Below are 72089 nucleotides of genomic sequence, written 5' to 3' on the forward strand. Positions count from 1 at the left end.
ACCTCTGCAAAAGAAGAAACTACAGCTGCTCCTAGCGAGCCAGAACCGAAAAGGAAGAAGATAAAGGTTCTTACTTATCGACCGCGTTATATTGAACCAGCTTCGGTGCCTGAGTTTACCGGAGAGACCTCTTCGGCCACCGAAGCTGAAAAACCAGCCGAGCCAACTTTGCTGCCAGAAGCCACAGAAACAGCCGAAATACCAACGAAGACAAAATTGGAGCAAACAAAAATTTTGTTATCAGAAACGAAAGAGAAGGCCGAAGCGCCATTCACAGAAAAAATGGAAGTGGTAAAGGAAGCAACCGAGGACTCCAAAACATCAGAAGTTTTGAGTCCTGTGGCAATCATTGAAACAGTAAGTAATCAAAAAGTGCCAGCAGTGACTCCGAAAAGAAGGAGAATGGCTAATGTGCTAGATGTGCTGGAAACGATCAAATCTTCAAGCACCCCTCCGAATAAGGCTGCCGTCACTCCTGAAACAACAGTCGAAGCTTCGGGTTCTAAAGCTCCAGAGCAAGATACTGAAGCCGAAGCTGGGCCCTCAGAGCCCTCAAAGGCAAAGACCTTGGAAAGTGAGGCAGAAAAAATAACAAAGCCAACTTTTGCTGAAGGAACCGGTGTTGTTACCCCCGAAGCATCCAAAATTCGTGATTATATTTTTCGTCATGCTTCGGGGAAAAAATTAACAGAAAAAGAAGAACAAGAGGCCCAACACTATGCCCAAAAGTTGAAATATCCAAAGGGGGCGTTGATATTTAATGGCAGTGGAGAAGAAGATTTCTTGTATTGCCTCCCCGACAGCAAGGAAATTTCTGTCTGTCGGGAGATAAGCAGAAGCTTCGGATTTCCAACTTTAGAAGACGGACTTTCGGTGCTGTCAAAGAACGATCTGGCTGACAGCCTAGCTTACAACAGTTTAAAGGTGCGACAAATGGAATTCTTATATTTTTGTTGAATTCAAAATTTTTCGTTTGTTTAAAACTATTAACACAGACATAATCCTGTCTGCAGGGCCTGATACTCAGCAATGCCCTCAGAGCACAGAAAGATGCTGAGGACGAAGGATGTACTATAGCCCTGAGCAACCTTCGTTCCGAAGTAATTGAACTGAGGAACGAAGGTCTCGAAAAAGACAAAATATTGCATTCCTTAATAAATAAAATAAAAGAAGACGAAGCTATTTTCAAAGGTCAGGCCGAAGCTCAGAAGTGTGAAATTGAAAACCTTCGTAAACAATTAGCCAGAGCTAAAGAGGAATGCATACTTGAAGAAACAAGGCGAGAACTCAGCGACCAATGGGCAAATCATTTAGAAGAAACTGTTAAAGAGCTTCGGTCAGCCAAGAAGAAATGCTTCGACAAATCTATAGAGTGTGTCAAGAAAATAAAAACTAGCTTCGCCAGCGTTGGCGCATTTTCGCAAGAAGAAAACTTTATAAGAGGTAACCCCGAAGGACCCCTGGAATGGATCAATCATGAGGCGGAGGCCTTCGAGGAAATCCTGAGTAGCCGCGGTGACATCTGCGCTTTTTCTGGTGCCAGAGGGATTGCCACTATTTTGGAGGGGAAAGGATGTGAACATGTAAAGATTTTATCGCAGTCCGAAGCCACCTTGTCCACTGAAGATATAAAAGATCCTTCAGCCGAAGCTAGCGCGGTTGGGGGAAAATTTTTCACCGACATCTGGGACAACGGTGGTAGAGAAATGGCCCAAGAAATTATTCAGAAAAGCGAGAAAGGGATTCATGAGGCTAGAAAAGTAGCCGAGGCTGCTGAGAAAAACGCAGAGCCCGAAGGGCAAATAGGTACTAGCGAATAGTTTTCATTGCATTATAACTTTTAATTTTATAGTTCGTTCGCGATCTGTAATAATGATGTAATAGTATCCCGTCCTCACTCAGATCCTACTAAAGCATCTTCGGGCCCTCAGCCTAAAGATGACGACGAAATTAAAAAGATGGCCGAAGCTATCATGGATCAGGTTGTCGATCGACTGCTGAACGAAGCTGCAGAGATAGTACTTAGGGAAGACTAAGTGCTATTGCAAAAAACATTTGATATATGATTTGTGTAATATTCTGTAATCCTGTATGTAATATACTTGTTTTATGATTCAATTCTTTACGATGCATGAAACTTTAAACACGTACCATTTTTGAGTCTTCGACGAAAAAACACCTTCCCTTCTTTTCATGCTTCGTGAAGAAGAATTTATCATTTATCACGACAATATCCATAGTGTTCTGATAAGAAATATCCAAGCTTCGTAAAAATAATCTCCGAAACTATACCTCGAAGATCAATATTGTTTCTCCCTGTAACTTGGCATGATTTGCCCTTTTTCAAAGCATTTTCCGAAGATCGATAACATGCCCCCTTCTTGTGCCACATGCAGCATGATGTATGATGATTATGCTATGCAAAATGATGTGATGATGTTATGTTATGCAGAATGATATTTTGTGCCGAAGATACGCACATTCCTGCAATGGGGCACAATCTTTTGTATCAATACTGACTTTTTCATTATGTCTCCCTTAGGAGCTTCTTCGCCTTTTACTTCAGCGGAATCAGCGTTTATTTTTCGCTGTAAGTTCTGCATCCCCTTAGGAACGTCTTTGGAACTTCTTCGCCTTTTACTTAGGCGGTATAAGCTCTGCATTCCCTTAGGAACGTCTTTGGAGCTTCTTCGCCTTTTACTTAGGCGGTATCAGCGTTGACTTTTCGCTGTATGCTCTGCATTCCTTTTGGAACGACTTTGGAGCAGAAAACTTACACTGCGCTCCCTTCGGAACGACTTTTTGTGACTTCGTCAGACTTACTCTGCGTTCCTTAGAACGACTTTTTGTTACTTCGAAGGATTTTCGATAGTCCGAAGGTCCTTTTTATTATCACAAACCTGTGAAGAAAACATATTTTTCTTGTAGGAATCAACGAAACTGATTACATGAAACCTAAACAATGTCCTTTATTACAAAAAATAAAACTGAATGAAAAAGATTGCTATTAAGGTAGGATATTTGTCAATAGATGTGTTTTGACTCTGGCACGGTGCTGTTGACCGTGCGAGCTTCGGACTGTTCTCTGAAGTCCCTTTGATGTGGAGCATATTGGCTCCCTTCTGGCTGCTGGCCTTGTTGCAACGGAGGTGGAGGCGGGGGCTGTTGCCAGGAAGCTGAAGGCTGACTTGCCGAAGCAGCAGAGAGTGCAGGATGGTTGCCCACATATTCTGGGATGTAGGGCGAATGATACGAAGCAGTGTGCATGACCTGCTTCGGCTGAGCCTGTTGCGCGGCAGCTTCGGCTATCTCTTTTTGCTTCTGAATGGTAACATGACACATCCTGGTAGTATGACCTTTGTTTTCACCACAGAATAAGCAAAATATTCTTCTGGGTTGATCCCCGAATCTTCCGCCGAAGCCCCTGGCGCCTCTGCCTCTTGGAGCTGGTGGTCGGAAGGAGCTTTGCTGTTGCCCCGAAGCCTGTGAAGAGCACTGCGGTCTGTTCTGCTGACTCCCCTTATCATCATTCTGAGTGGAGTTGTGGATGGACCTGACATGCCTCGGATAGGATCTTCCTCCGAAGCCCCTGGTCATTTCGGAAAATCTGAAGGCCTCCTCCCTTCTTTGGCGAAAGTCATTGTCAGCACGAATGTACTCGTCCATCTTTTGGAGCAGCTTCTCCAGGGTCTGAGGAGGCTTCCTAGCAAAGTATTGAGCAGCAGGTCCAGGACGAAGCCCCTTGATCATGGCTTCGGTGACAATTTCATTGGGCACCGTTGGTGCCTGCGCCCTCAAACGCAAGAACCTTCTGACATACGCCTGAAGGTATTCTTCATGATCCTGAGTGCACTGGAACAAGGCTTGAGCAGTGACCGGCTTCGTCTGAAATCCTTGAAAGCTGGTCAATAACATATCCTTCAGCTTCTGCCATGAAGTGATCGTTCCTGGCCGAAGGGAGGAATACCAGGTCTGAGCAACACTCCTGACGGCCATAACGAAAGACTTTGCCATTACTGCAGCATTGCCACCATACGAAGACACTGTTGCTTCGTAACTCATCAAGAACTGCTTCGGGTCCGAATGGCCATCGAACATGGGAAGCTGGGGTGGCTTATAGGACGAAGGCCAAGGTGTAGCCTGCAGCTCAGCGGACAGAGGAGAAGCATCGTCGAAAACAAAATTTCCATGATGAAAATTATCATACCAGTCATCTTCATTGAAGAAGCCCTCCTGATGAAGGTCTTTTTGTTGAGGCCTTCGGTTCTGCTCATCGTGGGTAAGGTGACGGACTTCTTCAGAAGCTTCGTCTATCTGCCTCTACAGCTCAGCTAGCCTGGCCATCTTCTCCTTCTTCCTCTGCACCTGTTGATGTAGCATCTCCATGTCCCTGATCTCTTGGTCTAGTTCATCCTCCTGAATCGTCGGGCTGACAGCCTTCCTCTTCTGGTTTCGGGCCTCCCGGAGAGAGACGGTCTCCTGGTTGGGGTCCAGCGGTTGCAGTGCTGCAGCCCCAGTCGCTGAAGCTTTCTTCGGTGCCATAGCGAGGGTCTATAGCTTCCGAAGGTGTTCAAAAAACTCGAAGTGGAAGTGAGTTCACCGGAGGTGGGCGCCAATGTTGGGGACTTGTTCTCAAATGCTAAGAGTTAAGAACAAGGCAACATAAAAAGTGTTAAGTGTTAAAGTCCTTCGTCCTTCGAAGCATTATGTCCCTTCGGGAAATAATGAGTCTCGGACGAAGGTCATGAGAGACATACCTTCGTAAACATAACAAGTAATGACGAAGGACTCACATAAAGCATGAAATATAATATAAGCATCATCCTAGAATCATTTCTATTTTATTAACATGGAAAAACAGAAATGATTCCAAATTACAAATGTACCTTCGGTCCTGAGAGAAGGCAAAAAGTACAAGCGTGACGCAAAAGCAAATGCCAAGTCAGCGTGAACAGTACGGGAGTACTGTTCATCTATTTATAGACGCGGGACGCAGCCCACGTAAAATTACATTTATGTCCATTACATTTGTCAATGACTTATGGAAACCTGACAAGGTCCACGTAGTCTTTTCATCTTTAAGTCGGTTCCCCTCTCTGCTATCGCGACGAAGCTTCCCTGCGCACAGCTTCGGCTGTGCACCATCCTTCGTGGAGCTTGGTAATCAGCCCGTCCTTCGTCTGGTTCAGGCTTCGTCCTGACCGCACTTCATGTTCGTAATTCTGAGTCCGAAGGTACCTGTTCACATAATCCACTTGGAAAACATTGTTAAATCATGTTTTTGAGGACCTTCGGAGGACGAAGGCCCCCAACAAGGCCCCTACCTGGCGCGCCAACTGTCGGCGTTTCGAGACTAGGGGGTCCCTTGGGCCGACGAGTGAGTGTCGCCGCGTGCCCCAGCCCAGATGGGTCGAGCGCGAGGGCGAGCGCGAAGGGGGGAGAGCGAGGCGGCCGGAGACCGGCGTGAGAGAGGTGGGAATCCCGCGGCCTTCGTGTTCGTCTCGTGCCCAGGTCGGGTGCGCTTGCAGTAGGGGGTTACAAGCGTCCACGCGGGAGAGGGAGCGAGTGGCCCCAAGCGAGCGCCTGTCTCGTCCTCGTCCCCGCGTGGCCAACCCTCCCTAAGAGGGCCCTGGTCCTTCCTTTTATAGGCGTAAGGAGAGGGTCCAGGTGTACAATGGGGGGTGTAGCAGAGTGCTACGTGTCTAGCGGAGGAGAGCTAGCGCCCTAAGTACATGTCGTTGTGGCGACCGGAGAGATTTTGGCACCCAGCTGGTGTGATGTCGTGGCCGTCGGAGGAGCGATGGAGCCTGGCGGAGGGACAGCTGTCGGAGCAGTTGGGTCCTTGCTGACGTCCTCTTGCTTCCGTAAGGGGGGCTGAGAGCCGCCGTCGTCACAGAGTACGTGGGGCGCCATCATTGCCTATCTGGCGGAGCTAGCCAGATGGGACGCCGGTCTTGTTCCCTGCGGCCAGAGTCAGCTCGGGGTAGGGTGATGATGGCGCCTCCTGTTGACGTGGCTGGCCTGCGCCCTAGGTTGGGCAATGTGGAGGCTCCTCCGAAGCCGAGGTCGAGTCTGTCTTCCATGGCCAAGGCTGAGTCCGAGCCCTTGGGTCGGGCGAGGCGGAGGTCGTCGGCTGAGGCCAGGGCGGAGTCCGAGCCCTGGGGTCGGGCGAAGCGGAGTTCGTCGTCTTCTGGGACTTAGCCCGAGTCCGAGCCCTGGGTCGGGCGGAGCGGAGTTTGCCGTCTTCCGGGACTTAGCCCGAGTCCGAGCCCTGGGTCGGGCGGAGCGGAGTTCGCCGTCTTCCGGGACTTAGCCCGAGTCCGAGCCCTGGGTCGGGCGGAGCGGAGTTCGCCGTCTTCCGGGACTTAGCCCGAGTCCGAGCCCTGGGTCGAGCGGAGCGGAGTTCGCCGTCTTCCGGGACTTAGCCCGAGTCCGAGCCCTGGGTCGGGTGGAGCGGAGTTCGCCGTCTTCCGGGGATGAGCCCGAGTCCGAGCCCTGGGTCGGGCGAAGCGGAGCTTCCTATGGTGCCTTCGGCAGGGCCTGACTGCCTGTCAGCCTCACTCTGTCAAATGACACCGCAGTCGGAGTGGCGCAGGCGGCGCTGTCCTTCTATCAGGCCGGTCAGTGGAGCGGCGAAGTGACGGCGGTCACTTCGGCTCTGCCGGGGGTGCGCGTCAGGATAAAGGTGTCAGGCCACCTTTGCATTAAATGCTCCTGCGACTTGGTCGGTCGGTGCGGCGATTTAGTCAGGGTTGCTTCTTAGCGAAGGCAGGGCCTCGGGCGAGCCGGAAATATGTTCGCCGTTGGAGGGGGGCCTCGGGCGAGACGGAAATCCTCCGGGGTCGGCTGCCCTTGTCCGAGGCTAGGCTCGGGCGAGGCGTGATCGAGTCGCTCGAATGGACTGATCCCTGACTTAATCGCACCCATCAGGCCTTTGCAGCTTTATGCTGATGGGGGTTACGAGCTGAGAATTAGGAGTCTTGAGGGTACCCCTAATTATGGTCCCCGACACTCATGCTTTTTGCCTTCCTTTGAGACAAAGGTACACTCGTAATTTAACGTCATTTCTATTTTCCTATGGTAATAAAATAGAAATGAGATAATAATAATAATATATGACGGTTTACATTATTTTTTATTTCTCATATGATCCTTTCTCTCAACATCATGTGTTGTGATTTACGAAGGTATGGCCTTTGTAATCCTTGTCCTCCGAAAGTCATGATATCCTAAGGGAAATAACGCTTCGGAGGACGAAGGACTTTAACGTTTAACATTTTCTGTGTTGCCTTGTTCTTAACTCATAGTATTTGAGAACAAGTCCCCAACAAGAGTGTTCTCCCCCTTTGAAAGAATATACTCTCCCTTTTTGTCATAAAAGAACATATACTCCCCATGTTGGAGATCCTTTACTTAGGAAAGCACATGAGAAAGAGAGGGACAAGACATCATTGATTTAGACAAACTCCCCCTATGCATAGGTAAAAGATACATTTTGACAACATATGCATTTATAGCAACACTGGAAGCATAAGATGTGAAATGTAGTCTAATTAAGGTTGGGAGAAGACATGTAAATGATATCAGTTATGGAGTGAAACCACTTGTGGAATCAATTGAAAATCCTTGTAGATTCGTAGTGGAATTGTATTGTCTTTATCCAGGGACTCCATTTTCCTTCAATGAGACTTACTGCATATAATAGACTTGAAAACAAGTATTAGTCTCAAAGACTTAGATTATAGAGTAACCTCCCCCTGAAAGTGTGCATACAAGTTTTGAATACTTGTAGGAGACTTGCACTTTGATTTTGATATTAAGAGGGGCAAATTAACTAAAATCCGAGTTTTGGCACATATAAGTCAAAATGACACCACTTGTAGAATACTGCTAGTAGGATATAAACTTTGAAGCATTAGTGTCATTTACTTAGGAATGTTAAATAAGCTATGTGTCATGCTTAACATTTTAAACCATGTAGGCTTGCTCAAAAATATGAATTATAAACGAGCATTCCTACCATATGATTGACCTAGTATGCATGTAATTAATAATCAAACGTAAATACCACATGTAAGACTAGTTATGTAAGGTAAAAACTAGATACAAGAGAATAGATACGCATATCTAAAAACAAAAATACCGTAAATCTAGTTACCTTAGTCATGGGTGGGGAATTTGGCTCCAAAGTATTCAATAACTCACTTGGCAATAGACTTGATCCAATATGATGCATCCCATGATATACATACCAATTTTTCCAAGTCTCCAAATTCCCCGAGGTCCTTCGGACTTATCACTTCCCTCTTGGGATTCAAACCTTCTTTGTGTTTTTCATAGTTGAGATAATTTCCTTTGGCACCCAGATGCCTTTAGCCCCCTTTCCTTTGTTGGCTTGCTTGTTGGCCTTGATTGCTATCACTTTTCCATTCCTTTTCTTCTTAATCAAATATGGTGTAGTGGCCTTTTTGTCCACCTTGTTGATGTAGGTGTTGGATATTTTGTTTGTTGGATTTTGCTTGAGCTTTTGCTTTTGCTTATCCCTGGTGTTCGCCTTGCATTGGTATGACTTGTGGCCTTGCTTGTGGCATCGCCTATAAATCATATTTTCTCCCTCCACAGGCTTGTTCACTCCCGCAGTGGTGTTATCCTGAGGAGGTTGGATTTGTTTGGCTTTTCCTTTCTTGTCATACAAGGTCTTGCTAAGGCGAGCCACATCTTGCTTTAATTGCTCATTCTCCATTGCAATCTCATCCGAACATGTTTCTATAACAACATTCTTAACAAGAACTTGATTGCAGGGATTAGAATCATCAATTAAATCAAAGCAAGAAGTAGAAGCATCTAAATGATTTTAGGAATTTCAATTAAAGATGTTCCTTGGGCGCTACCAATGTTTTCTAGCTTAGTAGTTAGCTCATTATTGTGTATGCTAAGAAATTCTATTTTCCCTAGCAAGTTTCCAATGGCTTCTTGAGAGCTGGCTAACTTAGCCTTAAGTTTTTCATTCTTTTTAATAAGGCTATCATCGGTAGCTGAGGATGGAGCATTAGACTCTAATTTCTCAATTTTAGTTGTTAGCTCACAATTCAAATTTGCAAATGTTTCAAATTTTTCTAGCAAACATTTATAATTATTTTGAGAGCTAATCAACTTATTTTTCAAACTTTTAAGTTGAGTCTTTTGTTTAGTTCATACATCCTCAAAAAAATTAATGGCTTCCACAAGCTCATCTAAGGAGGGCATTCCCTCACCTTCATCATCATCACTACTACTATCATCACTAGAGGATAGGATACTCATTTTTGCGTGATGACCATGATGAGCATGATGAGGATCAATGGTTGCATGTCCTTGGGGTTCATCTTCGCTTGAAGAGTCATCCCAAGTCTTGACACTTGTAAGCGCCTTCCCTTTGCTCCTCCTCTTTGTGGGTTTGCCATATTTGGACATTTGTCCCTGAAGTGGCCCTTCTCCCCGCATGCGAAGCATCCTCTCTTTCTTTGCTTTTTGCTGTCAATGTTAAAGAGAAGATCCTCGACCTGCAGGGGCACACCCATTAGATTAATTTTGCGAATCATCCCCATCACCTTTCCAATGCACCGGATTGTTTCTTCGTCCTCGGAGGATGATGTTGATGGTTGATTATTTTCATCATCATCACTTTCTTCTTATTCCTCTTCTTCACTTGAGGAGCTTGGAGTGGAAGCCTTCTTCTTGCCTTTCTTCTTTTCATCACATGCAAAAGCATATGGTCTTAAAGAAGTTGGCTCCTCTTGTTGACCCATTTTTCGTGACATCTCAAATGTCGCAATCTTTCCAATTACAATGGATGGGGTCATTTGACTCAAGTCCTCCATGTTGTGAAGAATAGTGAGGATGATCTCATATCTTTGTTGTGGCAATAGGAAGATAATCTTTCTCACAATGTCCGCATCACCTAGCTTATTAATTCCTATAGGATTGAGCTCATTGATGATTAGATTTAAACGAGAATACATGTCTCTAACAAGCTCATTATCTTTGATAGAAAAAGAATTGTAATCATTTAAGACTAGGCAATGTTTTTGCTCATGGACATTGGATGTGCCGTCATGGAGCTCATGCAATTTTAGCCAAATCTCATTAGCAGTTTTTAATATAAAAACTTGATTAAAAATTTCCATACTAAGAGATTGATACAAGAAATTTTTGGCTCTAGCATTCAAATGAATTTCTTTTTCATCACTTGTGGTGAGCTTCTCGAGATTTTTAGGTGGTTTCACCCCGTCATGAGTGACTCTCCAAACACCTAGATCAACGGCCTCTAGGTAACAAGCCATTCTAGCATAATAATATGGAAAGTTAGTGCCATCAAAGTGTGGTGGCCTATGGGTATCCATCCTCTTCCTTTAAAAAGTGTCAGCTCAATTAGCGGTGAAGCTAAAACGTTCAAATGAGCCAAATCGGCTTTGATACCAATTGAAGGAAACGGTGACACCTAAGAGGGGATGAATTAGGACTTCTAAAAACTATCTCTAAACTAGGCCACAATTAAATCCCTAAAGCAAACCTATGCAAATAAACAATCTAGAATGTGTAAACTAGAAAAGTGTTGTTATCTCTACCGCAAAGCCTAAGTTTCAATCCTAAATAATCTAATTAGAAAGGTGAGATTGAAACTTAAATACTTAATATAAACGTGGAAGGTAAAGAGCAAGGTAGAGATGCAAAGTCTCGTGGATGACACCGGTATTTTTATCGAGGTATCCGGAACCACACAAGGTTCTGACTAATCCTCGTTGGTGCCCTTACGCAAAGGGTAGCCTACACGAGGGCCAAGCACCTAGGTCGAGTAACTCCGTAGAGAACCGCGGGCCTTCTCCACGCGCAAGTGGTGCTCCGCTTCTAGCTCCTCTCGGACACTCCCCGCCATCTCCACTATCAAGCTTCCGGTCGAAACGTCGTGGGCCTCGTTCCCTCCAGTGATTCTAATAAGCACTTGGGTGTTTGAGCACTTAGAAATGTCTACAATATGCCTTGGTATGTTGCTTGGGCTCCCAAAGCTTCAAATGGCCGGTTGGGTGAAGCATATAATAGGCCCCAACTCAAATATAGTCGTTGGAAAAAGATGTTGCTCTCTGTGGCACACCAAATAGTCTGGTGGTAGGCACGGGACAGTCCGGTACTATATCCAGTGCGCCACTAGCCATTGGGTCTGGCAAGTGACCGTTGGTGTTGTCAGCCTTGCACTGGACACTCCGATGTCACCCCGGACAGTCCAGTGGCTTTCCTCCACAGTGCCACCAAGAACTAGCTGTCAGGCTACTGTTCCTTGGTGCACCGAACAGTCCAGTGGTGTGGCACTGGACAGTCTGGTGCTCTCGGCCGGACGGTCGGCCAGTGACAACACTTTTCGTCATGTCTTGGACTTTGCTTGGTGTTGGGGTGAGGGCGAAGACGCTACCCTTCGCTTCAGCCTTCGTCTTTCTCGCTGCGCCAACGGAAGCAGAAGAACCGGCGAGGTCCACCCTTCGCCTTCTGCACTACGAGACGAAGGCCTATGACGACATCGCCCCGTCCCACATCCTCACTCGGCCTCGAGGCCCACGTGGGATTCGGCCCGTTGTAACAGGCCCCGCACGGAGAAGCGTGTTACGGGCCCAATTTGTAATAGCTTTTCTGTAATGACAGTCTGTAACCCTCCTTTATGGGAATATTCCGGGGATAGTCCAGGTGCCTGAGGGTACATGTGTCCTTACACTGAGACGTTGGGCACTCAGGCACCTATAAATATCCTCGTACAGTGCCCTTGAGAGGCTGGATTAACAGAGCTATTTCCATCTCAAGTTGAAACCCTGTTTACGTTGCTTTCATTCCCCCCGTTGGATCAACTTGCCCAAGAGAGCAAGTTCCAACACTTGGTACTTGTTGATCTTCACTTATGGTCTTCATAATGTCTTCTTTTGAGGTGTTGCTTCCTCAATGCCTTAGTCCAAATCACTTTAGCATCCTGTGAACTACAAACATAAACACTAGCAAACACATTCATCCACAGGTTATGTTGATCATCAAACACCAAAATCACTTATCCAAATGGCTTGAGGTCCATTTTGCTTACACACAGAAAGCTGCAACTTGCTTTCTAATGGCTAGTTTTTCTTTGGACTATATATACCACCCCACCCTGCTGTTTGGGGGTGTGGGAGCTCAAGCAACATACCAAGTGAAGTCAGGCACATCTCCATATCTCCAAACACCTAAGTTCTTAATAGAATCACTCGATGATTAGCGTAGGTGCTTTGTGAAATTCTTAGATTATTTAGACCGCTATTGTGCTTGCTCTAGGTTGTTCCTAGTAGATTGAGTGAGGTTATAAAAACCCATACAAACCCCTCAGCTCTTGCGCGAGTCGTTGTAATTTTATCAAGTGGGGTGAGGGTCTTGTGAAACCACACCAACCGTGATTGTAGTATGACCGCCACCATGTACTGGAGGGAACGAGGCCCATGACATTTTGATCAAAAGTTCGATAGTGAAGATGAAGGGGAGTGTCCGAGAGGAGGCCGAAAGCAGAGCACAGCTTGCACGTGGATAAGGCCTACATGTAATGCCCAAAATTGGTATAAGAGGAAGATAATAGGATAAATAAATAAATATACTTATATGCTAGTGTTTTGGGGATTTCTTGATCTTATTTTCTTTGTGCATATTCAACTAAAGGAATTAAAGTAGTCAAATGACAAATAAATAAATGCATAAATGTGCATTCCATGTTGGATTCTTGTATTTTTGTATTTGTATTCAAATTTATGAGACAAGTTTAAGTTCGAAAAATAGAATTTGAAAATGGAAAGAGAAATAAGAAAAGAGAATGAAATAAAAAATGGAAAATACATTACAATGAAAAATATATATATATATATGTATATAAACAATTATAATTCTTCATGCTAGTACTTTATTTGTGCACTTAATTTGTGAAACTCACCAGCAAATTTGAATTCAAACTACCAAATTTGGAAATTTAGAAAGAGAGACAAAATTGAAATAGAAAAGAAAAAGATAAAGAAAACATGCATTGTGGGCCTAATCCACACCTGCTTGGCCCATCAAACCGGTCCAGCTTCCCTCGCCGGCTGACATGCGGGCCCACGACCAACACCACCACGCGGCCCATCCCTCTACGCTCTCGCGCCAGCAGACACCATGGACCCAATCGCTAGCCTCCCTACCCTCGTATGCGCTGGAGAACCCTGGTCGCGGGCAAATGGGACCATGCTGTTAGGTCATCTTCCCCAACAATTCCCTCATAACAGAACCTCCGCGGCTCCTGCTGACGTACTCATATGCCGATACCGCCGTGGGTGGTTACACCCTCCCTATCCATCGCGTGCTGCCCGTTGCTGGGGAGTTCTACCTTCTCGGACAATAAAACTGAGCTCGAACCTATCCTCCTGGCCATCTCCACGGTCAGGGCATGAGGGAGTTCGTCGTCGACATGATCACGCCACACCATTGTTGAGACCCTCAACGGCAAACTAGGGCGGTCAACGGTGCTCGCCTCTGGTGAGTCGCATCTTCACCAGGCGGGTGGGAGACTGGAGTCCAAGAAGTGCTCACCGGAGCCTAGGAGCCATGGCGCAGCCGCATCATCACGTGGACAAGGGTGCACACGCCGTCATTCTTCGGTGAGAAACCCCTCTGGGCTCCCATTATCATCCACGCATAGTATATACCCGAGTATTGTAGATATCGTCGCGTCGTGGTCTAGGAATTTATCACTGGAGTTCTCCCTCCGCCGCATAATCACACCACGCCATGGTCAGCACCAACACCACTCCGATGGGCGGTATGAACCCTCTCTGCATGTTCGCCATCTTCCCCTCTAAGTTTAGCACCGATCAATTTCAAGGTTGGGCGATTAGGCGTCGGATCGTGTGGCCGGCAGCGAAGCTCCGCCGCGGGTATGCCCTGCGGTGCCACCGTGTTCAGTTGGGGTTGGTGGCGTGGTCGCATCCGTTGATCTAGGGATCGGCGGCTAGGCTCAAACAAGCTATGGGACGTTGGTCTATCAGGGAACGGCCACGATTAGATATGTGAGAACTTTGTCATTTTAAATCAGTGCTGCAGATTGACGAATGGGTGGATCGGATGGTGTCGTTGCGGGGGGAATTTCGGGCCGTGGATCTCGGATCCAAGGGCAGGTATCACATACCGGTTCTGGTTTTACGGGATCTAATGCATGTCGTTGGTTTTAGATCGGGCAGCTGGGAATCAAGGACACCCTTTCAGCCGTGAAACAAATACAAAAGAGCCCTCGGTTTTCTTTTAAATCAACCCGCAGTCTGGGTATGTGGAGAGATCAGTACGGTTAGGTCCAGATTTTTCACGGGTTAAACCCTGAAGATTTAAGGAATAGCGCCCGTAGTCCATCCAGTTCAGAAATAATAAAATAAACATGGAAATTGATTCCCAAGTATAAAAATAATTCTTGAAATCTTAGAAAACTCATAATTTACGTGTTTTAACTTTGTTTTACTCTGTTCTGGTTGCGTTAGCTTCGTAATAAAATTACCTACGCAGTGATGACATTATTTGTACCATAAAACATATCTTTATAAATAGATAGAGGTTAGCCTATTATTAGTAGATTTATCCTTCCAACCAAAGTTAAATTAATCCATGACGATAATTGACTAAAATATGATTTCTAATCAAACTATAATCTAGGTTAAAGTTTAATTAATTATTTGGAGTATATTTTCTCATATGATGTATATTAACCAATTTATAATATAGTTTAATATTTAATCACGTAGATCTTCGGAAAATCGTACCTTTATAATCGTAACTCCGAATTTGGTGGTTCTCGAACTCACGATCTCGTAGCATCGCGTAGATTATTATTATGCGGTTTGTTCTTATGTTGGGTGTGATGTTAATTTTGCCTATACCATGTTTGTTGTATTGCTATGAATAGCAGTGAGTTCACGAGTCACTTGAAGACAAGTTGGTACCTGAAATCTTGAGTCTAAGACAAGTTGTGCCCTTGATCACTTTTCTTTACCCAATAATGTTCCTATTAATCACTATGACATGCTCAGTTTAATCTGATGGGACCAAATAGGTTTCTCTAGACTTGTTTATCCCACACCTTGTTTACCACTGAACTTTTGGGTAGTTTTGCTATTGCTCTACCTGGTTTGGGGATTAATATTACATTATGATCATGTTCCAGTTATACTGTTGTTTAATTATTGTTCATGACAAGATCATTGTGTTAATTGGAACATAGAGCTTAACTTGAGAAACACGTGCTACCATAAGGGTGGAATGGGACGCCCTTGGCTGACTAATTAGGAAAGCTAGTTGAGGACTACCTTACCCGAAAGGGGCAAGGGCAGTAGGGGAGTTGTCGGTATAGGAAGGTTCTCGGGGTGATCATGTTGCGATGGCTTTTCGGACGGGGGATTCCTATATTGCGCTTTCTAGAAACTGTAGTGGGTTTTCTGAAGCTAGTGAAACTTTGTAAAGGCCTCGTAGTGGATCCATATCCATTCACCGCGGAAGTGTCTAAGGGTCTAGCTAACCTTGGCTAGACGGGATACACGACTTGTGGGTAAAGGGCGCAACCTCTACAGAGTGTAAAACTGGTATATCAGCAGTGCTCGCGGTCATGAGCAGCTCAGGACTCTCGCATGATTAATTTATGGAACTAAACTTAATCTGTCATATGCATTGCATCGCGGGTGTTATTATCAATTGTGATCTCTTACTTAATTGAGTTGGTATCTACTTATACTTAGTAACTACTAATAAAATTTTGACCAACTCTAAAGCAATGCTCAGCTTTAACCATCTCCTTTAGTAAGCCTTACACTTCACATGAGCTCCCACTTTTGGTGAGTTCATGCACATTATTCCCCACAATTTGTTGAGCGATGAACGTATGTGAGCTCAACCTTGTTGTACTCACATCCCCCTAGGTCAAAAACAGGTACCACAGGAGGAGGCGCACGAAAGATGTTGTGATGAGTTTGTGAGTGGTATAGGTCGTCGTCTCCCAGTCAACTTTATGGTTGTTGGATCGTTGTCTGCATATGATATAATTATTTAGCTATTTTGTACATCACTTCTATTATATAGTAAAGATGTGACATTCGTTTCTGTACCATGAGTCATCATATGTGTGAGATTTGGTCCCAGCACACTTGGTGATTATTTCGCGCCCGGGTTTTGGTGCCCCTAAAACCCGGGTGTGACACTGCAGCTATCTACGGAGTTACTCGATCAAATGTTTGGCCTCGCATGGGCTTCCCCTTGCATAGGGACACCAACGAGAATTAGTTACAACCTTGAATGGTTCTAAATAACTCGATAAAAATACCGGCGCGTCAACAAAAATTTGCATCTCTACCTTTGTATTTAAGATTCCTTATTTATTATTTACTTAAGTTACAATCTCTTCTATTCCTAGTTTAGAATATATGATTGTAACTTAGGTTGTTTTAAACTCTTTTGCGGTACAGATAGCAATACTTAGACAAAATATATTTTGCACATTGTTATTTAGTTATTTACATAGGTTTTATTTTATAGAATTATTTGTGGTCTAGATTAATGAAAAATAGGAATTCTAGCTAACTCAGCTCTTAGGCGTCCGTAGTCGCCATAGGACATCGTGGTCCACCAACTGTAGCGTATGCTGGACCCGGCGTCCAGAAAGAGGAACGCCCTACACGAGACATTTGCGATTAGAAATTTCTCAATAGCGACCAACTGACTCAGCTCTTAAGATTCCGTAGTTACTCCAGCAGTTCCTCAAATAGAAGACTAAAGTGAAAATTGGGACAGCTAAAAAAACCCTAGGCATGAATTGGCCTTTTTTGTTGCATCAGCCATGTTTTCACTCGATAGAAGGGCTTGGCCCATATTAAACAAACATACGTGATTTCACCTTCTAGATCGCAGCATATTGTGCGACGTGATTTTCACACACTAAAATGCATGTACGAGGCGCTTGGGAGAGATTTCTTCTCCCTCATATTTGTGGGACGACAGGTCATATATGTGGGACACGAAAAAATGCGGGCATGAAGAGGGTGCTGTTGGAGTAATAAAAAATTGGGTTTCATCTCTAATATTGGTTTTAGGAAGATTTTGTGTGTTCTCTTGGAGATAGTTCCAAATGGAGCTATAGCGGGAGATAGCGGCTAAATTGTACAGCGGGAGATTTAAAACCATGGTGCGAACCTGCTTGCTTGAAACAAAAGTGCAATGCACATCCAATGCGGCGACATGGCCTATTGGCCGCTGTATTATTTTGCGCACAGGATGGTGCAGCACAAACACAGTTTCAACCAGTAGCATGCCGCAGTACCAACAGATGTGAAACACAACAAAATCATGACGCTGGGCCAAAGGAATAAATCAAATTGCATCTTTATTTACTAGCACGGTGCTGACAATGCCATCCCAAGATCATTATTCCCGCAGTACTAGTGTATCACGGCACAAGTTCACAATCGGCAGGATTTAGAAACCTGGTTCGATGGATACCATTTACGGAAGAGAAACGCAAGGGCCTAAAAGAGATCTGATGACTTTGCAAAGCACTTCACTCTCTCCTCACCCACCGCTACAATGGAAGGCCCAAGTGGAAACTGAAAAGGGTGTCCGCACAGAACTGAGCTTCTGGGCTGCGGTACTCAAACACGGGATCTAATCACCACGGTAACATCTTGGGGCAGTTCGCACATCTTGCAGCTGGAGAAGATTTGGTTGCTGGTGATAACCTCAACGCTATTACCGAAGTGTTGACAGGCTAACAGTCAAGGGGACAACCTCTCGATGTGCCACACTGTGCTCCCATCTACTTCTCTCTGCGAGTATTGTAACCTGTTTACATCACACGTATCAACATACATGCCATCCCGTTCTGGGGCATACAGGATTTTTCAGTGAAAATGGATAACAGATTGAAGGATGATCGAAGCATACCGGTCATGCAGTCGAGACTGTTGTCCTTGCCAGAACTCAAAAAGTGTCGGTGTCAATTTGTAGCCACCCCAATATTCAGGTTTTGGAATCAAGCTCCTGCAGTTAAACACAGCCAGGGGATTCAGATTTAACACTTCAGATAACACAGCCAGTTCCAGAATTCGGTACCTACAATTTTCTTCACATAATCAAATATTATCAAAGTTTAGCAGCTTTGACCAAGGTGCCGCTGATAGGCATCTAACTGAAGATTCGTAAGCATGCCCACTAATGCCAACGCAGTGGTTCCAAGACTTTGAGATATACTCCACAACCCACTTGGCGCAATTCAAGGAACAGTTCATTAAATTCCTCTCATGTCGTGTTAGGAAGGGATTACGAGGATGCGGACCTCTGCCACCGGCGGCACAGTAGCAAGCAGCGCGCGGCAATTAGGCGGCTGGTGGCGCAGCATCAGGGAAAGGACAGGAATTAACAGGCAGGTCACAGGGGCATGGGTAGCGACAGACTAGAGGTCAGGATGGCCGGAACGAAGAGCAGGAAGATCTTCAATTGAAAAGGAATAGAAAAGAAGAGAAAAAGAAGAAAGAGATAGGGGAAAAAACAACATTTTACAGCTGTCCTCTCACCTCACGAGCAAGAAATGAATATTTTAATGTGTCTATTGTCTTCCAGCAAATTTGTCACAGTATCCACCAGCTAATCAATTTTTTTCGGTGTCCACTAGCAAAGCGACCTCACTTTCAGTGTCCTCTAGCCCAGTTGACATTATTATATGTTATGAATAGCACTTTATTCAATATGAGGCTCTAAAGAAAATATATATACACAGATACAGCATGAAGACCTATCTATATACAATAGAGAAATAGAGTTACAATAGGAAAATAGAATCTTATCTAACATCCCCCCCCCCCAATTCAAACTCAGGGTGGATCAACCACACTGAGTTTGAAGAGATAGAATCGACGCTGAGCTCTGGTTTGTGCCTTGCTGAAGAAATCAGCCAAAGCTTTGAAGACACATAGCGAAGATCAATAATATATCTTGAACATGTGCTCGTGTAGTCGTGTATAATAAGCATCACACCAATATGCTTAGTAAGCTCATGCTTTACCGGATCACGAGGAATACTAATAGCACCAGTACTATCAGACGAAAGAGAAGTTGGTATAGACACAGAAACACCAAAATCAGCAAGCAACCATTGTAGCCATAACACGCAACTCAGCCTCTATACTCGAACAAGAAACTGCTAAGTGTTTCTTACTCTTCCAATCAATGAGGGAACCAACAAGAAAAACACAATAGGCAGAAAGAGACCGACGATCTGAGAAATCACTAGCTCAAGTCGCATCACAGTAGACATAAAGTTGCAAGGAGCCAGAGCATGGAAAGAATAGCGAGATAGTCCCACGAAGTTAATAAAGAACATGAGAAGATGACTATAGTGGACCTAGGTGGGAGCCGAAACAAACTGACTCAAGATATGCACAACATATGAAATATCAGGACGAGTGACACGAGATAAACAAGACTCCCTACAATATGTCGATAGCATGTAGGGTCATCAAGAAGCTCACTATCATTGATACTAAAGTGAAGATTGAGCTCCATGGGAGTCTCAAAAGTCCGGTGATCAGTAATAGCAACCCAATGAAGCAGATCATGAGTGTACTTTTCTTGAGATACATAAAGGCCCTCAGACGAAAAGGAAACCTCTATCCCAAGAGTAACGGAGAGGACCAAGATCATACATGAGAAACTACTCACTAAGACGTGCCTTAACAGAGGCGACATACTCAGGATCATCTCCAGTGATGAGCATATCATCAACATAAAGGAGAAGAGTCCGACCCCGAGAAGTGTGCACAAACAGCGCAGGATCATGAGAATTGGTAGAAAAAACAGCAGTTGTGACCACATAAGCAAAACGCTAAAACCAAGCACGAGAAGCCTGCTTGAGGCCATAAAGGGGGCGATGAAGACGACAAACCATGCCTTACAAAAATTAGAGGGAGCATAATATTTGTGTTACCAATACTATGACAACAAAATACTATATCCATGTGATAAAATGGCAAATGAACTGTCAGCAAATAAAGCAGCTTAAAAGGAATTTTTCATGGATCGAAAAGGAAAAATAGAATGTCATGAATACCAACTATGGACACTTGTCATGTTTAACTCACCCATCAGAATATTTTTGTTCCAATTTCTTGTAATCCTGTTGAAGAACTTCTCTTCCAGCAATTACAGTACTCTGTTAAATACCATAATTAATAATTTACGTTTTTTCTTCTCAGTAGATAGACTTACATTTAATCATTCCGGTAAAAGATGTGGAAACAGAAAGTTTAAGCTTGTAATACTACAAAACCACAGTACCTGCTTGCTGACTATGGCACCAAGCTGACTTCCACGTGGGCGGCTGTGGAAATATTTATCTGATTCAGCTTCTGGAACCTTCTCAACTGACCCTTCAACTCTTACCTGCATCCCACGTATCAGCCAATTAGAGCCTGCAATATGCAGTCTTATAGGCCCCGTTATGCATTGTGGTTCATTCCATGTCCCTTTCACAGAAGAATAGTACTGCATGCATTAGTGTAACTGAGATCCAGTTAACAATTAAGAGGGACATGTTAGAGTATATTATTAGGGTTTCCCTATTGTAATGGGCTTTGGCCAACTTAACTCTTCTATTAATACATTCCCAACCCAGAATTAGGGTTATGGTTTCACTCATTCCAACATGGTATAGAGCTAGGTCTTTTTTCCTCCTTTCCTACAGTCGCCGACCTCCTTCCCCCAGCCGTCGGGCTACCACCCAGCCGCCGGCTTCCCCAACCGCCGGACCTCCCTCCCCCCGCTGCCCCTCCCTCAGCCATGGCGGACACTCCCTGCACCGCCGGCGGCCTCTCCCCAACCACGGCTGCGCGGTTCCAGCGACAAGCACGTCGTCCGGACCTTCTCTGGAGCCCTGCTCCACCGGTGGTGGCCCTCCCCTCCCTGGTATACCTGCGCCAGCCTACTCCATCCGCCGGACACTCCCCCTCCGACCCCGCGCCATCAGAGGCAAACTGCCTCCCCTCCTCGGGTCTGGCACGCCTACCCCTCTCCCTTGCGCCAACGAAGGTAGGCCCACTCTCCCCCACACCGACGGACGCGGGCTGCTTCCTCTCCCATCTACGTGGGTTGCACCGTTCTCCTCGTGCATGCCCGCCACCCGTGACCTCCTCGCCGTCGTCAGCGGCTATTTGCCCACCACAGCCCCCTCCGTCAGCGCGACCACCAGAGGCGGTGCGGCGGCCTCCTTCTCCAGGAGGGCGACCCCCTGCGGCAGAGTGACTATCGCCCTCTCCTTCCCTGCGGTCGCAACTCCTCCTGGCGCCCGCACGGACGACACTCCTTTTCTTCCTCCTGCACCGCTGCTCCCCACGGCATCATCGAGCAGCTGCGCAGCACCTTCCTTGTTGCACTGCACAACCCCAGGTTCGGCATGGGCCCTCACCGTCGACACCTTCACACAACCCTCTCCCCTATCCCCACGCGGCCCACTCCCTCGCCGCGGAATCGACCACCACGCCACTCCTCCCTCTCTTTGACCCTACGTGGGCCCTCACTATCATGTCCGGTCTCGCCGCTTCGATGTGGTCGTTGCTCTACAGCCCCTGGACCAAGACCATCTCCATGTGATCGGGCCCGGGTGCTTCTTCGCCACGTCCCCCACAGCTGGCTCTCCTAACGGCGCCATCCTACAGTATCCCACCATCATCGGCGCCTCCAGACCCACCTCTCCTTTCGCTCCCAAGACCCCTACCTCGGCCCCTTGGTCCTCGTTGACTAGAGGCTGGCACCTGGCTTCCCTCGCCCCCCCCCCCATCTCCCCCGATTGGGTGGTCCACGTCTACCAACGACGTGTGTGCGATCCCCCGGTCCCCTCCGTTGAGCCAGCACATGCCTCAACTCGCTCCCGTGACGAGCAGCCGGTGCACCATCCAGTCACTATCCACCGCGACCCCGACCACGTCCACTCGATGGTGATGTGTCCCTTGACCGGCGTTCTCCGCTCTATCGACCGGCTAGTGCTCATGGCCAATGCTGCTCCGACTCCCTCACATGTCCCCTCTTTATGTTTGTGCTGCTCTCGCCAATCCCCTTTGGGACTTGATGCCGTGTCCCCCGGGCACTAACTTGGTTACTGGCAAGTGAATCTTCAGCCACAAGCTCACCTCTGACAGCTCACTCGACCGCTACAAGGCATGTTGGGTCCTTTGGGGCTTCACTCAGCGCTCCACAGTGCACTACGACGAGACCTTCAGCCTCGTCGTCAAGTTCGCCACCGTTCGGGTCGTCCTCTCTCTCGTCCTCTCTCAGGACTGGGAGGTCCACCAGCTGAACGTCAAGAATGTCTTCCTGCACAGCACTCTGATCGAGACGGTGTACTGCAGCCAGCTGACTGGCTTCATCGACTCCACACGCTCGAGTATGGGCTGAACCGCTCTCTGTATGGCCTCGAGCACCGCTAAGGGCTTAGTACAATCGCTTCACCTCCTACTTGATCTCCCTTGGCTTCGTCGAGGCCAAGTCAGACACGTCCCTATTCATACATCGGCACGGCGACGACACCGCCTACCTCCTCTATGTCGACGACATCGTGCTCACAGCGTCCAATGCCGCCCTCCTGCAGCGCACAATCACCGTCCTTCAGCGCGAGTTCGCGATGGACCTGGGCCCTCTCCACTTCCTTGGGTCACCGTGGAGCGGCGGCCCTAGGGCCTCTTCCTCCACCAACGCCAGTACGCCCTCAACGTTCTGGAGCGAGCTAGCATGTCCGACTGCAAGCCCTACTCGATGCCTGTCGACACTTGGGCGAAGCTCTCCGACGACAACGAGCCCCCGGTCAGCGACATGACAGCCTACCGGAGCCTCACCGGCGCTCTCCAGTACATCACATTTTCCCGACCACACATCGCCTACGCTATTCAGCAGGTGTACCTTCACTTGCCCACCCCTCGGGTAGGCATGAAAACGGGACAAGAAAATCATGTCCCGATTGATTTTGTATACTGTGTAAACCGACTGTATATCGTTTTTCAGGAATACACGGGAAACAGAAAAAATTCGAGAAATTTCAGCAGGAACGGAATCAGGGATGGTTGTTTCCCAACCGTATTGATGATTACCGTATGGTCGTATTTTCGGCCTGGAAAATTCCCGATGGGATTCCTGTTTTTTACGGCCCACATCAGTGTCTGACCCAATCCGACAATTCTAGTCTGCATCTACCAAACAGCCCAAGACCTTTGCCCCGGCTTCTTGTTGGCTCGTTCGCAAGCACAGATGCGAGCTGGTGGGCTACAGCCTCCTCTAGGCTCCAGTACATAAGCTGCACACGCAAGCATTGAAGCACACACCGCCCATGACATCTCGGCGCGAATTTTCTCGATCGCGGGGGCCAGCGACCGGGAATAGATCCGGCCTCCGGACACACCGTGTACATGTTTGGCCTAAGTCCAGTCCGCAGTTCGCTCGCACCACTGCACCCACAACATCCGACGCCTCATGTCATTCGCTCGTCCCATCCTGCGGACACCACCAGCTAGCACACTACACATGCAAGCACACTATGGCAACAGCAGTGTGCACTCCACAGTAATGGAAGTTGAGTAGCTGACACGAGTGTGATTGTTGCACAGTGACACAAGTTGAGTAGCAACACGGCATAGCTGACGCAGCAAGCTGAGTGGCTACAATTGTTGCATTCAAACTCTGTACCATTATGCCTATGCATTGATGCAATTGTTACAGAGTCGATATTCCCGTGTTCTATTATCGATTCCCGATCGTAATCGCGACATGTTCCCGATCGAAATGTTCCGCTACCGATATCCCGTAATATAGATTTCGTTTTCCCGTCCAACTTTTCTGTTACCGGCTAAAAAATACAGTAACGGAAATGGTTTGAGGGTTTTCCCGACCGTTTTCAAGCCTACCCGCGGGAGCCCCACCTCACCGCTCTCAAGCAGATTCTTTGCTACCTTCGCGGCTCCATCGACTTCAGTCTTCTCCTTCGACCCTCCCCGACTTCTGAGCTAGTGGTTTACACCGACGCCGACTGGGCTAGCTGCCCCGACACTGCCAATCCATATCCAGCTACGCTGTGTTTCTAGGTGCCAACCTCGTCTCCTGGTCCTCGAAGCGATAGCCCGTCGTCTCCCGCTCCAGCGCTGAGGCTGAGTATCGCGTTGTGGTCAACGGCATGGCCAGGGCCTCCTGGCTCCGCCAGCTTCTTGAGGAGCTCCACAGCCACCTCGAGCTCTCCACCCTCCTCTACTGTGATAACGTCAATGCGGTCTATCTATCCACCAACCCCGTGTAGCATCAACACACGAAGCATGTGGAGATCGACCTTCACTTCGTCTGCGAGCGTGTCGCCATTGGCGCTGTTCGCGTTCTCCGCGTCCCGACCACTTCGCAGTCCGACATATTCAACAAGAGGCTTCCATCTACTGTTTTCAATGAGTTCCGATCCAGTCTCAACATCTGTACAGGATAGAGTTGTGACTGTGGGGGTGTTACATTATTAGGGTTTCCCTGTATACTCCTATTGTAATGAATTTTGGCCCACTCAACTCTTCTATTAATACATTCCCAACCTAGGATTAGGGTTAGGGTTTCACTCATTCCAACAGGACACGCCAATGCTAGCAGCTCCCACATGAGTGGGATCCAAGAAAGGAATAACCGAGGCAAGCTTTATCCTTGCATTTTTACAGAGACTCAGAGAGGCTACGTCAAACTCAGGACATTTGGCTCAATGGGAAGACTTCTCACCAATTCAATAGGCTTGTCCTATCCAATTAATAATTAAGAGGTACAAAATCAAGTGGTGCATACTATAGAACACGAAAAGGGACCAGAAAGGTAAAATATAAAAAATGTAGATTCCTAAATGAACTAAATAAAAGTAAGAAATCAGCCTAATAAAATGTTAATGAGACCTTATTTGGCACTATCAACACCACAATTCATTATAGATTTTGAAAAATGGGTAACATAACCCAATGGAGAAACACTGATATTAAATTTGTTCTGTAATGCAGGTTGCTATTTTACCCTTACAAGTTGCAATGTGATACTGCGCTAAACAGATCCTTTGAAACTACCATAAGGATTGATAGTCACCTGACGGTTCATCTCATTCCAGTAGAAAAGGAGTGCTGCGTTAGGGTTTTCACACAAGTCATGCGCCTTCCGGCTACCATAATTTGTATACCTGTACAAAATAAAATTATCAAACCATGACTCAAATTTCTATGGAATTCCACAGGGACAACAAACTTTATGCCACATACCAAACAAATCCCTGTTTATCAACTCCCTTTAAAAGAACCATCCTCGAAGAACTGAAGATAAAATAGTTGGACAAATAATTATCATATCAAATTTCAATTACAATGTTGTTAACCAGCTTAGCAGAATGAAATATGTTATTAAATAACAAATAGCCATACGGTTTTCCTTCCTTGTTGGCAGTTGTCAAAGCCATTGCATTGGGCTCACGCAGACCGGCTGTTACTGCTTCATCAAACCATTTAAGGAACTACATATATATGATAGAACCATTTATTAACAATAAAAAAAATTTCAAATAAAAGGATGGATATTTCCTGGCCATACCTGATCAAATGGATCAGACATCACTTGACTCTCAAGAAGTTCAGGGGAAATATAGTTCTCCCTGAGAGATGAAATTTCAACAGATGGAGCTTTTCCAATTCTCACACACATTGATGTGCCAGGGTAAGGAGGAAGCTGAAGTCCGTATTTGTTTAAAATAGGTGGGGGGACAAACCTTCCCCCAAGAAAATGGTGTGGGCCAGTGAACTTTTTTGCACAGAGCTTAGGTGCAGTCAATGACACCTAGACATGTCAATTACTTAAAGATGAAATTTGGAATTTTCAAACAGCATGTTCTTATGTTGGTAGATGAATTATAATCCAGAAAGCTTCTAAGTAGGACGCTAACCAGCATATCAGGTTTAATGCCTCCATCGACATCTCCCTCTTCAACATGCCATCCAGAAGGGATATCAATAGAAACAATTGCTGGGCGCTTATCTGGATTTTGAATATCACTCAATGAAACAAGCATTTGGATAAGATGATCAAAGGGTGGTCTGGGTGTTCCTGTAACAGATCAAAGATTTCCACAGTGAAAAAAAAAAGTAAAAATGTTAAGAAGCATCATTGATTCATGTCAGGTATACAATTGCATACTCATTTGATTTCAATAGATTCAATTTACTCTAAATGATAGCACTGCCAACATTTTTCTTAATTATCAACCTGTCCTTAATTGATATAATATTGCTGCATTGAACCAGGATACACACACACTTGCCCCCCTAAATTACTCTGTAATATTCAGTCCAAAAAAATTGCATGATAAAGAACAAGAATCCAGCATATTACCTCAAAATGATTTTACCAAAAGTTCAGTAGAAACTGGATAGTAACCACATTCTCATTCTGAGAAACATTATCGTTTCAACTGAAAGATTATCTATCACTTTGCTCAATGTCTGTGTAATACAGCTCTAATTGGTTTCCCATGCTAATTGACAATTGAGAAAAAGTCTGTTTTACAACCCTCAACTATGGGTTGAGTCCAGCTTTCAACCCTCAATTGCAAAACCATTCACCTTTCAACCAACCCTGGTTTTTAAAGCGGTAAGGCGAGCCAAGGCGTTGGACCACCGCCTGGACGCCTAGGCGGCGCATAGGCGACGCCTAGACGAGGTAGGCGGGCAAGGCGCCTAGGCGTTGGACCTCCGCCTAGACGCTAGGCTAGGCGTCGCCTAGGCGACGCCTTAAGAACAGGGCAACCAACTATAAAAACGGTTCACTTTTCAAGTTTCACCCAAATTTAGAGTGGTTTTAGTTGACATGGCGACATGATCAACATATTTTCTGTTTTAAATTTACAAATGGATTTAAAATTTCAAAAAAAAAACTAAATGACTTTCTGTAAGTAAACAAAGATTAATAGCACTTAGTTATAGCTTTGAACTAAACTAAACCATTTTCACTATGTCCATCTAACATGCTTCATACCAAATTGACTTTTAGGTTCTTTACTCCTATGCGCAACTGAAATTTTCTATTAAAAATTAAAATATATTCTAAATTTGCAAACCATACTATAATTTTGCAAATTTAAAATTATTATAGTCCTCTTAAACAACTCTGACAATGTATTCAATGCACATGAGATTAAAAATCAATTTTCCCTAGGCTCTGTTTGGATCCTTGGAATTGAATTCTATTCTAATAAAGTCCCGTTTGTTTCCTTTCATTTTGAGGAATTGGAATCTTACTAATGGAACAGACTATTTTTTTAGAATGTGACATTCCACCACTTTCCAAAGTTATCATATAAGCCTATCTCAAATTCATGGGATGAGAGATGGAAATTGATTCTATAGATTTACATGCTATTTTTCCGATGTACAACTTATAACACACTCTTCTACTTGCTTCGCTATAACATAAATATAGTATATAACTATCTCGCTCATATGATTTAGGATAATATACAAATATATTACATATATAAATATATGAACTTAATTAGTTTTGTCTAAATTATAATTATTAAAATGGAATTCAATTCCAACGAAACAAACGGGACCTAATAGTAATTTAGACACAAATCAATTAAGCTAATACATTTTATACGGATAATATTTGTAATACTATTGTTGGCAATATGGGAGAGATATTTATGTGATACATTTCTACTACTAGAGAGCGAGCCAAAGAGCGTGTTATAAGTTACAGAGTAGAAAACATAGTCTGGTGATACATAAAATCAATTTCCATCCTCCACCCTATGAATTGGAGATGGACATATATCTAAACTTTGGAAAGTGGTGGAATATCAAATTCCAAACTAAATAGGCTACTCTTTTAAGTAGATTCCAATTCCTCCAAAATGAAGGGATCCAAACAACCCCTAGATGAAATTAAATGGCACTTAGAATGCAATAAATTATTTTTATTTAGATTTCCTATAAAAAGTACAAAATATATTATATTTCAAACATATGAATATATTTAAATTGTAGATACTCCTTAGTGGGAGTGACGTACATGTAGCAAACAGAGAAAAGATTATTCGGTGGCTCAAGCTTGACATTAAATCAGAAACACAATTAGAACAGCAAGGAAGGATACAAAAAGCAGATATACCATGAAATGAGAAACCAAACATTGCATCAACAATAACATCAAACTCCCGTGGTAATTCGTTAGGTAGGTCTTCGACAGGTATGAATGGGATCGACAGTGATTCAAGCTAAAAAACACGAAGGGTTCATGTTATATTGGAAAAAGAGAACCATACAGCATACCAAGAAGTGAGGGAGGCATGATGGTTTACCTGAGTAACGAGACCAGAATATAGAGGTTTGGGTGTGCGTTTTGGGTAGCAAATAGATGGCCTATATCCAAAGTGATAAAGATGACGAGCAGCTACCAGACCATCACCACCATTATTTCCTGGGCCACAGATAACAAGTACCCTTGCATGTTCATTCAACTTGTAAACCTGTGTTGATTATGAACATTTGCAGAAAACAGCAAGTGAGCAGGCACAAAACTTATATTTTTAAAGAAAGATAGATTTAAGAAGGGAAACTAAAACTAATATATGTAAGCACAGAATATGAGGTCCTACAGAACATATACAGCACATTGTATGGTTTTCCCTCCATTCATACTACTTAGTGGAAGTTCTTAAATCGCATCTAAGCAGACACAGTAAGTAGTTCTTTTATGCACTTTTAGGTATCATCAGAAGGTATCTCGAATCACTTAACAAGAAATGCTAGTTCCAATTTCACTCAACAAGAGCAAAACAAATCTATATCTAAACTCAAATCCTGATAATTTTGTGTAAAATTTAATTGTGAAATTTTATGACTTGCAGAGTAGCACACATCAACTATGCAACATCACTAATACATTCGCAAAAAAAACAGCTACTATATTCAATTTCAATCATAGAATAGATTTAGGATCCTTGATACGAGCCTGCCCCTAAAATAACTACCTTCTACTTGATCAAGTCAGGCAGGAGAGTACCAAACAAGTGACAGCATGTATACGATACAATTTGCAAAACCTACAGAAGCCTGATTTCCAAACTAAACCTCATAATCGAGGAACCAGGATCACTAACATTAAAAATGGTAAATGGACATGGATATTTTTGGTCCGTTTGCCAAATCTCCTGATTTGCTGAGGTTGAGGCACATTAAACAGAAGAAACTAATAAAACATTGCAAATTCAGTTGGAGAGCAGCACGCAGTGCCCGATGGCCTTACCTCCGCAAGGGCTGCCGCAACGCTCAATCCAGCAAGTTCCTAAAAGCACAACAATTTGATGATCAGCCACCAGCAAAAAAAACCCGGAAAACAGCAACTGGGAGGTGGGAATCCCCTGACCATGAGCTGGTCGACGCTGAACCCGAGCGGGCCCATGAGCTGCTCGTCGATCTCCGCCGCGTCGCGCTGCGTGAGGTGCGTCACCTCCGCCGCGGCGGCCGCTGACGCCGCCAGCGACGCCATGCCTAGCCTCTGCGGGAGGGGAGCAAAGGAAGCGCCCGGAGCAACCGCGGGGAAGCTGGGGAGGCGGCGTGCCGGAAGTTGCAGGCGGTGGACGCGGCTATTGTTCTGGCTGCGAGGGAACGGGGAGAGAGGATGAGGGTTGGTGGTGGTGCTGGCGCTGGCGGCGGAGAGGAGGAATGGCATAGCAAGGGAGAGGACGGTGGTGGCCGATTTGTTGCGGGTTCTGGACGCGACGGCGGCCAGCATCCTCTGGTCCGGGACCGCTGCGGCGCTGCCTCGGCGGACTGGCTCAACTGGTTCACATGCCAGATGCCACTAGGCACAGGCACAGGCACAGGCACAGGCACAGTGCAACAGCTAGGATGGCAATGGATCACGCTCTTAGACCAACTCCAGCAGACTCCCTCTCCGTATCCCTAAAACGCGCGGCCAACAGATTCTCTCTCCTCTCCGTATCCGTCTCCGTTTCCAGCAACACTCCCCATCCCACTCCGCATGCAGTCTATGACACCTGGGGCCCGCCAGCAGGCGCGCGCGCACGCAGAGAGCTGCGGAGAGGAGAGAGAAAGCGTGGAAATGGGGAGTGCAGGGACACGGCGTCTATTTTGCGGAGAGGGATGCGGAGCCTGCTGGAGAGCGCAATAGTGCCTCAAACCGTGCAAAATGCGGATGCGGAGTGGGATGGGGAGCGTTGCTGGAGTTGGTCTTAGTCATGAGTAGGGATGAAAACGGTCGGAAACGGTCGGTAAACACTAAAACCATTATCATTTTCATATTTTTTATCGGAAATGAAATCGAAAACGGTAACTCCGAAAACGGAAACGATATCGGTATTTCGGAAACTTCGGAAACGAAAGTTCGGTACGGAAAATACACCGGTAACGATCGAAATCTAAAATACGATCGGTAAACATATAACATAACAAGCTCACAATACAACAAAGACCAAAAGTTCACAATTTACAAAGATCAAAAGTTCAACCTTTTTGTGCTCTAATTATGTTAAAAAATGTCAACTCAAACAGCTCGACTTTAAAAACAAATACAATATATATAGAGACATATAATATATATATATATATAAACGCACGCACGTTGCTCCGGCCATCTAAACGCACCGCGCACGCAACGTCCACCTTGCAGCCCATTAGCGAACCTTGCAGCCCATTAGCGCAATGTAGCAGAGCGGCACTAGGGAGCGTTGCGTCAGCTTAGTCCCACCTCGCTTAGTAAACTGCACGGTGCACAAATTCTTCTATATAAATAGATACCCTACCGCAGGTAATAACCAAAGTTCAGACCGGCACGAGACCGACGGCTTGGGCCAGAGTGAAAATGTGGGCTTTGCCCGCTTATCTTGTTTTTAATTTTAAATTTCGGAAAATTCCGAATTATATATTTGGTAAATTCCGGTTAAATTCGGTAACCGGAGGAAACAGTCGGTAAAATGCCAAACCGGTTTCGATACCGATTCCGATATAAAATTCCGACAACCGATACCGTTTTCGAAAATACCGTTACCTCTGAATTCGGTCGGCTAAAAATCGAAAACGGTTTTCGGAAAACCGAAAAATTTCGAAACCGTTTTCATCCCTAGTCACGAGTCACGATTACACCGTAGGTAAGATTTTGTACACCCGTCGGTATCTGGCGGGTATCAGATACCACGGATATAATGACGCTTCAAAGGACACGTAGTTGAGGTTGATGACGTAGAACAAAAGAAAAAACCAAGACATAATAAACTTGATCACCGTTACATAAGCAAGCAATATTATAAATACACTAGTTGAGTGTCCATACGTTACGACGATGTACAAATTATTCGATAAATATTAGTTTACAACAATTACATGAAAACGAACAACATATATATCAACCTCAATATCTCACATATGAGGAGTGGACATGTGAGTCAGTAATAGCAAGTGATTGTTCCCCAGAAGCCGTGAAAGGTGAGATTAGGAAGAAGGGATATTGGGGAAGTAATCTTCTATTTCTTAATTGCCAAATGTTCGAATACAAGAGATAAATAGGCATTATGCCTTCTAACAAACATAGATGGAAAATCTCCTCAAATTGAGACAGTGGTTTCTGGCTGCGGTGACTCGGTCTCCATCGATGATTTGTTGCAACTCAATGTTCAGCACCTTGAGACAGTGGTTTCTAGCTGCGGTGACTCAGTCTCCATCGATGATTTGTTGCAACTCAATGTTCAGCACCAGATTAAATTGACTTTCGCTAACATCGTTCCTATAAATTAGACACAAATCAACTTGGTGCTATAACAAAACAGAGAAAATAGAAGATAGGCAACCAATTTTCTCAACCAAACAGTTACTTCAACACAAAAAGTTAACTAACGATGATTTGCATCTAAGCAATAACAAACCTGAAGATGATGACTTGGTGAGGCTTTCTCTTCCAAGAACTGGTGTAGAATTCAATCAGACACATGTTCTGAAATTTAGTATCTGTTAGAAGGCATAATGTTTTGATTTGTTATAAAGAGAGCATTGTTCAATCAGACACACTATAAAGAGAGCATTGTTCAATTCAACATCTGTATCATTAGCCTAAACATAACATCATGTTCTGAAGAAAAAGATTAATGCGAAAATTTAGAGAAAGGAACATGTGTTCAACCAGATGGAATGTACATACGGGAAAACATCGCCCTTTCAAACGACTTTGTGGTGCAAGAGAAGGCAGATCATCAGCTTTGATAACTGCTGCCTGCCTATGGTGAAGGTGGACTCCAGGTGTATCATACAATTTCTGTGTGCAAGGATATGTTAGTAGACTTCAAATTGGACTCTAAGTAGAAGATACAAAACATAGTGATGTAATTAGAGAGAACAAATATTTTGGATCAGTTCATATCGAGCATTGTGCATGCATAAAGATGATTGTATTGCATCAAAGGATCATGATAAGAGACCCTTCATACCCCTCCGCCTAAAAATGATTCAATTTGAATAGGGCCAAGGGTTGTTCCAGGAACAACAGATTGTATTGGCTTGTATTTTTGAGCTGTCGCTGCCACCGGGTCCTTGTACGCCATTGTTCCTACAACAGAAGGACCTCCAACAATTAGTGTGGGAAAAACGAGCAGCATTGTTTAGATGGTAACCACTACATAAAGGATTTTAAGACAAATATTAATAATAGGAAAGGCATACTTAGCATTGCACTGATAAATGCAGATTTTCCAACATTTGTGGAACCCTGTAACAGAGTATGATTTAAATCAGATATAGCTACACTGGCTGAGAGGCAGAAACACAACTTGCATTCTCCAAAGTTGTATTGCCTGAATTAATGAAGTTTGTTAAATTTATATTGATAGCAATAGCAATTGCGTATACAATATAATGCACATATCTTTGAACAGAAATTGTCCTCTTCATTTTCCCCCTAACATCTAAAGAAAAACACAATAATGGAAGTGATGAGTGCTTACCAGTATATATACATCTCAGCCCTAATATGATAAAAAGAAATATCAGTCAGGATCGTGAAATGTAGAACAAGCAGGGGAAGTGAAGATCTATAGAACTTGAGACTCTCTGTTACACGGTTCAGTCGTCCCACGACGCACGGGGCTCGTCCCAGGAGAAGCCCATGTCACTGACGGACATGCGGTCAGCATCCAAGGAGAATTGTGGGTCTGTGTCGCACGAGCGCTGGCCGCCGGCGAACTCGGAGCTAGCTTCCCCAAGGCGGAAGCGGCTACGCCGGAGGAACGACGGCTTGGATGGCTTCTCCGGTGGGGGCATTGTCGCCGCCTTGCTGCCTACGGCCTCCTACTTCTTGAGCTTCTACTTGCCCCTCCAATTCTGCCACTTCTTGCTGAACATCGAGGCGACAAGCCAAAAGCTCCCGGCGATCTCCTTGAGGTCCTTGGGCGGTAGCTTCCTGGGCTGCTGCGACTGCGAGGCCTCGAGATCTATGTGATCCTTCATGGCCATAACGTCCCGCGCACTCACCTCCGTCTCCATCTCCCTAGAGGTTTATTACAAATTATGAAGCACTGGGAGCTTTATTAGAAATTATGAAGCAATTTAACGCGAATCAAAAGCAGCTCATTAATGTATGCAGCATCATCAAGCCACGAAACTGAAGGCATCTCCATGAGTCTTCTTTAAACTCACTCTCTAATGCGTTTGGTTGTGGGATAAACAGGACACGGACGTCCCCTGGCGTCCTCTCTCGTCCCTCCAATTTTGAGGGATAACTAGGGACAACCCTAGGATAGTCCTGTCCCAACCCTTAACACTGAACCAAACAACCTTATTTGAGGGATCGTCCCATCCCGTCCCGTCCTGTCATTGCAACCAAACGCATCCTAAATCATCATTTGGAGAGAAAAATCCCTCTCTATATCTTTTCATCTTCCAACAGTTTTTCTATATCTTGTGCACACTATAAAGTCAATATAGCTCTGCATCTTTGCCTAGCCAGAAATCTGGAATAGAGGATAGCAATATTTGGACATCTAGTTAAAGAAGCTGTTGGAGGACCAAAATCTCTATTTCTATCAATAAGGATATAGAAACTCTTGGAGTTACTCTTAAGCTCAATGATTTAAGTAGAATCTAAAAGGAGTAAAGTTTCCTCAGTATTATTGGGGCACTTACATGCATGGTGGTGGCCCTTCACCTTCCGGTTCAAGTTTTCTCCATTCATATGGCTTGGCCGTAGTATCAAGGGCCATACATCTGCCAGGGGTCGTTTTCCTGAAACATTGATGTAGTCTTACTATCAACATCGATCAGCTAGAATGATCTGTATGTAGCAATGATCTAGACATGACAGACATGAGCAATTTCCTACCATCATTGCCACCAATTATCAATAAGAATCGTTGACAAACTAAGGCCATCACATGTCCATACCATGGACCAGGACCTTGAACCACCACTCTGTGCAAAAGAAATAGAATCCTCATCAAACAGTCAAACTAAAAGTCCCAATTTAAACCATAGTAGAGTAGCAAGAGAATCCACCTATGCCATCGCGGTCGTTGTTGTTTAAGATCAAGAACATGAAGGTCCTCAGCGGATAAGCCAGCAGGACCAATTCCACCCTAAAAGAAACAAAATGCGAAGGATAGGTGATATTCGCTATTGCATCAGCACTGACCTGACAACAAAATTGACACAGCTAAGCTAGGTACCTGAATGACCACCATGGTTCCAACAGCAGTTGCTACATGTGCAGCTCTTGGTGAAGGAGGTTCGCCAAGGGGAGTAAGCCTGGCAACATTAATGTTGTGGTCAATAAGTGGTACATGATTTGACTGATTTATAGGGTAGTCGGTACAATAAAAAGTGTAACACTCTATGTTACGCACTTAAGCCTCCGAGAACTTGGAAGACATCTGACTTCAGTTCAGGTTTAGCTTTTGAAGCGGTACAGTTCAAGCTAGTTTGTAATTACCTCAAGACACCATAGAGTGTTCAATGGAGAATGGACCTCCATAATGTCTGCCTACAGTGAAATTCCATAGAAACATTCCAATATGGAGCCGTTGAATATTTCTTTTACCACATAATCATAATGCAAAAGCAAAAGGATGGCAGAAAAAATAGGCATAAAACATAACCATAATGTCCTAATTGTTCTCTACAAGAATGTCCCACAGCTGTAATAAGAATCCCACTTTGATAAGTAACTGGCTAACTGCAATTAAAAAGTAATAGAATATTATTGTTCATGGTTCATTAACTAAGCTTGGCAACTCAAACCATATAAAAGCACTATACTTGACCCCTAATAGCATCCAGTTACAAAACGACAGTGTGCCTTGGCATCTCACTAATAATTACTGTCCAAATCAGACAGTGGTTCAAATTCCCAGTCAGTTATTGTTTTTATCCTAATCCAACCTACAAGTGCAAACATGTCCAATAGCCAATACACTGAATTGTAACTTAGAATGACTGAAACGCTAAAGGCACAATCTGCTCCGGCATACCCCAAAAGCAGTAATAAACCACAAAGTTTTTCCCCATCTCCTACTCCAAAGCGAGATTAACAAGCAAGTCCATTCCCTAATATCCCCTCTTTTTTACAAGAGGAAGAACCTCTTGTTTTAAGAAAGAGGCAGTATTCGATAGCTTACTGTTCCCTCTCAATTTGCTTTGAACTCTAGCAGTCTAGCTCTCAAATACTGTCCCTTTCTTAAAACCAGAGGGCATTTGGGAATAGCACGGACATTCACCTAGCAAATTGGCAGTACCTATCTCTACATGTGGTTGAGAAATAAATAATCCCAAAACCACATAATCCTATGGTAAGTTACAGCTAAAAAATAATGCAAGGAAAGTTTTCATCCAGATTACACTAATTAATGTCTTAGTATCGTTAAAATCTCACGGCTATCAACTGCCAATTTTCTCTAGGAAAGATAGTAATCATTGGTGCTATTCCCAAACGCCAACTGCTCCATAAAAATTGAGAAGAGCCCATGCCAATTGCTAAAGCAAAAGAGATGGATGCATTTGACAAGAAAGTGGTTGGACATGGATGTTACCTTCAGGACAGGGAGCAGGTATCAGCGATGCTAGTGTCTCATCTACTGAGGAGCGCCTTCGCTCTGAACCCGTCGCGTAGGCTTGGATCCACCACCTCCTCCTACTGCTGCAAATTGATGTAATATTTGGAAACAGAAGGTCAGGATATAATATTTGGTTAAACAAATTGATGTTATGATATTAGTATCAGAACATTCAGTATTCAAGAAGAGTTTAGAGATGATTCTAGATCATGGCATAGCACACGGAGAAAGTGGAACAAAGATTATATGAGAACTGAAGCAGAATTTTGAAGAGTATTACATGCTCAGTCCCCCATGCTCATGCCTCAACCAATGCTAGAAGTCAAGCTAGAAAAAAAGATCTTTTATTATAGCATAGTTCCAAAGAAGCAATCCATCATAGTTACACAGTGATGTCATCAAGCCACACTGCTCTTGGCAACATTATAGCATGATACATCCTAAATGGTATAGTTGTGGATTTCCATCATAGCTACTCAGTAACCATAACACAGATAGCATGTGTTGGAGACTTGTTCTCAAATGCTTCGAATCAAGAACAAGGCAACACAAAATGTTAAATGTTAACATCCTTCGTCCTTCGGAGCATTATTTCCCCAAGGATATAATGATCTTCGGACGAAGGTTATGAAGGACATACCTTCATCAGCATAAAATATAATAATGAAGAAGGAATCATATGAAACATAAAGATAACATAAACAGTTGTGTATTATTGTCGACTCATTTTCATTTTATTATGATGGAAAGATAAAAATGATATCAAATTATAAGTGTACCTTCAGCTCGTGAGAAGGTAAAAGCACAAGTGTGACGCAAAAGCCAATGTCAAATCAGCGTGAACAGTACGGGGATATTGTTCACCTATTTATAGGCACGGGTCGCAGCCCACGCAAAATTACATTAATGCCCTTTACATTTATCAATAACTCTATGATAATTCTTCGAGGTCTAATCTGGTTTTTCATCTTTAAGTCGGTTTCCTTTTCCGCCGCTATTCCGAAGCTCTTCTACACACAGCTTCGGCTCTGCGCCAACCTTCGTGTTCTTTGTGCTTCTTCGTACCGTGGCTCTGATCCGAGTCCGAAGATACCTGTTAATGTACTTTACTCCAGAAACATTGTTAAATCATGTTTTTGAGGACCTTCGGAAGCCGAAGGCCCCCAACAGTAGCCCCTCGCAATATTAATTTGTTAGAATGATAAATTTAGATTGCGAAATGGACGAAGGCTATGAGCCGAAGGTCCGAAAAAACACCTTCCTTTTGCTAGTATAGCAACAGTCATTGGCAAATGGGGCCCTCCAGTCTCCGACATAATAGGTTTATAAATACGGGTTCGCCACAATTTATTCGGCACGCTCTCTTGCCATCTGTTTTACCTGCTCAAATAGTTTTCTGCCTACAAATATTTGGTTGCCTCCCTAGTTCTAAGCTTCGGAAGCGAGAGGCAAGAATTCCGAAGGAATGTCTGAGGAGAAGAAGGTTGCTGCCGAGATGAAGCTGAGCCTTTCTGAAGAGATGCATCTGGGTTTTCTTGAGTCAATGGTAAAGACGAATACGGAGAAGATTACAAGGGAGATTTTAGAAGGTTTATCTGAAGATACTGGTGAGAGTGACAGTTACGATGTAGATAGCGGGGGTGAAGATTCCGAAGATCGGCCATGGCGACCAAGCCATTCAGTCTTCGGAAAGTCAACTATTGGGCAAAGTCACCTTGAAAACATGAAGGGGAGATACTTTCGAGATATGTCCATTGTGAGAGCAGATGTCGGAGAAAGAACTGTGCCGACTCCCGAAGATGATGAAGTCGTTATCTTCCGAAGCTTTTTAAAAGCTGGGTTACGATTCCCTTTAAGCAGATTCGTGGTAGAAGTTTTGAAAATATATCAGGTTTACCTTCATCAACTTACCCCTGAAGCAATAATAAGAATGGGAATCTTCGTCTGGGCTGTGAAGAGTCAGGGTCTAGAGCCAAGTGCGAAAAGCTTTTGCAATATACATGAATTGTTATATGAAACGAAGCCCTGGGGTAAAGAGCAATATCATAACAACTTTGGTTGCTACAACTTCGGTGCTCGCTCTGGATCAAGCTGTCCCGTGCCCACCTTTCGGAAGAGATGGCCCGAAGAATGGATGAAAGAATGGTTCTATGTAAAAAATGATTTGAAGGTTCGAGAAGATATTAAGGATATCATCATGTGCCCCATCTGGCAGCGCTTCGGACTCCAGAAACCGAAGGTAGAAATGGATGAAGTAGCCGAAGAATGCCAACGGGCCTTCGGCGTAGTTTGCTCTTTTATCGGGACAAGGGATTTAATACAAGAACACATTGCCTTCAGAGTGTGGCCTCTTGTAGATAATTGGGAAATGCCGAAAGAAACTGTTAAAGAAACTGACGAAGGTGGGCTAGTCAGGCTGAAATATACATTCAAGTACGGAGACAAGTTCGTTGAACCAGATGATGATTGGTTAAAGAGCATTGAGACTGTAAGTGATGAATTGCTTGGGGTATATTCGAAGGCCGAAGACACTGCATTGTCAGCGGCCTTCGGAGGCCGAAAAAGGAAAAGACTCAACCGGGTATTTGATGCAATCGGGTTCGTCTACCCCGACTATCGCTATCCAATACGAGGGCAAAAAAGAAAAGGCACAACTTCTGCGAAAGAAAAAGCTGCAGCTGCTCCTAGTGAGCCAGCACCGAAGAGAAAAAGGGTAAAAGTTCTCACACATCGGCCACGCTATATTGAACCAGCCACGGTGCCTGAGTTCACCGGAGAGACCTCTTCGGCCACCGAGGCTGAAAAGCCAACCCTGCTGCCAGAAGTCGCAGAAATGGCCGAAGTGCCAGCGACAGAAAAGATAAAAGAACCAGAGACGGAAGAAGCGAAAGCATCAGCTGAGGGAGTGAAAGTATCAGAAATTTTAAGTCCTTCAGAAGAAATTGAAGCATCAAAAATTAAGAAGGGGCCGACAGTGACCCCAAAAAGGAAAAGAATGGTTAATGTGTTAGATGTTTTGGAAACAATTAAACTTCCAAGCACAACCCCAAAGAAGACTGCTGAAACTTCTGAGGCGCTTGCTGAAGTGTCCGTTGTCGAAGCTCCGAAGCAACAGACTGGAGTTGAAACCGGGCCTTCAGAACCAACCAAGGTAATACCTTCGGAAGCAGAAGAAGTAAAAATTGCAAAGGCAACCGAAGAAATGAAAATGTCAGAGCCAGCTTCGGTCGAAGAAATTGATACCGCCGTCCCCGAAGCATCTTCCAAAATATATGACTATATCGTGCGACATGCTTCGGGGAAGAAGTTATCGAAAGAAGAAAATTTTGAAGCTAACCACTATGCCAAAGAATTGAAATATCCGAAGGGGGCACTAGTGTTCAATGGGACGAACGAAGAAGATTTCCTATACTGCCTCCCAGACAACAAAGAATTATCCGTCTGTCGGGAGATGGCTAGAAGTATGGGGTTTCCGAAGCTCGAAGCTGGCTTATGTGCTATGACGAAAGAAGATCTCGCGGATAGTCTTGTGTATAATAGCCTGAAGGTATGGGAATTAGACGTTTGGAATTTTTATAATTCGAAACTCATTCTTTTATTCTTATATGAACTCCTTTTCATATAGGGTTTAATTCTAAGCAACGCATTGAGAGCACAAAAAAGTGCCGAAGACGAGAGCTATGAAATTGCGTTCAACAATCTACGATCAGAGGTTATTAAATTGAGAAACGAAGCTCTGGAAAAAGATAAAATTCTGCTTACATTGGTAGACAAGGTAAAAAAGGACGAAGCTGCTTCGAAGGCCCAGGCCGAAGCTCAAAAACGTGAAATTAAAGATCTTCAGAAACAGCTAGCTAGAGCTAAAGAAGAACGTATACCTGAAGAGACAAAACGAGAGCTTAGTGACCAATTGGCCAATCATTTGGAGATAAGTGTTAAAGAGCTTCGTGCATCCCAGAGAAAATGCTATGTTAAATCCATAGAGTGCGTCAAGAAAATAAAATCCAGCTTCGCCAGTGTTGGTGCATTCTCTAGCGAAGAGAATTTTTCAAGAGGCAATCCTGAAGGTCCAATGGAATGGATCAGTCACGAAGCAGAGGCCTTCGAGGAAATTCTGAACAGCCGCGGCGACATATGCGCTTTTTCGGGTGCTAGAGGGATTGTTACTGTTTTGGAGAAGAAAGGCTGCGAGCATGTAAAATCCTTAGCGCAGTCCGAAGCTACTTTGTCTACTGAAGACATTAAAGACCCCTCACCCGAAGCAAGCATGGTCGGCGGGAAATTCTTCACCGATATCTGGGATAACGGCGACCGAGAATTGGCGCAAGAAATTATTCAAAGGAGTGAAGAAGGCATCCACGATGCTAGAAAAGTAGCGGAAGCTGCCGAGAAAAGTACAGAGCCCGAAGGGCACATAGGTATTAATTAGTGGTTTTTATCATGCTGTAATTTTTAATTCCAGACTCTGTTCTCGGTTTGTAATAGTAATATAGCCGTATCTTTTCTTCCCTCAGAAGCTGCTGAGACATCTCCGGGCCCCCACCCGAAGGGGGACGATGAAATTAGAAAAATGGCCGAAGCCATTATGGACAAGGTTGTCAACCAACTATTGAACGAAGCTGCAGAGATAGTGCTTAAAGAGGATTGAATGCCATTGTAGAAACATTTGAAACGTAAAAATGTGTAATACATTGTAACTTTAAATGTAATGTACAATCTATTTATAGTTTAATTCTTTACGATGCATGAAACTTTGCATACATACCATTTTTTGAGCCTTCGGCGAAAAAACACCTTCCCTTCTTTTCATGCTTCGTGAAGAAAATCCTTTCTATATCATAAGAATTTGCTTACTTCTTTGATGAAAATGTCCAAGCTTCATGAAATATTCTTCGAAGCTGTAAAAAAGTTTTGTGTTGCGTTTCCGATGAGGCTACACTTCATCTCGATTTGTCTTGTGCCTTAGCACGATTTTCTCTTTTCCAAAATATGTTTCGAAGGTCAACACTGTATCCCCTTCTTGTTCCAGATGCATTATGCTGTATGATGCTTATGTTATGCAAAAATGATGTGATGATGTTATGTTATGCAAAATGATATTTGTGCCGCAGATACATATCCCTGTAATGAAGCACACACACTTTTTATATCAGCGCTGACTTTTCGCTGTAAGCCTCCCTTAGGAGCTTCTTCGCCTTTTACTTTCAGCGGAATCAGCGTTTATTTTTCGCTGTAAGCCTCCCTTAGGAGCTTCTTCGCCTTTTACTTTCAGCGGAATCAACGTTTATTTTTCGCTGTAAGCCTCCCTTAGGAGCTTCTTCGCCTTTTACTTTCAGCGGAATCAGCGTTTATTTTTCGCTGTATGTTTAGAAAACTTACACTGCGCTCCCTTAGGAACGACTTTTTACTGCTTCGAACAATTTGTACTGTGTCCGTTAGATCAAATTTTTGATAATACGAAGGTCCTTCAAATCAGTATAAGTTCGTATGCTTCAGCAACTCAAGCCTATGGAAAAACATATTTTTATTATGGTAAAAGACGAAAGTATTACAAGGAATTGAAATTCAATTAAAGACATTTAAACTCTTCATAATTGTTCCTTATTAACAAAAGGGTAATAGCGAATGTAGAAAATGCAAAAGAACTGCTGTTGAGGTAGGATATTTGTCAATAAATGTGCTTCAACTCTGGCACAGTGCTGTTGACTGTGCGAGCTTCGGACTCTTCTCTGAAATCCCTCTGAAGATGATTGTGCTGACTCCCTTCTGGCTGTTGTCCTCGCTGGATCAGCGGTGGCGGTGGAGGTTGCTGCCAAGATGCTTGGGGTTGGCTCGCCGAAGCAACAGAAGCTGCAGGGTGGTTGCCTACATATTCTGGAATATAAGGTGAGTGATACGAAGCAGTATGCATGACCTACTTCGGCTGACTCTGTTGTGCTGCTGCTTCCGCTATTTCCTTCTGCTTCTGGATGGTAACATGGCACATCCTGGTAGTATGGCCCTTGTCTTCACCACAGAATAGGCAATATATTTTTCTTGGTTGGTCTCCAAATCTTCCCCCGAAGCCCCTGGCGCCTCTGCCCCTTGGCGCTGGCGGCCGAAAAGAACTCTGCTGTTGGGCCGAAGCTTGTGAAGAGTGTTGTGGCCTTTGCTGCTGGCTCCCTCGATCATCAGTTTGAGCAGAGTTATGGATTGACCTAACATGCCTCGGGTGAAATCTTCCTCCAAAGCCCCTGGTCATTTCAGAGAACCTGAATGCTTCCTCCCTTCTTTGGCGGAAGTCATTGTCAGCTCGAATGTATTCGTCCATCTTCTGGAGCAGCTTCTCCAACGTTTGTGGTGGCTTCCTGGCAAAGTACTGCGCTGATGGTCCCGGCCGAAGCCCCTTAATCATGGCCTCAATGACAATTTCATTGGGCACTGTTGGCGCTTGTGCCCTCAGGCGCAGGAACCTTCGGACATACGCCTAAAGGTACTCTTCATGGTCCTGGGTACACTGGAAGAGAGCCTGAGCGGTGACTGGCTTTGTCTGAAACCCTTGGAAGCTAGTTATCAGCATATCCTTCAATTTCTGCCAAGAAGTGATTGTCCCTGGCCGAAGAGAAGAGTACCAAGTCTGAGCAACGCTCCTGACAGCCATGACAAAAGATTTTGCCATGACTGCCGTATTGCCACCATACGAAGATATGGTTGCTTCATAGCTCATTAGGAATTGCTTCGGGTCTGTGTGACTGTCATACATAGGGAGCTGGGGTGGCTTGTAAGACTGTGGCCATGGTGTAGCCTGCAATTCTGTTGAGAGAGGAGAAGCATCATCAAAAGCAAAGTTTCCATGATGGAAATCTTCATACCAGTCATCCTCATTATGGAAGCCTTCCTGATGAAGCTCTCTGCGTGGAGGCCTTCGGCTTTGATCATCTTGAACAAGATGACGAACCTCTTCAGAAGCTTCGTCTATCTGTCTCTGAAGATCAGCTAGACGAGCCATCTTCTCCTTCTTGCGTTGCACCTGTTGCTGAAGGATCTCCAGGTTTTGGATCTCCTGATCCAGGTCATCCTCCGGAGGTGTTGGACTAACAACCTTCCTCTTCTGGCTTCGGGCCTCTCTAAGAGAAAGGACATCCTGATTGGGATCCAGCGGCTGTAAAGTACCAGCCCCTGTCGCTGAAGCTTTTTTCAGCGGCATGACGAAGGTGATGCTTGCCGAAAGTGTTCAAGACTCAAAAAATGGAAGTGAGTTCACCGGAGGTGGGCGCCAATGTTGGAGACTTGTTCTCAAATGCTTCGAATCAAGAACAAGGCAACACAAAATGTTAAATGTTAACATCCTTCGTCCTTCGGAGCATTATTTCCCTAAGGATATAATGATCTTCGGACGAAAGGTTATGAAGGACATACCTTCATCAGCATAAAATATAATAATGAAGAAGGAATCATATGAAACATAAAGATAACATAAACAATTGTGTATTATTGTCGACTCATTTTCATTTTATTATGATGGAAAGATAAAAATGATATCAAATTATAAGTGTACCTTCAGCTCGTGAGAAGGTAAAAGCACAAGTGTGACGCAAAAGCCAATGTCAAATCAGCGTGAACAGTACGGGGATATTGTTCACCTATTTATAGGCACAGGTCGCAGCCCACGCAAAATTACATTAATGCCCTTTACATTTATCAATAACTCTATGATAATTCTTCGAGGTCTAATCTGGTTTTTCATCTTTAAGTCGGTTTCCTTTTCCGCCGCTATTCCGAAGCTCTTCTACACACAGCTTCGGCTCTGCGCCAACCTTCGTGTTCTTTGTGCTTCTTCGTACCGTGGCTCTGATCCGAGTCCGAAGATACCTGTTAATGTACTTTACTCCAGAAACATTGTTAAATCATGTTTTTGAGGACCTTCGGAAGCCGAAGGCCCCCAACAGCATGCTCGGCGTTAACCATAGAAATACATCTAAAATTTGGAGAAGCCACTCTAAATTAAGCACTACAATGTATAGCTAATGCCAGGTACTTCTAATTAAGTTGCCACTGCCTGTCCATTAATCTCCTTGAAATCTACTAAAAAAGCCAACATGTAAAAACTGGATTTGAGTTTCTCCTGTCCACTGCCTGTCCACTAGGAAAAATACTGTCTGTGCCAGACAAGAATGCAGGCTCTGGTGTAAATACTGACTCCGGTGCCACAACTGAAGCACCACCTCAACCTGTTGAAACCAGTGACAAGGCAGAAGGCACAAAGGTTGAATCTGGTGGAGACAAAGTGGTAGCTGGAGAACCCAACGAAGGTAGCTGCATGCCATCTAAAGTTTAGGGCAAAACGAAAGAGGGAAATGCTGAAGAAAAGGAAGGGGCAGATGAACTCATTGAAAGAGAATTAGGCTTACACCTAGTTCCTAATTAATTTTGGTGGTTGAATTGTTCAACACAAATAATTGCACTAACTAGTTTGCTCTAGTGCATAAGTTATACAGGTGCCAAAGGTTCACACTTAGCCAATAAAAAGACCAAGAATTGGGTTCAACAAAGAGAGCAAGGGATAGCCGAAGGCAGCCCTGATCTGGCGCACCGGACAGTGTCCGGTGCACCAGGGGACTTCACGCTGAACTCCTCACCTTCGGGAAAATCCAGAGGCGCTCCGCTATAATTCACCGGATTGTCCGGTGTACACCGGACAGTGTCCAGTGCCCCAGGGAAGAGCGGCTCTGGAACTCGCCAGCTTCGGGAATTTGCTCCGCTATAATTCACCTGACATGTCCGGTGAGCCAGCGGAGCAACAGCTACTTCGCGCCAACGGTCACCTGCAGGCACATTTAATGCGCGCCAGAAACGCGCAGAAGTCAGGCACGCGCGCGACGGTGCACCAGACAATCTACAGTGCTTGTCCGGTGTACACCGGACAGCCAGGCGGGCCCAGAAGTCAGAAGCTCCAACAGTCGAATCCCAACGGCCTGGTGACGTGGCTGGCGCACCGGACATGTCCGGTGTGCACCGGACTGTCCGATGCACCATACGACAGTCAGCCACCTCCAAACGGCTAGTTTGATGGTTGGGGCTATAAATACCCCCAACCACCCCACATTCAAGTTATCCAATTTTTCCCACTTCAACTACTTACAAGAGCTCTAGCATTCAATTCTAGACACACCCAAGTGATCAAATCCTCTCCAAACTCCACACAACGCCCTAGTGATTAGAGAGAGAGATTTTCTTGTGTTCTTTCGAGCTCTTGCGCTTGGATTGCTTTCTTCTTTCTTTGATTCTTCATTGCGATCAAACTCATTTGTAATTGAGGCAAGAGACACCAATCTTGTGGTGATCCTTGTAGGAACTTTGTGTTCCAAAGCATTTGAGAAGAGAAAGCTCACTCGGTCCGAGGGACCGTTTGAGAGAGGGAAAGGGTTGAAAGAGACCCGGTCTTTGTGACCACCTCAACGGGGAGTAGGTTTGCAAGAACCGAACCTCGGTAAAACAAATCCACGTGCCTCACTCCTTATTCGCTTGCGATTTGTTTTGCACCCTCTCTCGCGGACTCGAGTATATTTCTAACGCTAACCCGGCTTGTAGTTGTGATTATTTTTGAGAATTTCAGTTTCGCCCTATTCACCCCCCTCTAGGCGACTTTCACTCATCCCTCTACTTGATGTCCTAGCAAACAAAGTGAAGAACTATATGCAGTGCAGAACTTTGACAGATATTTGTTAAATTGCAGAACATTTCCTATGATTTTTCAATGAGCAGTGTTGTATCATTGTGGCAACTGGCAACCATAGGCGGCCATATTAGGCACAACAGCAATAAACAGAATCCAGGGCGTTCTATGCAGATGCAAATGAAAAAAAATTCTTTGCACACAAAACAATACTACAGATGTCTGTTGAACATGCTATTACATAAAACAACACATAGATGAGATCCGTGCGTACCTGGTATACCGAACGATGGAGAGCGCCGAGCCGCATTTGTGGGTTGTTGGGGCGTACACACTTGACATCTTATAGGGCCGCCCCGGATGATCTACGCGTTGTACATGGAAGGTTAGCGGACGCCTGCGCTGTGCTGCGCGCAGATCCGAGTGGGAGACAACGTATTTGGTAGTTGGGTCGAGGTTAGCGGCAGCTTCCATGGAGGGATCTGCGCGCAGTTGGGTCGAGGTTAGCGGCGGCTTCAATGGACGCGCCTGGGCAGATCAGCAGCAACAGGTCAGATACGAGGTTTCTCTTGTTGTCCATTGACGCGGCTGCTTCAGTTCACACCGTCTCTCTCGCTGTCTGCGGCTGGGTACTGCAGATCGGGGGCAGCTGGGTACTACAGATCAGGGCCTCCACTCGGCTACTGTAGATCAGGGGCGGCTTCAATGGATGGCACGGACGCGGGGCACAGTTGGAAGGTGGGGCGCGCAGATCGCTGACGCTTCCATGGAGGCTGGGGCGCGCTGATCCGGGGTGGCTTCTATGGAAGACGCGGACGAGATGGAGGGTAGGCGGCACAGTGAGGGGGAGAGGAGGAGGAGGTGGCGTAGGGGCGTAAACCTTCCATTGATGCGGATGCGAGATTTCGGGGCTCGGACGCGGACACGTGGGTGGAGGCTGGAGGCGCTAGGGCAGGGGCACGGTGGATCCATGGCGCGTTCCATGACGGGTGGTGGGGAGGATGGCGGGGGCACGGTGGATCCGCGGGCGTTGATGGCGGGGACCGAGGCAGAACCGTGCACCATCTATACTGTGGATGCCTACAGTAACGTCTTAAGGAGTAGTAGAGATAACTCTATGTACACAACAATACATACATGAGAGGAAGTAAGATTTGTGTTCGGAGGAAAAGTTAGTGTGAACTCACTCCAAATGATGAATCGCTGGGATTCGGATGGTGGTTATGAGACATGGGTTATAATGGTTCAGTGTAGTGCTAATCGTAGTATTGTTCTGAAGCGTGTTACACTAAGAGTGTTTGTGTGTTCAATAAAGAGAGAGAGTTCCCTTTTATAGTTTCAGGGTTGGACTTTAAAATGGGGACTTGTTCTCTAGGGACTTGTATTCTGCGGGGAGGAGATCGACCGATGGGCTTTGGGTAGCGTGGTTCCTCTAGTGTTGTCCGTAGGGTTGTTCGTGGTCGTACTCCATCATGGCGTACTGTCTTGTCCACTCGTCGTATGTGTCCTTTTTGCTTGTCTTCCGCTGATATTCTCGTGGTACTACACGGGGGTCTTGCAAATCAGTCATATGAGTTGGTGGGTGTCGTGCGATATTGCCTATCGTCACGAGCCTACGTCACTTATTGGCGTGCGTAAGCATACATTTGGTATGGTGTATCTATTGCACACTACCCGATATTCTGGTCACTGTAGAAGCTCTGATGCTGAGATACTTCATGAATAGGGTTGGTCGGCCCCTCGAGGATGTGGGAGTTCGTCTGGAGCCGTACTTAGAGTGGTGTTGTCATGTCAATAGTGGCCACTCGGTGTGCCCTCATCTTGCCATTCGAGTGACTGGCCATAGCCTAGGGTGTCATGTCTTGTCTTAGTCGACATAGATTTTGCGACGTTTGACTTAGGTTTCCACCTTGCATCTCTTTCTCGGCAGGGACTTGGTTGGCCGCCAGCTTCGTGAACATGCTCGGCAGGGGCCTGATAGATCACTCTGTCTCGTCGACTTGCTCAGTAGGGTCCTGGTTGGTCGCTCCGCCTCACAGAGTTGCTTGGCAGGGACTTGTTCGATCGCTCTACCTCGTGGAGTCGCTCGGCTAGGAAATGATTGGTCGCTCTACCTCGCAGACTTGCTCGGTAGGGACCTAGTCAGTCGCTCCGTCTCATGGACTTGCTCGGCAGGGACCTGGTCGATCGCTCCACCTCACGGAGTTGCTCGGTAGGGACCTGTTCAATCGCTCTGCCTCATGGAGTTGCTCGACTGGGACCTGGTCCATCGCTCTGCTTCGCGGACTTGCTTGATAAGGAGATTTTGGTTGGCAATAAGGTTTACAGGCCTCATTTTGGGTACCCTGTTCCTAGGTACCCGACAGCAGCCCCCGAGTCCCCGAGTAATTCGTGTGAATTGCTAGGGGGTTTATTGCGCGTTTTAGGGACAAGCCCTTCCTACGATGGTCATCACGCATTGAGCGTGGGTCCACTTTTTCTCGGTTATTACCGACGACTGGACTTTCAGGTGCGCGCGAGCGCATCTGCTAGATGTAGCAATGAGGAATTCATGTGAATTGCTTGTGGGTTTATTGTGCAGTTTAGGGACGGACCCTGCATGCGATGGTCGTCACGCACTGAGCGTGGGTCCACTTTTGCTCGGTTATTACCGATGGTTGGAATTTCGGGTGCACGCGAGCACATCTGCTAGATGTAGCCCCCGAGTGAAAGGGAAATGTGCCCTCAGACCATTTCTAGTTGTTTTAGTGATTTAATACTCAACACACCACTTTGGACTAACACTCTTAATATGAGCATGAGCATAGGTTTAGAGAAAGCAAATTAAAGACAAGGAGTCCAAATTAGTTGAATTGGAAGGCCAAAAGTGCAACTTTGGTTAAGACTATAAAACATGAGGTTTAAGTACTTGAATAAGTTGCATATACATTATAATATGTTTCTTACACATTTGTTTGCCTACTAACTCCTTTATGCAAGAAAAGTGGCTTTTGGACTTAGTATTGAGCATATTGCAAATCCTTGAGAAAAGAAGTGAGAAGGGTATGTTTCTACCACTTAGTCAATTGTTTTAGTTGCTGACTGAAGGAAACGGTGACACCTAACAGGGGGTGGGGTGAATTAGGACTTCTAAAACTTTCTCTAAACTAGGCCACAAATAAATCCCTAGAGCAAAACCTATGCAGATAAACAATCTAGAATGTGCAAACTAGGTTTTGTCTAAGTGTTGCTATCTCTACCGCAATGGCTAAGTTTTAATCCTAAACAATCCAAGTATAAAGACAAGATTGAAACTTAAATGCTTAATATAAATGCGGAAGCTAAAGAACAAGGTAGAGATGCAAACTCTCGTGGATGACGCCGGTAGTTTTACTGAGGTATTCAGAACCACGCAAGGTTCTGACTAATCCTCGTTGGTGCCCCTACGCAAAGGGAAGCCCACGCGAGGGCCAAGCACCACGATCGAGTAACTCCGTAGAGAGTCGTGGGCCTTCTCCACGCGCAAGTGGTGCTCCGCTTCTGGCTCCTCACGGACGATCCCTGTCATCTCCACTATCAAGCTTCCGGCCGAAACGCCGCGGGCCTCGTCCCCTCCGGTACACTGTGGCGACCATGACACAAACTCGATTGTCACGGTTTTGCAAGACTCTCGCCCCACTCGATACAATTACAACGGCTCGTGCAAGAGCCAAGGGGTTGTGTGGTTTTTCTAAACTCACTTAACTAACTAGGATACACCTAAAGCAAGCGCTAATACAGTCTAACTAACCTAAGCACTTCGCAAAGCACCTACGCTAATCACCGAGTGATTCTATTAAGCACTTTGGTGTTTGAGCACTTGGAAATGTCTATACTATGCCTTGGTATGTTGCTTGGGCTCCCACACCTTGAAATGGCCAGTTGGGGGAATTTATAGGCTCCAACACAATTCTAGCCATTGGAGAAAAGCTACTGCTCTCTACGGCACACCAGGCAGTCTCGTGGAGGCACCGGACAGTCCGGTGCTCCTTTCCGGTGCACCTAGCCATTGGATCTAACACTATAGGTGACCATTGGCGCTGCAGGCTTTCACACTAGATAGTCCGGGTGTCACACCGGACAGTCCGGTGGCTTCTCTCTCCCTGTGCCACCAAGAACTAGCCGTTGGGCTACAGTTCCCTGGTGCACCGGAGAGTCCGGTGTGCCACCGGACTGTCTGCCGGTGGCAACACTATTCTTCGTTTCTTGGACTTTGCTTGATACTTGTTGATTTTCACTTGTGATCTTCATAATGTCTTTTTTTGAGGTGTTGTTTTTCTCAATGCCTTAGTCCAAGTAAATTTAGCATCATGTGAACTACAAACATAAACATTAGCAAATACATTAGTCCACAGGTTATGTTGATCATCAAACACCAAAACCTTTTGAGCCAAATGGCCCGAGGTCCATTTTCCTTACAATCTCCCCCTTTTTGGTGATTCATGACAACACAACCAAAGCAAGCAAATATAACAATCATTTTAATGAAAATATGCAATCTACTTGCTAGGATGCATGACTGTCCCCACAAATTGATATTATGGACTTAAGCCTCCCCCTAACTCCATAATTCACTTGCTTCCTATTTTAGACCAAAAGACCAAAACCACTTGCAAGATCAAAATTTGAATTTGGTGGTGTTTGATGTTTGTACCATTTTCATTGCTTTGGTCCCTAAAACTTCTCCCCCTTTGGCATCAACCACAAAAAAGGAAGACATTAAAATCAAGTAGGAAGCAAATATGACTTGCCCTCTTAAAAGATTTATCAATGGAGGTACTAAGAGTTACTCCCCCTAAATGAGTGTTCTTCTTTTGAAAGAATTTTCTCCCCCTTTAGAGATGAAGAAATACTTCCCCTGGCAGAGATCTTCTACTTAGGAAAACACATGTGAGAAATAGAGGTACAAGAAATGGTTTGATTAGACTAACTTCACTTATGCATATGTAACAGATATGATTTAACAACTTATGCAAGTATAGTGTAACACTATAAAAACCATCAACTAAAATAATGCATTTAGTTTATTCATGATAATTATGGTAATGAATTTTCTATCAAGTGTTTGGTTTTTATTTGCATTTAGAATAATTTTTGTTTGCTCATATTTGATTTTTTGGATATTTAGTAGAAATTCTTTTATATTGAAAATCCAATTAAATAATATAGAAATAATGGTCCAAAAATAAATATTTTAGTATAAATAATTTTGGTATAATTATTATGATTTTTGAATTATTTAGAAATATATTTATTTATATTTTAAATAAAAAAGAAAAAGAAAAGAAAAAAAATGAACGAAACCCTAGCCGACCGCCCGATTTGGCCCATTAGCGGCCGAGCCGCCGTGCCCCCCATTCCCCCTTTCCCTCTCTCTTCTCCCTCCCTCGTCTCCTTCCCAATCACCGCCACCGCCGCCAGGGACACGCGCGCAGCCGCGCCCGGCCGACCCCACCCGCGCCCGGTCACCTCCCATGCACCGGAAACCGACGCCCGGCTCCTCCTCTCCCTCTCCCCCACGTCCTCTCTCCCTCAATGGAGTTATGGCCGCCATTAATGGCCATTGACGGCCATTTCTTCCTCCACGGCGTCCCCCTCTCTCCCTCTCCTCTCCTGTCTCTATAAAAGCCGAATACCTCCCTCTCTCTCCCTCACCGAGCTCGCCCTCACTCCCTCACACACTCTCTCTCTCTCTCGCGTGCACTCGCCGGAGCTCGCCGGACCGCCGTGCCTCAACGTTTGTGCCCCGGCCGGACTGTAACACCCTGAATTTGGGGGTATAAAATTCCTTTCTTATTATCATCCAAATTCAAGTGTTACTCTTCTCTATCTCACTTTAGTTTCTCTCTCTAGTTTCTCTCCCCCTCTTCCTCTTTTGATTAGGGTTAGTTTAATTAGTGAGGGATTATTTATTTTATTTTGCCCAAAACATGAGTCATGAAATGTTGCATCATATTGAGCCTAAATATTCTTTGAATTGTTGCACATATTTGATTTGGTTTGAATTTGAAACCTAATTTGAATTTGAATTGAAAACCCTAGAGAAAATAAATAGAAAAGCAATTAGAAATTCCTTGGAAAATAGAAAAACCCAATTCATCCCAAGTCGGCCCACTAAACCCAACCCCGCACGTGCGCGCCCGCGCCCGCGCGTCATCGGTGCCTGACAGGCGGGCCCCGCCTGTCAGCGCCAACCCGTGCGCCCTCTCCCCCCTCTCTCTGCTCTGTGGGGTCGATCTGACAGCGCCGTTCCTTTTCCCCGTGCCCGCTCTCTCTCTCTGTCCCACCGAGCCCACCTGTCAGTCATCCACAACCTCCCGCCCACGATCCCCCGGCGTGGACGCGCCCACGTCCGCGCGTTTTTCGGCCACATCCTTGCGTCTGTGCCCCTTTTGAGCCCCGCGCCCTGCTCGCCCACCTCCCCTCGCTCACTTGTGCCCTCAGCCGAACCCCCTCACCCTCTCTCTCGCTCTGCGCGCGCGACTAGGGAGCTCCACCACCGCCCACCGATGTTCGCCGCCCGTTCCACAGTCGCCGTGGAACTCCCCGTCGTGTCTGTTGCCCCAGTAAGCTTCGCCCTACCGCCCGCCACCTGGAACACCCCTCGGTTCGACCCTAATCCCTCTAGTCCGTCTGGTCCGCGGTCACCGGAGTTCCTCTTGGGCAGCCGGAGCTCTGCCACCGTCGCCCCGAGGCGTCCTTGCGCCTCCATCGTTGCCCCGTGACTCCAGCGTTTCCCCTTGAGGTGAGCAACCTGCCCGTGCCCTTAATTCGGCTGTTACTGCCCTTTTGCTCACGCGATTGCTCACCGGAGTTGAGCCACGCCGCCGTTAGCCCGCCTCGCCGTGTGCAGCGCCCTCTGGTGCTTCCGCGCCAGCGTGATGCCCACGACCGAGTCCGCCAGACCGCCCTGAACGCACCCGAGCTATTTCCCAAGTCTCTGTAGCCCCACCATGGCCAGTCCCCTCGTCTCCGGCGAGCCCTCGCCGCGGGACCGAGCGGCGCCACCGCGTTTAGGTCCGGCCCCCAGCCGTTAGATCTCGGGTGTCCGTCCGAGATCGGGCGGTTTAGGTTTCATCAGTGCGGATCTGATCGCAACCCTCCGATCTGGATCAGGCCGCTCTCCCCTCTCCCCCTCATCCGCGCCCTGCCCCTGGGCCCGGCTGGTTAGCCCGGCCTGGCTCGCTGACACCCCGTCCTCGCCTGTCAGTCGCATTCTCGCGCCCACGCCTGCGCGATCTAATCCTGGTCGTTGATCTCTGATCTAATGGCCGAGGTTACCCCGTACCCCTTCGCGTGTGAGCTTTACTTAAGAGACCCTCGGCTTTTAGGAAATCAACCCGCCGTCCTGAATTTTAGCGCGTAGGCCCCTGGTTAATTTTAACTAGCCCCCTGTACTTTTATTTAATCACAGAATTATCCCTAATTTCATATTTCAAACTTCAAAACTTGTTTATTTCATGTCTTTTTCATATGAACTCCAAATTTAGTGGTTCAAATTGCAAAATGTTCATAAGATTATTCTCTATCCAAATAAATTATGTTCATCTATAGTCTGTATACTTTAATTTGACACCTAGCGTATAAGTTTAATGTATATGTTGATTTATTCACTTAATAAAATAAATAAAAAAATGAAAGCCCTAGGAGTTAAAATATATTTAATCTTGTGAGATTAATAATATGTACTACATGAATTCATCTCTGGTTTAACTTTTAGGTCTTAATAAAATGAATAGAAATAGGTTATGTAATTATGGACAACACTTAAGAATAATCAATTTCTAAAAGAGATTAGTCCATATTATAATTTAATCTCTTTCTTTGTTTAAATTACTATTTTACCTTTTTGAGATATGTTCCAACCATTAAGAGAGTAATCAACTCCTAATTAAGATTAGTTCATTCTATAATTTGAGCTCTTTACCCTTTATTTAATACTATACCTTTTGAGATGTGTTCCAATGTTGGTACATGCTTGATGTGATGTTCATTTGTACTTTCCAAATGTATTGAATGTATGATCGCTTTATTTAGACAACGAGCAGCTCGTGGTTCCTGAGTGTGTTGCCAAAGATCCCTCTGAGCAACAACCTGGTGAAGGTAAGTGTCCTCAGACCTATCATGTCCTACTTTACTTTATAATTCACTGTCCTGCATTACATTATTAAAACTTAAGGATTGACTAGTCTGTATTTACCTTACCCTTGTTTACCTTTCTGGGTTAATCATGGTTAGTTTATGCTATTGCTTTAACTTAATCAATGAACATGACATGATTATTTATGATACGATGATGTTATCCCGATGAGGTTCTTGTGATTACTTTAGTGGGCTCAGGCTGTTTCCTGAGTACCTCTTCGTAAGGACCTATTTGGGGAGTGACAACCCGGGATAACAGTGCAACCATGAGGGTGGAATGGGATGCCCTTAGCTGATTAATTAGAGGAACCAGAGGAGTAGTTGTCTTCGCCGTAGGGCCATCAATGGGGTCCGGGCACAGTACTTGCTCTGCCGAGGCTGGTTGCAGATGTTCTTTGATTTGGTTTTTGTTAGCCACCCTTCATTTGGGGAGATGTACTGTGTTTATCAAACAGGAGAAACCTAATGGGCGACTATGACCTCTGGGAAATCTTTGTAAAGGCTACGTAGTGAGACCTTGCCAGGTCACCTTGGTAGTGATCAATGGGGAGGCTAGAACCCCAGACAGAATGGGAATCACGGCTTGTGGGTAAAGCGTGCAACCTCTGCAGAGTGTTAGAAACTGGTATATCAGTCGTGCTCACGGTTAAGAGCAGCCTTGGGATCCTCTTTGATTAGAAGAACTTTGATTACTTTTATGATGATGATTAGCAATGGTGGTTATAATTTTGATCTCTGGTATTTCCTCTTGGAGGGAGTACTTCTCGGTAATAACTGGGTTTATTACTAAAACTTGGCTCTACTTTTAGTAATAAAACTTGACCAACTAAAAGCAACTGCTTAACCCTAACTCCACATACAGCTAGTCCACTTTAGCCAAACGGGACATTTGCTGAGTACGTTGATGTGTACTCACCCTTGCTTTACAAACCACCCCACCCCATGTTGTCCCCACTGTACTCAGTGCTTAGGAGGAGATGCTGGGAACATGGAGGACTTTGAGGAGTTCCAGGACTATGATGAGTTCTAGTTTATCTTAGTGGCAAACCCCCAGTCAGCTACTTGTGTAGGCTTATCTTCTACATTTTGTTTCTCCGTACTTTGATATTATTGTTGAACACTATGGATATGTATTAGACTCTGTGGATGTCTCGGACATCTTGATGTAATTAAAGTACCTTTCCGCTATTTATTTCGAGCATTGTGTGATGATGTCCAATTATGTAATCGTTGTGTACGTGAGTTCTGATCCTGGCACGTACATGGTTCGCATTCGGTTTACCTTCCAAAACCGGGTGTGACATAAGTGGTATCAAAGCCTTGCTGACTGTAGGACCGCTAACTTAGACTAGAATGGTTGCCCTAAGGACTATAGACCCCTACTCTTACCTTGACCTTAGTGTCCTTTCAAAAGTTGGTCATCTTGACCAACTCTATGTTATTTACTTATCTCAAAAGTTTGTCTCACTTTTCTTTCTGTTTACTTTCTAGTCTCATAGTTCTACTCTTAGTCTTGTGCTTACGATGTCTTATGTAGATGGCCCATATCAGGTGTGTTGCACGTAAGTCTATGATCCCCTTTTTCCCTTCTCGCCTGGCGGAGCGTCCACTACGTCGCACAGAGCCAGGTTAGTCCAGTCACCTAGAGAGACTACATCGTCGCTTACACGAGGAGCAGGAGCGCCGATGCCAGGAGCAGGACCAGGAGCAGCATGACTCTTCCCCCTCGCCTCAGCAGGAGGTGGAGTCTAGGAGGCCACCTTCCCCTACACCTCAGCCAGAGATGCCCCCTACACCACCATAGGGCATCCTGGCTGCTGGAGGAGACCCTAACGGAGACGGAGACGACGACGATGCTGGTGGCAGTTCGAGCCACGACACAGAGCTCTCAGAGGAGCCGGAGCCAGAGGGATGGATCGCTAGACCCATCACTCGTGACGCCGCTCGCGGGTGTCACTTCCACGACGCTCTTGACACCATGTTGCATCGAGCCTTCGACCGACACACTTGGTTCATTGAGTACCGTTGTGTAGTCTACTAGCATCGTCACGGGTTATATCCGGACCAGTGGGAGGCTACTTGCTTGGTGCATCGTTCGGACAATGATCTCCGGGGTGCAGAGGCCTTCTCAGAGCACTATTCTATCACTAAGAGGGATACTGCCGAGGTAGCCATGCAAGATGCAGCACGACAGGCACGTTCTCAGTATTGCTCGTTGTTCAGTGGGGTAGCTGATGGCCTTGACCTGAAGTACTACCCTCGTCGTTCGACCGAGGCACGTTCTCAGTATTGCTCGTTGTTCAGTGGGGTAGCTGATGGCCTTGACCTGAAGTACTACCCTCGCCGTTCGACCGATAGTGCTGGAGGTGTGATTGTCTCGCCAGTTGGTGAGGGCAATCCTAGGCTGAACAGCATGGTCAATCTGGCCGCCGTACTCAACATAGAGCTAGACCACGTTCTTGACGAGTTGGGCAAGGTTCGGGCGGAGGTTGTGGGATTGCGTGCTGAGTGCGCAACACACCACTATCTGGATGGTGGTTCTCCCGCCCCTGTTGGGATTCAGCATCCTTATCGTTCACCGCCCCATGGTTGCTTCGGGTATGGTACCCCAGACTGTAGGACCCGGATAGATTTGGATCCATAGATCGACAGAGTCGGAGTCTGTAATGATGCTTAATTCAGTGTCTTAGTCTAGTCAGTCTTATTTAGAGTTAGTTTGCTTATCATATGTTGGAATGCTTGTCATGATGAACATGTAATGAAGTTGGATCTGTGTAATGATTGTCATCAAGGTGTGGGTATCCCCTACAACTTGGTGTAGTTATTAATAAAGTCAGTCATTTAGTTGGGTAATCCATTTATTTCCACTTTCCTCTTTATCTGAGATGTTGTCAGTGAAGATGATCAATTGTTCAGCGTTATGAAGATTTCCGTATATCTTTTCATATGCTAAAAGACTGCAGAGTCAGATCTGATGTGTGTGTGGTTTATACAGATGTCTGAGAATAGGCGCAGAGGTGCAAGGCGTGCTCAGCCGGAACAGGAGGCACCCTAGGAAGATGCAGCTCAGTGAGTACAGGGATAAGTTTTTGCAGTTGTCACGCTACGCCCCAGAAGATGTCAACACGGATGCTAAGAGGCAGTACTGCTTTCTGAGAGGATTGGTTGATCCCCTCCACTACTAGCTGATGAATCACACTTTCCCTACTTTCCAGCATTTGATTGACAGGGCAATCATGGCTGAAAGGAAGCATCGGGAGATGGAGGACAGGAAACTCAAGATCGGTGGATCTCAGGCCGGGAGTAGCAGTCGTCCTCGCTACTCAGGCAACTCACCCCAGCAATTCAAGCAGGGTCACCAGCATCAGCGTCAGCATCAGCACCAGTACAAGAGGCAGTTTCCTCAGCAGCAGCAGCAGTACTGTCAGAACACTCAACCGGGAGGAAATCAATACCAGCGTCAAAACAACCAGGCAGCTCGCCTTCCTGCCCCAGTAACCAACTAGAATAGCCAAGTAGCTCCAGCGCAAGTAGGAGGTCATGCATGCTTCTACTGTGGAGAACAAAACCACTGGGCGAAGAATTATCCAAAGAAAGCAGCTCAGCAGTCGCCAGCAGTCAATGCCCCAGCAAGACAAGAAGCGCCACAGCAAGCACCAGGAGGTCGTGGTCAGGCCTACAACCATGGAAAGGTGAACCACCTGGAGGCTGAAGCAATCCAGGATGCTCAGGACGTGGCAGTAGGTATGTTTCCAGTCGAATCCTACCCAGCAAAAGTATTATTTGATACTGGTGTCACACATTCTTTTGTTTCTACATCTTGGGTAGAATCACATAACATCCCCATAGAACCAATGATCCCACCTTTAAGAGTTAATTCAGTTGGGGAAAAGTTCAGTCCAATTGGATTTATCCGAATCTAAGGATTGAAATAAGGGGGATAGACTTCCCCGCTAGCCTAGTAGTAATGGGAACTCAAGGGTTAGATGTCATCCTAGGGATGAATTGGTTACACAGAAATCAAGCCACTATCAGTTGTGACAAGAGAACAGTTAAGTTGGTGTCCCCATCCAGAAAGGAAGTAGTAACTAAGCTGTACTTTCTTGAACTAGAAGAAGGAGCCTATCACCATTTATTAGTAGATGACAAGGAGTCCAATCCGATTGAGGCAATTAGAATTGTGTCGGAATTCCCCGACGTGTTCCCTGAAGAGTTACCAGGTATGCCACCTGAAAGGAAGGTTGAATTTGCCATAGAGCTTATCCCGGGCACCGCCCCTGTTTCCAGAGAGCCTATCGAGTGTCCGGACCAAAGTTGGTGGAACTCAAGAAGCAAATTGATGAGTTGTTAGAGGAAGGCTACATCAGACCAAGTACCTCACCTTGGGCAGCCCCAATGCTATTTGTGGAGAAGAAGGATGGCATGAAGAGGATGTGCATCGATTACAGAGCTTTGAATGAAGTCATTGTCAAGAACAAGTACCCCTGCCCCGAATTGAGGACCTATTTGATCAGTTGAGAGGAGCCAGTGTGTTCTCAAAGATAGATCTGAGGTCAGGTTACCATCAGCTCAGAATCCGACCTTCAGATATACCAAAGACAACATTCATCACCAAGTATGGATTATATGAGTTCATGGTTATGTCATTTGGATTGACAAACACGCCAGCTTACTTCATGTACTTGATGAACAGTGTGTTCATGGACTACCTCGACAAGTTTGTAGTAGTGTTCATTGATGATATTCTTATATATTCCCAGAATGAGCAAGAGCTTGAGGAACATTTGAGGAAGGTACTTCAGAGGCTACGAGATTGCCAGTTGTATGCCAAGCTTAGCAAGTGCGAGTTCTGGATCAGCGAAGTTCTGTTCTTGGGTCATATTATAAACCGCGATGGACTAGCTGTGGATCCAAAGAAGGTAGCAGCGATTCTGGACTGGAAAGCACCAAAAGATGTATGAGGAATCAAGAGTTTCATTGGAATGGCCGGTTACTACTGACGTATCATTGAAGGTTTCTCCAAGATTTCCAGGCCTATCGGTGTTTTGGGTCCGACCGTGCACCTGGGGTTGCCCTCACGGTGCTTTTTGGAGTAGGACGGTGTTACTGACTGTAGCTCAATGGTTCGTGCTGGATGCACGAGAAGCAGTGGACAGTTGTGTACAGGTTCGGGCCGCTTTGAGATGCGTAACACCCTACGTCTTGGCATGAGTACTTTACGTGGTGGGTTACAAGGAAGTTCTCTAGTATTGGAAACGTAGATAGCCGGTGTGGGTGGCTAAGTAAAATGAGGTCGATCATCTTGAAGTGGTGCCCCCTAGGCCTTTTATACTCGACCTTGGGGCATTACATGTGGATATGATAACAACGTGTGCCTAAGTAATAGTGAACTGACTGAGTTTATCTTCCTATAATTCCGCCGACCCATCCTCGCTCGGTTCTGATGTACGTGGCTATTGCACGGGAAGGTCGGGTCACTGTTGTGACCACTGCTCGAATTCGTTGGGCCGCCTGGGCTTGCGTCAATCTGATCTTGTGTCGATCCACTCACTAGGTGTGGCGGAACTGCCCGAATTATTCCAACTTAAGTGCCTAAGCCCCGCCTTAGAGGCTAGACCACACTTAAATGGGAATAACCCGTCAATCCCTCGGATCTAGTCCGACACGGCCACTGACAGGATCAAGTACCACAATCTCACTCGATGGTGAGTCACAGAGCAAATACAATAAAGCATAAGACCATGCGGGTAAGAGTGTTAAAATTATTACATCATCATCATCAGAGTTTTGCAAAAGTGACCATCATTGTTCGAAGTGCAGCGGAATAAAACTAACGGTAAATAAACAGAGAGATGGGGAAGCCTGGCCCATCACTCCTCATGCTCCTCCTCAGCCGAGGTAGGGTCCCACTCGACAGTCCACCCCGGTGGCAAGATGGACGGCCAAGTCACTCCAGCAACCATGTCCTCCAGAGAACCTGTAAAATTGTGCCACAAGCAAGGCTGAGTATACTAATACTCAGCTAGACTTACCCGGTGTGAGGAGTCTACTCCTCTACCTCTAGACATGCAGCTGTTTGGCTATGGGGTTTGGTTGCCAAAAGCGCTAGCTGAGTTTCTAAGTCAAGTTTTAACTTTGTCAATTTAAGTGTGACTCTCTTAAGGCTAAAAGTGTACTATCTACTCATACATGGTAGCAAGCATTATTAGCAATCAACAACTTATATCAACTCATCACATTTCCACTTGTTACTCAATGTAGCAGCATGGATCAAGCAGTCTCATTAGCTGCGAGAAACAGACGATTCGAATCGAGTTTTTATCCTTGCAAGGTAAACCTAAACACACGATATGCAGGGGCACTCCGTCCCCACACACATCAACCGTCCCCATCGATTCCCTGGCAACAGAAAGGGGCTCACCGCCTTGGCGTACAATGCCTCACTGACCCCGACTGCCGTCGTGCAGTGACCGCACTTGTACCCACCATAACCGGAATGGGAGACCACGTCTCAGGTCGCGTGAGGAGGGCAATCTGCGGGCAGGTTCACTCAGGTACTAGGCTTACCGATCAACCATATTTCTCGGTATGTGTTTAGTACGTTCAAACGCTTGAGACACGGTACCACACCTTAATCCTTATTCCAATTTTTATCCCGTGAACAATCAATCCCCATGGATTGTTGTTCACCAACCAACCTTATTATGATAAGAAAGTGGATACAACCAATTTCCTGACCTCGCGCGAGTGCTAGAAAAATCACTCGGCTTCTACCGAGATCCTAATTAATAAAGCAGCTACTCGACCTAGCATACTAGTATTCATCTCAACAGGACTCCTGAGATCATGCAACTAGGGTTTCAAACAATTCCTACACCTAAGTGCACAATCAACCTACAATCATTAAGTGAAGTAAAATAGCATAAATAACAGGTTATGCATAAACCGTGGCTTGCCTTCCAAAGCAGTGGTAGGCAGGTCCTCTGGTGCAGGCTCTGGTGCTGGATCTGGGACTACCTCCTGAGCAGCTCCTTGCTCCGGCACGAGGACGTACTCTCCGTCAGCAAGGTTACAGTCTATCGAAATGCAATGAACATGTATGTCATGATTATGCAGGATTTAATAACATTATGTTAAAAGAAACTAAGTCAAGAAGTAACTTAGGGTTCCTTAGTCATGCGGGGTTTCCAGTGGGTTATACTTATTACTTTTTAGGCTTAGGTTTTTTTATTGAGGATAACATAGTGGATTTGTATTGTCTTTATACATTTCAGTGGACAATTACAAGGGTTTTAGGATGACCCTAATTACCATTATTCAGTTTCCTTTCTTTACTTTCTACTCATGGTTTCTAGTGTAGGTTTGAACTATGACAATGGTTTAATATTTTCCAAAAATTCTGTAAAAATTATAGTGGGCTGCCATTTGCTATTCTAGCCTGCTTTAAGAATTTGAGGCTCAACATATAAGGGCTATGCTTAAGACAAAAAGAATAAAAGTTAGGTAAATGGGCCACTTTGTACTACAACTCTTAATTAGAAGTGGGGTCTGTCCTAAGGGTTATTTTTGTTGGCATCTAACAGTAATAATAGGCTTCTGTGCCAAAAACCACAGGAGGCTAAGGGGTGGTTATTTAGTTATGATTTTCTAAAGTTTAATGTCAAAAAGGCACTTTCTACTACATTGTTATTTGAAAAATGTCAAACAGCAGATTCCATATTTTTCCTAAGTTCTTAACAACAAAATATTAACTATCCCAAGTTGTTTTCACCTTGGGGTTATTTTTGTAGGGTTTTTCTAAGTTTCCCTTGTTTTATTAAAATAAAAGGTATCCTATTTATTTTATACTAAAACAGGGTATGATATATTTTTCCAGTGAACTACCTTGAATAAGTATCCTAACAAAAATAGGGGTACCCTCTGGTTCATTATTTAAATCACATTTTCTATTTTTCTTAACCTTAAGCCTATTGTAAAACAAAGGGTAAAAACTAGCTTAATGGGGTGGATTGAAAGGTTTAGCATTTTTATTTGGGTCAGTAGGTAGATATAAACTTCCCCAAATTTTGCTAACCCTAGTCAAATAATACTTCTATTTTTCCTTCTAATATTAAGTTTTTAGCAGTTTTCTTATTTAATTCAAAGCTTCAGAAAAGAATACAGAAACTATGGGTTTTATTATTTTTATCTGATAGTCCATATTTCCCAGAGTTTAGCAAAATTGGTTTGACAATTTTTGGATGATTATTCTTCGAGTTATGCATTTATTAAGTTATCTGCCATATTAAAAGAAAATAAATTCGAAAATGGAAAAGAAAGCAGGTTTGCGCTGAGGCCCCTGGGTTTTATCTCCCTCTTCTCTCACAAAATAGTCCTCGGTCTACTATTGGCGTGGGTCACTGACATCGCACAAAACCCCCTGGACCTAACCGAAATCTAACCCGCGCTCCCTGACTGACTTAAACAGTACCCGTGACATTGATTACGGCGGCGAGGCTTACCGGCGGCAGTAGAGCTCCGGCGGGGTGGTCAGTGACGTCCGGGAGGTCACGACGGTCACGTCGGTGTGCGGGTCGGCGTCGGAGGTGGTCGGAGCTACCCTGGCCACGAGCACAGGCGGCGGGGGTCGTCGGCGGCTCCTGTTCCGGCCAAACCACGGCGGTATAGTTCAATTAAGGTGCACGAGGAGCTCCACGGGGTGATGTAGAGGCCATGCGCGCAACGAATTTGGAAAAGGTGCAGAGGCTTACCCGGTCCACGTGCGCCGGCGGGTTTTTGAACTCCGGCGAGCACGATTGCGCTATTCCGGTGACGCGAGTCCTCGGTTCAAGCCTGAGCAAGCTTCACGGCCTCACCAGGGAGCTATCTGAGGGCTTGGATCGAACGGAGGAGGACGGGAAAGGGGCTGGCCACGGTGGTTGCTCTCGGGCGGCACTGGCGGGTCGCGGGGAGGTCGCCGGAGCTAATGGCTGGCTCGGGTAAGTTAGGCGAGGTACGGAGGAGGCAATGGGGAAGGCATCCGAGCACTGAGGCGGGCTTTATAGCCGTGGCACGGGCGTGGTCACGGGCGGCCGCGAGCGTGCGGGGGTTCGCACACGGGCGTGCTCTGAGCGCGCCCCCGGATGTCAGCTCGCGTCGAACACGTGGAAGCTTGCTTCTGCCATGGTTCACTTTTTAGGACTTTTCTGGAAACTTTTTGGGGGTACTTCCTTACTATTAATTGTAGGTTATGAAGTATATTACAACTTTTATATTTGGCCCAAGCCATGATCATAAGGTTTACATGATCTTTTGATCATAGCTTCAATTAGGGTTCCTATTGCCCAAGAGGGGTTTGCTTTAGGGTTTTGGGAAATTCCCCACTTAGATGTGCATGACAAGCTCGGGCATGATATCCAAGATGGTTTGCACTTGATTAGGACCTTGAATTCCAAGTTTGATGTACTTTGCCCAAATCAATCCTCATGTGATAATAGGTTAAAAGGGGTAGCCCTGGGTGGACTCCCTGAGTAACACCTGGGGTGTTACAGCCCTCCCCCCTTAAAGGAATCTCGTCCCGAGATTTTAGGTAGAGTCCCTTGGAGGGGTGCTTGAAGGTGTGTTGATGCTACTCTTTCTTTATACTCAAGTTTCTCTTGTTAACTGCTGTTCGAATGTCATTCTCTTTGCAACTTCAGAAGGAAGCCCTTCTTAAGTTAAATCCACAACTTAGACTATCCTTGTTATCTAAGTTTTTCTTATATTTGTATTCAAAGGGCAGGTGGGGGTGGGGTTCTGGGGTTACGTGTCGACTCCTTTGGGCAGAAAGTCGGGGAAGCGAGAGCGCAGAAAATCCTCCGTCTCCCATGTAGCTTCTTCTGCTGAATGGTGACTCCATTGAACCTTATACATCCTGACTGATCTTGCCCGAGTTGACCTCTCCTTCTGATCTAATACCTTGATGGGGTACTCTTGATAGGACAAGTCTGGTTCTATCTCAATGTCTGGTTCCAGTAGCACTTCAGTGGGTAGACGAACACATTTCCGCAGCTGAGATACATGGAACACATTGTGAACTGCTGACATGTGAGGTGGCAATTCCAGTTGATAGGCTACGGGTCCACAAGCTTCCTTGATCTCGTATGGTCCAATGTAACGAGGAGCTAACTTGCCCTTGATCCCAAATCTCTGGACACCCTTGGTGGGTGACACCCTAAGATAAACATGATCTCCCACCTCAAACTGTAGAGGCTTCCGCCTCTTGTCATGATAGCTCTTTTGCCTGGCCTGAGCAGCTTCTAGGTTCTTCTTGATGATCCTGACTTTTGCCTCTGCTTCAAGTACTAAATCTGGCCCAAAAATTTCCCTCTCTCCTGCTTGAGACCAATTTAGTGGGGTCCTACACCTTCTCCCATATAATGCCTCAAAAGGTGCCATCTTCAGACTGGACTGATAGCTGTTATTGTAAGAAAACTCTGCCAAGGAAAGACACTTGTCCCAATCCTTTCCGTAGTGTAGTGCACATGCCCGCAACATGTCTTCCAAAATCTGATTCACCCTTTCTGTCTGGCCATCTGTTTGGGGGTGGTATGCTGAGCTTCGGATGACATGGGTCCCAAGTGATTCTTGCAATTGTTCCCAAAATCGTGCCACGAATGGTGCTCCTCTGTCCGAGACTATAGTCCTTGGTATCCCATGCAGACGAATTATCTGGTCAATGTAGATCTCTGCATACTTCTCTGTCCTGTGGGTGGTGTGCACTGGTAAGAAATGAGCAGTCTTAGTCAATCTGTCCACAATAACCCAAATAGAATCATGGTGCCTGGATGTATTGGGCAATCCCACTATAAAGTCCATGCAAATGTCCTCCCATTTCCAAGATGGTATGGGAAGGGGTTGCAAAGGGCCTGCTGCCTTCAAATGACTGGCTTTGATTCTTTGGCAGGTGTCACATTCTGATATGTACTTGGCAATTTCCCTCTTCATTCTGGTCCACCAATATAAAGTTTTGAGATCATGGTACATCTTGTTGCTACCAGGGTGCATGGAGAATTTGGAAAGGTGAGCTTCATCCAATATCTTCTTTCTGAGCTCCGGGTCCTTGGGAACAACTAATCGATCTCCAAACCATAGGATTCCCTTGCTGTCCTGCCGGAAACACTTGTACTTCTCTGCCTTTTGCTTGACCATTTCCTTAATCATTTGAACACCCTTATCCTCAATCTGTGCCCTGACTATTTGCTCCTGCAACGTGGGCTCCACCGAGATATAACTCAATTCGCCGGAAGGAACAACTTCCAGGTTCAGCTTGCACAACTCATCGCACAGGGTGGTAACTCTTGCATCCATGCTCATACAATTGCACTGGGCCTTTCTGCTCAAGGCATCTGCCACAACATTGGCTTTGCTAGGATGGTAATGCACTTCCAAATCATAGTCCTTGATTAACTCCAACCATCTCCTTTGCCTCATGTTCAGGTCTGCCTGAGTGAAGATGTATTTGAGACTCTTGTGATCAGTATAGATGTTACAGTGAGCTCCCATCAAGTAGTGTCTCCATATCTTAAGAGCATGAACCACAGCTGCCAATTCCAGATCATGTGTAGGGTAGTTCTGCTCATGGGGTCTGAGTGCTCGGGAAGCATAAGCAATGACTCTACTCTCTTGCATCAAGACACATCCCAATCCAGTACCAGAAGCATCACAATAAACTTCAAAGGGCTTGGTGTTGTCAGGTTGAGCCAGCACTGGGGCTATCGTCAAATGCTGCCTCAAAGTGTGAAAGGCATCCTCACACTTTTGGCTCCAATCATATTTGACTCCCTTCTTCAACAGTTCAGTCATCGGTTTGGCAATTCTAGAGAAATCCGGAATGAATCGTCGATAATACCCTGCCAATCCCAGAAAACTCCGAATTTGCTTCACTGTAGTCGGGGGTTTCCAATCCATCACCTCCTGCACCTTCTCAGGATCAACGGATATCCCATCCTGAGAAATTGTGTGACCTAAGAATTTAATCTCCTTCAGCCAGAATTCGCACTTAGACAACTTAGCATACAACTGATGGTCACGCAGTCTCTGGAGTACAGTATGCAAATGTTTGGTGTGCTCGGCTTCATTCTTGGAATAAACCAGAATATCATCAATGAAAACAACCACGAACTTATCTAACTCCGGCATAAATACTGAGTTCATCAGGTTCATAAAATAAGCCGGGGCATTGGTCAGCCCAAAAGACATCACCAAAAACTCATACAACCCATATCTGGTAGAAAAGGCCGTCTTGGGAATATCGCTGGCACGAATCTTGATTTGATGGTAACCTGAGCGAAGGTCTATCTTGGAGAATACCTTGGCTCCTACCAACTGATCAAACAAAACATCAATACGGGGCAGCGGGTATTTGTTCTTGATAGTCACCGCATTGAGAGGGCGGTAGTCAACACACATCCTCAAACTCTCATCCTTTTTCTTCACAAATAAAGCTGGACATCCCCATGGTGAAGTACTTGGGCGAATAAACCCCTTGTCTAACAACTCTTGCAATTGCCTTTTCAGTTCTGCCAATTCCGCGGGAGGCATCCTATAGGGTCTCTTGGAGATAGGAGCAGTCCCGGGTTGCAATTCGATGGCGAACTCAATATCTCGGTCGGGTGGCATCCCTGGCAATTCATCCGGAAAAACATCCGGGTAGTCACGGACCACTGGGATCTTCTCCACTGGGGACTCTATCATAACAAAGGCACAAGAACGGGTGCATCCCTGGCCGGGTAAATATAAAACAGTCTCGCCATAAGCAGGGGAATGAATTTCAATGGCCCTGGCTGCAATATCCAACACTGCCTGATGCCGGGTCAACCAGTCAGCTCCCAATATAATTTCCACGCTATCCAATCCTAAGATGAGAAGGGTGGTTCTAATCACAAGGCTACCAAATTTTATAGGCACTTGCCTGTTGATTTGATAAGTGACAACCCTGCCCCCTGGTGTTGAAATTGTAATGCCCCCATCGGTGTGGTGAAAGGGCAACTGGCACTTGGCACTAAATTTGGCACTGATAAAGCTATGCGATGCACCAGAATCAAATAGAATAATAGCAGGATAATTCAAAACTGTAAAGATACCAGTCATGACGGGTGCTCCCTCTGGAATATCAGCCATGGTGGTGAAGTTTAGCCTGCCCTGCCTCACTTGCACCTTCTGTCTCTTGCCTTGATTCTGATTAACATTCTGCCCCTGCCTCTGCGGGTTCCTGGGGCAATTCTTGGCATAGTGTCCGGTGTTGCCACATGTGAAACACCTGTTGTCATTTGCCTGGCGGTACTGCTGCTGCTGCTGGTTGTTCCTCTGAGCTGGAAACTGGGTACGGTTGGGTGCCTGCTGCTGCTGTGGTCGGATCACCCATCTTCCTTGCTGCTGCTGGGGTCCCCTGTTCTGCGTGTCAGACACAATCCTGAAGCGCTGGGGCTGAGCTGAGGGTCCTGTCACAGGGGTCTTCCTCTTCTTTTCTGCCTGTCGAGCTGCAATGCAGTCCTCCTGGGAGATAGCCATGTTGACCAACTCATTGTAACTGTTGGCCTTGACGGTGTTGAGACGATCACGGAGCTTAGTGCTGAGCCCCCTCCTGAACCTGTCTCTCTTCTTCTCATCCGTGTCTGCGTGATACCCAGCATACTGGCACAAGTCATTAAAAGCCTGGGCATACTGCAACACTGTCCTGTTGCCCTGAGTGAGTGCCAAAAACTCATTGAGCTTCCGGTCCATAATCCCGGCTGGTATATGGTGTCCCCTGAAAGCTGCCTTGAACTCTCTCCACTCCACCTCTCGATCCTCTGGCTGCATGGCAAGAAAATGGTCCCACCAAGTCCTTGCGGGTCCGCGAAGCTGCTGGGTGGCAAACCTGACTTTAGTGACTTCTGAGCAAGCTCCATGGAGTAGCGGGAATTTGGATTCCACCACTCGCAACCACACATCTGCATCAAGTGGGTCCTCTGCCCTGGTGAACAATGGAGGCTAGGTACTAAGAAACTCCTGGTAGGTAGCTGCCGCGGGGTGACGCTGATGGTCTCCACCACCATAATGCTGAGGTGGTGGCTGACGCTGGGCCAGCTGTCTCAAGATCTCATTCTGCTGAGCCATGAGCTCCTGCAGAGTGGGAGGTGGTGGCGGCGGTGGAGGAACGCGCTCCACCTGCAAGTCCTTCTCCACCATTTCAGTGGACAAGTCAACCACAAGCTCCTCCCTGTTGTCCAAAGTAATCTTTGTCGCCTCCAATAGTGCCATCAGATGGGACATCGCCTCTCCACGCATCACTTGCAGACGGTACAAGGCGTTCATGCATCGTACCGACAAGTGGGCAGTGTGGCTTGGGTAGAGAGCCCAGATATCCTTGGCATGCTCCACCCTATCCTTCCACATTGGGTCATCCTCCCTTTCGGCGGGGAACAAGCCAATGGGGTGGGTAGCCAGCTCCAAAGGATGAAATCCGCAGAAGGTGGTCAATCCATGCAGAGCAATCGCCTCGATCGTGTCCTCCGCTCGGTATCCAAAAGACTCGGAGTCCAAAGAGCGCCAGCCTGGCTGCAGGGGATGAGGCTCCAAGGTCATCCTCACCCTACAACGAGGCACTCGGTGCTTCTCGAACTGCTGCACCGCGTACTGAGGGGGAGTCGCGTATCCGCCCCCCTGAAGTACCTCCCACAAAATGCGGGGAAAACCCTCTCGTGCAAGCCCATCAGTGTGGGACAGTGCATTTCCGTACTCTGAGGATCCGTGGGAAGTCATCTGTGTACGGTTAAGCGTAAGTAAAAAGAAAAAGAATTATAAAAAGAACAAGAAAAATAAGACTCAGTCTTTCTCTAGTTAAATAAAATGGTACTGGGAACTTAGTTGGTTATCATCTTGTTTTTAAGCCTTTACTTAAATATCCATTTGTTTAATTTAAGAATGCATGCATGCTCGCCCTGAACGACCTCACCAATGTAAAGGGGATAGGGAAGAACTCCCATCCTTTATGGTGGCCTATAGGGCCTAATTACGTAGCCACCTAGCTACCCTTCTATCACCCTAAGGCTTCACGTCCTAGGTCTATCCTGCTCGTCCTACTATCTATCCAACATTGTTTCTATCAAATTTTGTTTTGGAAAATGATGGTATCTATATTTTATTGATTCCTCTGTGGTGGTACAAGCTCCGATACCAGCTGTGGCGGAACTGCCCGAATTATTCCAACTTAAGTGCCTAAGCCCCGCCTTAGAGGCTAGACCACACTTAAATGGGAATAACCCGTCAATCCCTCGGATCTAGTCCGACACGGCCACTGACAGGATCAAGTACCACAGTCTCACTCGATGGTGAGTCACAGAGCAAATACAATAAAGCATAAGACCATGCGGGTAAGAGTGTTAAAATTATTACATCATCATCATCGGAGTTTTGCAAAAGTGACCATCATTGTTCGAAGTGCAGCGGAATAAAACTAACGGTAAATAAACAGAGAGATGGGGAAGCCTGGCCCATCACTCCTCATGCTCCTCCTCAGCCGAGGTAGGGTCCCACTCGACAGTCCACCCCGGTGGCAAGATGGATGGCCAAGTCACTCCATCAACCATGTCCTCCAGAGAACCTGTAAAATTGTGCCACAAGCAAGGCTGAGTATACTAATACTCAGCTAGACTTACCCGGTGTGAGGAGTCTACTCCTCTACCTCTAGACATGCAGCTGTTTGGCTGTGGGGTTTGGTTGCCAAAAGCGCTAGCTGAGTTTCTAAGTCAAGTTTTAACTTTGTCAATTTAAGTGTGACTCTCTTAAGGCTAAAAGTGTACTATCTACTCATACATGGTAGCAAGCATTATTAGCAATCAACAACTTATATCAACTCATCACATTTCCACTTGTTACTCAATGTAGCAGCATGGATCAAGCAGTCTCATTAGCTGCGAGAAACAGACGATTCGAATCGAGTTTTTATCCTTGCAAGGTAAACCTAAACACACGATATGCAGGGTGAAAGGGAATTAGGCTTACACCTAGTTCCTATATAATTTTGGTGGTTGAATTGCCCAACACAATTAATTGGACTAACTAGTTTGTTCTAGATTATTTGTTCTACAGGTGTCAAAGGTTCATCTACAAACATACTAAATCGACTGTCCGGAATACCGTAGATTATTCCGGACAGGAGAAGCTTTTTGGAAAAACAGGCCAAGCGCGGACCGTCCGGGCCCTTGCGGCGGACCGTCCGCACCACCAGGATGACCCTCGGACAGAACCAATGCAAAAATTTGAGTTTGCACTATGGACCGTCCGAAGGAAAAGAGCGGACCGTCTGAGACCTCGCGCGGACCGTCCGGCCTCTGGCGCGGACCGTCCGGTAGGTGAGGAACCGAAAAACCCGAAGATGACGGGTTCGGAAAAATGAATTATAGCGTCCGCGCGGACCGTCCGGGGTGCACGACCGGATCGTCCGCGCTGGCTTTATCTGACATCTGACGACGCATTAAATGCAATATAGCCGTTGATATAGCCGTTACTACTGACCGTTGCATTTTCAGCCGTTGATCTACAGGCACGGACCGTCCGGACCAGGCGGGCGGACCGTCCGCGGTGGGCAGAATGGAGCAACGGCTAGGAAGTGGTTGGGGGCTATAAATACCACCCCAACCACCTCTATTCACTTCACCCAAGCATTCCAACCTTCAACATTCAATACAAGAGCTAGCAATCCATTCCAAGACACATTCAAAGCCTCCATCTCTCCAAGTTTCACAATTGAGAAAAGAGATCATTAGTGATTAGTGACTTGAGAGAGAAAGTGATCCATGTGTTATTTGTCGCTCTTGTCGCTTGGTTTTTGCAATCGTGCTTTCTTTCAATCTTCATTGTGATCAAACTCACTTGTAATTGAGGCAAGAGACTCCAATCTTGTGGTGGTCCTTGTGGGAACTTTGTGTTCCAAGCATTTGAGAAGAGAAAGCTCACTTGGTCCGAGGGACCGCTTGAGAGAGGGAAAGGGTTGAAAGAGACCCGGCCTTTGTGGCCTCCTCAACGGGGAGTAGGTTTAAAAGACCGAACCTCGGTAAAACAAATCCGCGTGTCTCACTTCATTATTCGCTTGCGATTTGTTTTGCACCCTCTCTCATGGACTCTATTATATTTCTAACGCTAACCCGGCTTGTAGTTGTGATTATTTTTTTGATAATTTCAGTTTCGCCCTATTCACCCCCCCTCTAGGCGACTTTCAATTGGTATCAGAGGCCGGTGCTTCATTAGAGCCTAACCGCTCGAAGTGATGTCGGGAGATCACACCAAGAGGGATATGGAGACCGGCGACAAGCCCGCTACGAGCCACGGGAGCACTTCATCGGAAGAGTCCCGCACCAAGAGAAAGGAGAAGAAGAAGGACTCCTCCAAACGGAAGGAGAAAAGATCTTCTTCTTCACACCACAAGGAGAAGAAGGAGAAATCTTCTTCTCACAAGTCGCATCGGAAAGGCGACAAGCACAAGAGGATGAGGAAGGTGGTCTACTACGAGACCGACACTTCATCAACATCGACCTCCGGCTCCGATGCGCCCTCCGTAACTTCTAAACGCCAAGAGCGTAAGAAGTTTAGTAAGATCCCCTTACACTATCCTTGTACATCTAGACATACTCCATTACTTTCCATTCCATTAGGCAAACCGCCAACCTTTGACAGTGAAGATTATGCTAGGTGGAGTGATTTAATGAAATTTCATCTAACCTCACTCCACAAAAGTATATGGAATGTTGTTGAGTTTGGAGAATAGGTACCATCCGTAGGGGATGAGGATTATGATGAGGACGAGGTGGCCCAAATCGAGCACTTCAACTCCCAAGCCACAACCATACTCTTGGCCTCTCTAAATAGAGAGGAATACAACAAGGTGCAAGGGTTGAAGAATGCAAAGGAAATTTGGGACCTCCTCAAGACCGCGCACGAGGGTGATGAACTAACAAAGATCACCAAGCGGGAAACGATCGAGGGGGAGCTCGGTGGCTTTCGACTTCGCCAAGGGGAAGAGCCACAAGACATGTACAACCGGCTCAAGACTTTGGTGAACCAAGTGCGCAACCTCGGGAGCAAGAAGTG

At 45.7% G+C, this 72089-nt stretch overlaps 1 protein-coding gene across 2 annotated transcripts; it reads right to left on the reverse strand.

Annotated features, from left to right (window-relative positions):
- Nucleotides 1–17405: 17405 nt before the first annotated feature.
- On the reverse strand, nucleotides 17406–29972 carry LOC100381809 (Pyridoxine/pyridoxamine 5'-phosphate oxidase 1 chloroplastic). 2 transcript variants are annotated; one of them, NM_001327881.1, is made up of 13 exons: nucleotides 29500–29941; nucleotides 29380–29418; nucleotides 28433–28600; nucleotides 28243–28348; nucleotides 26018–26178; nucleotides 25669–25911; nucleotides 25503–25591; nucleotides 25344–25394; nucleotides 25174–25264; nucleotides 20371–20475; nucleotides 20175–20245; nucleotides 17983–18078; nucleotides 17410–17880 (listed from the first exon to the last, which is right to left on the reverse strand). In NM_001327881.1, the coding sequence occupies exons 1-13, from the start codon at nucleotides 29866–29868 to the stop codon at nucleotides 17814–17816; spliced, it is 1656 nt and encodes a 551-aa protein (NP_001314810.1). In that variant the 5' UTR covers nucleotides 29869–29941; the 3' UTR covers nucleotides 17410–17813. The 2 variants fall into 2 exon arrangements, 1 of the variants encoding a protein (NP_001314810.1); XR_552413.4 differs by lacking the exon at nucleotides 20175–20245 and having other exon boundaries at nucleotides 17406–17880; nucleotides 29500–29972.
- Between the last annotated feature and the right edge of the window lie 42117 nt (nucleotides 29973–72089).

This window comes from Zea mays, chromosome 1 (genome assembly GCF_902167145.1).
Source record: "Zea mays cultivar B73 chromosome 1, Zm-B73-REFERENCE-NAM-5.0, whole genome shotgun sequence".
Taxonomy (NCBI): Eukaryota; Viridiplantae; Streptophyta; class Magnoliopsida; order Poales; family Poaceae; genus Zea; species Zea mays.

What these genes read in the sequence shown, in the direction of transcription:
- LOC100381809 (NM_001327881.1), bottom strand. Translation starts at nt 29,868, where the DNA reads ATGCTGGCCGCCGTCGCGTCCAGAACCCGCAACAAATCGGCCACCACC. An exon ending in ATTCTGGTCTCGTTACTCAG is followed by an intron (nt 28,349 to 28,432) that starts GTAAACCATCAT and finishes CGTGTTTTTTAG; the next exon opens with CTTGAATCACTGTCGATCCC. An exon ending in GAACAAAAATATTCTGATGG is followed by an intron (nt 18,079 to 20,174) that starts GTGAGTTAAACA and finishes GTTTAACTGCAG; the next exon opens with GAGCTTGATTCCAAAACCTG.